A 60,948-nucleotide genomic window follows, 5' to 3' on the forward strand; every position below is an offset into this window, starting at 1 on the left:
CTCCAGATTCAAGCTTATTTAAATGTATTTAAAAGTAAAATATTGTGAAGTGAACCAAAAAAAGTAATTAACACATTGCAAACGGCACTTTTAATCCAAGTAAAGTACCAAAAAGAGGTCAAGATATACATAAATATCTTTTCCTGCGTTAGTAATGCAGTAGAATTATAGTGATTGATACTGCACAATCAGTCATTAATCACACATTAAATGTAAATAATTAAAAAAAGATTTTTTTTACTTTTCTTAAGATCTTGATACATTTTCTAAAGATTGAATTTCTTGAAATATTTTGACTTAAATATGTTAAATTATATTGGATTCCAAGTCATGTAGGAATACGAGGAAATGAAAAAGTAGATGCTTTAGCTAAACAATCATTAAATTTTCAAAAAACTGACTTATTGTTACCTGCTTGTGATTTTAGACCGGCTATAAGTAAACTCGTATCATCTGAATGGAAAGCAAATTGGGACAATGCCGTTTTTAATAAACTTCACGATATAAACCCATCTCTTGTTGTGTCACCATCTCTATCTTTGTCAAACCGCCGTGATCAAACAGTTCTTCTTCGATGCCGAATTGGACACACTAAAATTACCCATTCTTATCTCCTTACAAATGACAATGCCCCTTTCTGTGTAGGTTGTAATGAAAATTTTACTGTCAAGCATTTTCTTCTTGAATGTCATGATTTTTCACAGGCCCGTAATAGATTTTATTCTGTAAATTCACTCAAAGAACTTTTTAATACAATTCCATCAAAAAACATAATTGATTATTTGAAAGAGATAAACTTGTATTCTAGGATCTAATTGGTTTGTTTCTATTGTCATTTACAAAGTTTAACATAACATTTTAAGCCTATTATAGCATTCGGCACGATATGGCCAGTTATGTGTTGGCGTGCCGTAAAAATCCAAACAAACAAACAAATAATAGAATAGATAAATACAGAATCCCTAAAGAAAGCCCAACACGGCAAAATTGAAAATGTTGCAAACAAACAAAGACTCATTTGGAGACTGCAGCTTAAGTGCATTCATATTGAAATAACTTTTAACATAAACATTGCAATAACACAAATTTTATTTATTGTTTGCATGTAATGGCTAGGATAAAATGGAATAATTCAATGAAACTGTCAAATTATTTATACCAATAAACACGTAACATTGTTAACATAAATTGAGGGCAAATACACCTTGTGATTACAGATGCATTTATATATGCCACTTTTAAAGAACAGCCTGGTTGTTATAATATTGTGTGTGTCTACATATAATCAAGGGGGTTTAGGCTGAAAACTCACCAAATATATGTCAATTTTACCATTAGTTACAAAATCAGGTGTTGGGTAATATTTTTTTTTATCACTGAACAATTATGATATATCTAGTAAAAATTTTACGATTTTATTTCACGTTTTCATTTCATGTGATGACTATGTCTGTTAATTATCCAGTTTATTGTTATTTATTAAAATAAAAATACACATTTGATCAAGATTTTCGTTTAATTCACACTCGGGTAAAGGTCTAGGTAGGCAATTGAATGTTTTCTTCCATTATGTGCCCCCAATTTTCGGTGTGATGTCATTGCAGAACATGAAAAAGCTTGTCTATTTTTGGTGACGTAGGAAAAACCAGTAATTACCTGCAACATCTGCGAAACAATTTTTCACCAGGAGAGCAGCTGGACCAGTCGGGAACTTTATGAACCGATCTGCTAATGCACACAGAAGACGAGTAGTTTGTCTTTCTATGCGCCCGACAGTTGACATTGATAGTCCAACAGAATCACCAATTAGCAAGTGCATGCTCCAAGGTGCTAAATGGTGCTAAATAACGTAACGTTACCAGCAACTGGAGCATCGGTGCCACAGCAAAGTTAAGTTTGGTTCTGCTGCATTAATGATAAGATGTACACAATCGTATCAGGATGAAATCAATACCTACGGTACACCTCGTTTCCTAAGGATTTGACCGATCTTTGAATACCCTCGGAACACGATTTAAATGTGTGTTTAGCAAATGTTTATAACCTCGGGGCCAAAACATCAATATAACTCAGTTCATTATTCAATATTTGAGTCCGTCGAAATTCATGGCAAAAATTGCATAACGGAAAGAAGTACGAATTTGATCTGGTAATAAAATATAAAAAAGATCCAACAAGAAAGGGTGATGTTCAATGAACGCAACCCCAACACGACCCAGCATCACAGGACGTCCCACCGGCAAGGGGCACAGGACATCAAACAAATACAGGGGCATGGAGAAATATGAAGTAAACCTAGCTAATTGTAGATTCTATTAATTTATTTCTGGTTGTTGATCAACATGATCTCTGAAATCTTCTGTTTGCGTCTGTATATGGCTAATAAACTCTTGGTCCGTCATCTCCGTTTCCACTATTCTCATCACTTGTTTGCGCCTGTCTTTAACTTTTTCCTCAACCACAACGCGTTCCCATTGGGAAACTTTTACAGTGTCAACAATCTTCTCTAGAATTACATTTGTTTCAATGGTTTCTTTCCCAAACGTGTCGGGGTTGACTGAAACTGGTAACCCATGTTATTTTAAAACTCTAGCCCTAAGTGCCATGTTTTGATGGCGGGTACAAAGACAACTGCTCCTTGATATGAACGAACACAGTTGCAAATGTTTTGGTCGTACTCTACAAAATGTGGCAAACAAAACTAAACACTCCTGATTCTCGGACTGAAATTTTTGGAAAAGGTTGAACAAATAGTCAGTTAGCACCTTGGTTTGTATTACGTCACCATTGCTTGTTTTTGTACAATCCGCCATTCCCGTTTGCATCCGGCTGTTATCGTCTCTGTGTAAAAAGTTCTCTGTCTCCCGTCTCGGTGTATCTGGTGCAGTTTGTAATTGTTTAAGGACTCTTTGTTTCTTTCTTTGTTCTGTTTTGAGCTTTCTTGAAAGTTCTAGGTTTAACTTTCGCAACTCGGCAATTGTTTCTTTGGCTTTCTTAAGTTCTTTGGTTTGACGTTTCCTAGGTCTTGCTGCCCGATTTGGAAAATGCATTGCAACTACAAGATTTTCACGACGGCTTTTTGATCTTGTTTATCATATTTTCTGATGACCCGCCAATACTTTCGTACCCGCTTGTGTCCATACTTTCTTCTTGGTTTCTTACTTGGTTCTGCTGATTTCTTCTTCTCTGTCGGTACTTTCTCACAGCTTCGCGTACTTTCCTTCGTCTTTCAGATATTTCAGACGGGCTCAACATTCCTGATGGCACATAGTTTTTGCGTCTCCGCTCACGTTCTTTGCGTAAGTAAGTCTCATTATCGTTCTCTTTAAGACGTTTTCTATAATCTACAGATTTCAGCACGAGATTTCACCATAATTTCCCTACAATAATGTTCGATACTAAATGTTGTAATGTTCGAGACCAAAATTTTTACGTAAGGACATACTTTTTCAAAAAATGAAGTACATGTACCATGTTTAGTTAATACATATTTATCAAATATAATAACAAAAGTTTCGTTGCATTCTAACAGTACGTCGTAGATACGATTTTTTTTGTAACAAAAAGTGCCAGTTTGTTTTGTGATAATTACAACAACTAATTGTTTTGTATTTGACAAGCAGATACAAAATATACTCATATGTACTGAATGTTAGACAATTTAAACGTTTTGAAACAAAAATAATAGACTTTTATTCCGTTTTGAATTGAAAAAAATAGTTTAACCTTATGGATATTTTATGTAATGTTCGCTACCAAAACATCGCGGACATTACCAGTAGTTTATCAGTTAGGTGGATATCCCAAATTGGGAGACTTTCTCCGTAATGGGAGAATGTCTCCCGATCGAGAGACATTGTAAGATTACCAAAATTTGCAAATTGTCCCCCGATTGGGAGACATTCTCCTGATATAGAGACCGATTTTGTATGCATGCATTTTAGACCATATCTACGGCAAAATCGTCACATTCGCGCAATTTTTAACCGGTGTAAACGAAAAGTGCGGGAAAAAATACTTGGAAAACTCCACACACAAGTAGGTGTCCACCACATAATTCTCTTACTACAGTCATTCAAAGTCAAGTGTTTACAATTTTCCATGTGGTAAATAAAAACAACAAACCTATTCTCACAAGATAAGCCCAACTTAAATTGACAAAATGTTAAAAAATGAACTTGTTTTTTATCAAAGTTTTATTACATAGATGGTTAAAGAGATATGTGTCTGACAAATTGGGAAAGTTACAGCACTCAAACTCGATTATTATCTGTAAAACAGCCACTGAAACAAATTGAGTACTTTTGCAAAATGTAATTTACGTTACCTTAACTAAAAATAAACCAATGGTCATATTAAAGATATTTTGATATATTCTATAAATGCACTTGATACAGATAGTCACTTCGATAAATAATTTGCCAAAGTAACATTACATATTTTATCCACAGGATTTAATAAAACCGTACACCAAGCTTTAACTTTTTCATTTATGTTGGGTTGAATATTTCTGGAAGATATGATCATCAGTAATAATAGCTACATAAACAAACTCATTGTTGTACTTATTTAGTTGATTTTATTATGAAATATTTATCCGAATTTTCAAGGATACCGCCATTGTCATTTTGTTGTTGTTGATAACATTTTGGGTACAGGCTAATACTATGCTGTTCCGTTTAAAATCCGTACCATACCGTATAACACTTAATGAGCATTGAGTACCTGTTTTAGTAATATAAGTTAATCTACCTAACTGGTCAACAAGAGAAATATACAATAAAAGAATCAATCAGTACATCAAGGGTTATTCCCATTTTTGCCAAGATGGGTACAGTGATATCTGTGCTTGAATGAGTCAGATAAATTAAATAACTCACAGAAACTTATCAAACTAATTATATAAAAGACTTATGAAAATGCAGCAGCTTGGTTTGATTTAAAAACTTACTTAGTAAACAATACACAAAATTCTTCTCTTTTTCTAGGGAAATGTCTACAGAATGTGAGACATATGTGGCAAGTCCATTAAATGAAAGCACTGTCGACATGGTGAATAATTTTTAGCTCGACTTTTTTTTTTTTGAAAAAAAAAGTAGAGGTATTGTTATAGTCAGGTCGGGCGTTGCCGTTGCCGTTGCCGTTGCCGTTGCCGTTGCCGTTGCCGTCCGAAAACTTGTACCTGGATCATAACTTTTTTATTTCTTGGTGTATTGTCTTCATACTTGGCCACAACAACCCTTGGGACAAGACCTTTTCAGTAGACACACTAACCTTGACCTTCATCCATAAATGACCTTGACCTTCAAGGTTAAAAGTCCAATTTTTTGCTTGTCATGCTGTTATTGGCTGTAACTTTGTTATTTTTGAAATGAATTGTCTTCAAACTTGAATAATAATCTTCAAGGATATCCTTAAAATAAAACCAGTAAGACTTGACATTCACTCATCAAATGACCCCTTGACTTTGAAGGTCAAATTATTAAAATTTTCATTTTTTTTGGCTATTATTTGGCTGTAACTTTGTTATTTTTTGAATGGATTGTTCTTCAAACTTGAACTATAATAATCTTCAAAGATAACTGTTAAAAATATACCGAAAGACCTTGACCCTTCACTCATTAATGACATTGTCTTTGAAGGTCAAATTATATGAAATTTTCATTGTTTTCGTGCGGTAATGACTGTAACTTTGGCCTATTTTTTGAAGGGATAAATTCATATTATAACAGAACATTCTTTAAGGACCAGACCTTGTTGTTATAAACCCAAATTTGCTTTGGGCTCTTTAATGACCTTGACCTTGAAGGTTTATATTACTGAATTTTCTCAGATTGTGCATTTATTGGTGTGTGTGTATGTATAGTATATGTATTATATATATATATATAATGTGTGTGTATATATATAATATATATATATTATATATATATTATAATATATATTAATTATATATATATCAAATATATATATATATCAAAAGATAGATATATATACATACATTTATATATATATATATATATATATATATATATTATATATATGCATGTATTATATATATACACACATATCAATATTATATTAATATATATATATATATATATATACATAATATATATATATAAATTGCGTCATTTTTTTATTTTTAGAAATGCATCATTTTTCCTATTTTTAGAAATTGCGTCATTTTTTTTCTATTTTTAGAAATTGCGTCATGCTGCTATTTTTAGAAATAGCTTCATTTTTTTTTCTATTTTTAGAAATTGCGTCATTTTTTTCTATTTTTTAGAAATTGCGTCATTGTTGCTATTTTTAGAAATTGCGACATTTTTTCTATTTTTTAGAAATTGCGTCATTTTTTCTATTTTTAGAAATTGCGTCATTGTTGCTATTTTTAGAAATTGCGTCATGTTGCTATTTTTAGAAATTTGTTGCTATTTTTAGAAATTGCGTCATTTTTTCTATTTTTAGAAATTGTGTCAATTGTTTTTATTTTTAGAAATTGCGTCATTTTTTATATTTATAGAAATTGCGTCATTGTTGCTAATTATTTTAGAAATTGCGTCAATTTTTTTCTATTTTTAGAAAATTTGCGTCATTGTTGCTATTTTTAGAATTTGTTGCTATTTTTAGAAATTGCATCCATTGTTTTATTTTTAGAAATTGCGTCATTGTTGCTATTTATAGAAATTGCGTCATTTTTTCTATTTTTAGAAATTGCGTCATTGTTGCTATTTTAGAAAATTGACGTCCCCGACACACCCATTTTTTCTATTTTTAGAAATTGCGTCATTGTTTTGCTATTTTTAGAAATTGCGTCATTTTTTCTATTTTTAGAAATTGCGTCAAATTTTTCTTTTTTAGAAATTGCGTCATTGTTGCTATTTTTAGAATTTGTTGCTTTTTTAGAAATTGCGTCATGTTGTCTATTTTTAGAAATTGCGGCATTGTTGCTATTTTTAGAATTTGTTGCTATTTTTAGAAATTGCGTCATTGTTTCTATTTTTAGAAATTGCGTCATTGTTGCTATTTATAGAAATTGCGTCATTTTTTTATTTTTAGAAATTATGTCTTTTTTTGTATTTTTAGAAAAATTGCATCATTTTTTTTATTTTTAGAAATTGCGTCATGTTGCTATTTTAAGAAATTGCGTACTGTTGCTATTTTTTAGATATATGCTTAATGTTTCTATTAATGTTTCTAATATATAAAGAAAACTAATGTGACAAGACAGACCAACTAAATTTATAAAAAGGAAACATTAATATATGTTCAACCTTTCTATGTTTGCTTTAAGAAAAAGTAAAAAGTCGAGCGTTTGCCCCCGCCCGGCGGTGGCTCTTGTTATAGAAAATACAAGACATTTGAAACAGCAGCTTTTCAATTTATCAACTTTTATAAATATTTTATGAAGAATCATTGGTACCATATATTCATAACAATTTTTTCATACATAGAGGCATCCTATCTTAATTAGCAATCACTAAAAAAAAGTTTATTGTTAGGGTGCATGTCATAACAATGCCACATAACATGGCATAATGTTCATGGATAATGCCCACTACTATATCAAAAAGTGATCAGAAAATGAAATATTTATTACTTCAAATCTTATGATAAAAATTCTATCACAAAAATATTAATGGAAAAATAGATTGATGAGAATCACAGAAAAATAGATAAATTAAGAATCCCTAAAGAAAGCCCAAACGGCAAAATAAAAAGAACCAATATTTTTTCAGAGTTGAGAGATTGGAAGAGAGGAGACAGTTGGTGATGGTGTAGAGGAAGAGATGAATGTAATGACATTTTAATGGAGAAGAGGTATTAACATCAATACAAAACTTGCTGTTATATAGAATCTTCTTGAAAAATGAGAATAATTAAACTGTCAGCAGAATGTTTTCTTCTTACATCTTTATAGTGCAGTATGTGATATTTTGGCATGACCAGTCCACGAAAACGTATTACTGAATTTTGAAAAGTGGAAACAACTGATTAAGATTCAACTTTATGGTCTTTTATATTGAACTCAAACCAGCATTGTCTATGTGAATAGACACATGTAGATCAATATAAAGCAGTTGAAATCATAATGAAAAGCATGGGTTTCAAAAGAAAAACTTTATTTTTTTACTTCGATAAATATTTTGAATTTTAAAGAAGAACCACGACCGACACAGGACATATAGTCAGATGAATATATTATGATGATTAGAGGGGCCAGACCGAAGAGCCTATCAAAAAAAGGCTCAAGCTTTAAAAACAAGTAAATAATAAAAAGTCTATAGTAAATATGTAAAGATTAAATAAGAAGTAATTTATTGTTTAAAATCAGTTGGTACTGTAAGCATGTACATAAACATCCCATATAGTCTTTTCCTTTTTAGGCAACCCGAAACCCTTGGGGAAAAAAAACCCTTCTGAGCCTTTTTGTCCCGAAAGCATTTTTAAATTTTGTGATATCCATGTAAAAAATTCTTATTTTATTTATAGGGCGATTCATAACTTACAATCCCCTGAAAGTGAAAAAAAAAACAATGCATAACAATATATACAAACACTTATATGTATAACAGTATTATAAATATCTTCAAAAACAGAACACAAATATATATATATATAAATAACATAATAGCATACTTAACCTTCTATTATATTACAACAACTATAATTACTGTTTTGTCGTTGCAGCCAAGCTATGTACAAACCTGTGGAGCTGATGTGGACATTTAACGTGGTCCAAGGAAAATGGAAGTAGTTAAATTCATTTCCCACAAACCACAAACACAAGAAATGTTAAGGTAAGGAATATTCATGTATGTATGTAATTCAGTTGAAAGTCTCTTCAGCACATGTATGGGTCTTTGCAAAAAATCCTGTTGTCCAAATACATGGACTTACCATCTTTAGTATTGTACCTATAATTGGTGTTTATAACTATAATAAAGGCAGTGCTAAGTTTTTATAATATATCATTTTGCTATAAACAATGAATAGACATCTGATCAGTTTATGAAATCTTTTATACATGTAAATTATAACACAATAATTACAAATAACCCACATTTAAAGAATGCAATATTAATACATACTAATTTGACTTGTTTCCTCGCCCTCCCGCTTTGTATTCATTGCTATAATAATTTCTTCTCCTGTTAGGTGCAAGCACAAAATTAGCAGTACTATTGTTCCCCCAGTAGAAACACCTAGAAGGAGTAGTGGATCTCCAAAAAGAAAAAGACCTGTGCTTGCTGCCAAGGCAATAAATGTGCCTACCATCAATTCATTGCCAGGGAAAAAAGGCAGCAAAGCTCTTTTCAGCCTACTCTTTTGAGGGAGAGTAAACAAATGTTCTGTTTGTAATGTCATTTTTAGAAGCAAAGCAGATAAAGAACACATGAAAAATATGGAATTAAAGCCAGCTGGATGGGTTGCGATGAAGGACGAGTGCTCCTTTTGGGCACATGCTAACTGCGCCAACATAAAAATAGTTAGGCGAAAAGATATTGCGATTTCAAAAAGAACGCCACTTCACCTGCCCAGGCCACTAAATTAGTCCTTTAAGAAATATAATATATAACAGCTAAATTGTTCCCCATTGTTTCCATAATTATTTCAGCTTTTTCACATTTTTAATGAGTATGTGACATGCCTAAATATAGATTGCCTAAAATTTTTACACAACAGTCTTTATATAGAGGATATTAATAGAGGATATAACGTTAACAGGTTTAAATTCAAAACAGTGAAAAATACAAATTGTTAATTTCACTTTTCAAACAGTGAATTATCAGTTTTTTTATTATTTCACAGATATATTTCTGTAAACCACTGTAAACCATGTATAAATTAAGTGTGTTTCCAACATGTAAGCATGTCCCAAAAGAAGCATCTGTCCTCAAAGCTAAATGTCTTCACTGCATAATTATGAAAATTTTATTCCTTTGTAAATATTATTTATTTAACTTATTATTATTTATTTAACTTATTATCACTTTAAAATAAGTGATTCAATCAATTAATTAGTAAATAAATTATTTATATTTATACTTGTTATGTTATGCTCAATTGTTACTATTGGAATGTCCTTGAATGTAAATTTTATTTACCTGTTAATCTTATTTACTAAAATTATTCACAATTAAATTATTTAATTACTCATTGAATTATTTATTTTTATACTTGTTAGTATATTTAGTTATTATCAATTGTTAATATTTAAATAAATGTCTCATGTCCTTTATTTTGTTTTGAATGCAATTTTTATTTACGGGTTAATTTTGTTTATTTAATTTTTTCTTCCTTTTTAATAGGTCATTAAATTATTCATATGTGTACTTTTTTGGTAAATAGTATTATAATTAACAGTAACTATGCAAACATAATAAACAAAGTCTTATAATGAACATTTGCTTGTTGTGATTGCTAATATGTGTTTACTTATTTCATAGTAAGACATTAAGAATTACCAGTCTCAAATGAATTGTACAGTCCATTTAACACTCTTCTAACAGACTGTAGTAAAATTCTATGTGCTCATTTTTACCCTTTCCCCTTACAGTTTTATTAAACAGATCTTCCATCAGTTTTTGCACTATTGTCATTCAATTGCTCAAGAAGCATGAAATATCTCCCTCTGAATGTTAGGAATGGATTTGTTTTCAATTGCCACTTTTCTTTTCATTTGAACTTGAGTCACATATATTGTTGGCAGTCGTTGGTGTTCCTTGCTAAGAAAATTTGTATGGTATACTTCTCTAAGTGCTGTAGATTCTTCTGTAAAGTTGCAAAGAAGATCATTAAGAACAGTAACTTGATCCACACCTCTATGCTCCTTGTCTTCATTAGGGCTCATCAGAAATCCTGATTTACGGAATACCTCCCTTACTGCCATAACTTCAGCCTCACCTGTTAAATGTGGTACCGAGCTAGAATGAGGTTTTTCACACGAACCACTTGATGATATAAACTGCTTTCTGAGCTGTTGAAATTAATGAAGCATTAACAAAATTAAATACAAGAAGTTCAAAAAGTAAGACAATTACATTTTTTACCATGCTTTTGGAATTTTAGTAATATGTTGTGTTTTTAATTCAATTGTAAAAGTATAATTATATGATAAAGACAATGTAAGACACACAAAGACTTACTTATTAATAATATATTTATTTAAAACCATTGCAAAAGTGACATTAAATTTTTTGCCGTACGAAGTTATAAGATTATCATATAATCACCTGCGAAAGTTTGTCTAGGTTGCGAAATATCTTTAACCATTCTTTCTCAGATGGAACCCCTTTTGTTACCCAGGTTTTGGCCTCCTTATTTATTTCTTCCAGACAAGCATCTCCGCCTTGAAAGTGCCCCATATTTCCTGTACGACTGAGTGTCAAGGATGACTTTACAATTTCAGTTATGTTTTCTGGCATCATAGTTTCTATAAACCTATTTATTGTCATAATTATTTGATACTTTGGATGGTTGCGCCCAAAAAAGAGAAGAGATAATGTTTCTCTGCCTGAAATGATTGCCTTGTAATCCCCACGTCGCATTCCAGTTCTAAACAGCATTATACTATGAATGAATGTTAGGACCATCTGTTGAATGTATAAATAATTTGGATCTTCAACATTATCTGACCAAAACCAATATCCTGCAACAGTTGCCTCTATTCCAACAGAGTAACAATATCTCACATATGGTGTTAGTAATTCATCTGTTAAAGCAATGTAAAGCATCTCTATTATTTGAAATGTTTTATGGTTGTCATAACACCTTCTGATGCATTCCATGGCCTTTGGTGTTTTGCAACCAATGCTGCTACAAATATCTTTCAAGGACACTTCCCAATTTAAATCAAAAAAATGCTTTACAAGCATTCATTTCTATATGTAAAAGACCTGGTAGGGGGATCAACCATCCAAACTGATGTTCTGCTTGAGCTACATCTTCATGAAGAATTTTGCATCTATGTTTCCATCAATGATGTGGAGCCGTAAAATACTTGTTCACACATAAGGCATTTCATTGCATTAAAGATTAACTTTTCTACAATTGTATAAATACCACCATCACATTCTAAGAATAACCATTTTTTTATTTTTGGCATCTTCACCATCTTGTTAATACCTGCCCTATCAGCAATGTTGAATAGTATATGTGAAACATTCTCAAAACTAGCAGGATTGCACATGTCTGGCTCTTCTCCTGTCATTACTGTTATGTTACTGTCATTCACATTTATATGCTCAAAACATGCATAGGGAATGGTTGTTTTTTTACAAGATGAATAGTCAAATGTCTCAGATATTAATCCTCCCCACAATTTGTACATTTTCTACTTTGCTTTTCATTTTCTGCACCACATTTAATACAAGCCTTTTTCATTAATTATTTTTTTCTTCTCCAGCAAGATTTATCTACTGTGTGTCAATATTATTCTCATTGTCATTCATAACTTCAAGTATTCTCTGTGACAACCAGGCATTTCTTGTTAGTCCCCTACCGGTTTAACGGAGGGGACTTTAGGTTTACCCTCCGTCCGTCTGTCCGTCCGTCTGTCTGTCAGTCCGTCCACAAAACTGGATCCCGCGATAACGCAAAACTATTGAAAATATTTTTATGAAACTTAATATATGGATAGATGGCAGTATGGAAATTATGCACATCTTTTTCTTTTCTTCCTATGTTGAAAATTCTGGTTGCTATGGCAACAAATAGTCTGAAATATGGCAAATTTTAACACATAAACTGGATCCAGTGATAACTTCAAGAAAATACTGAAAATATTTTTATGAAACTTTTTAAATATGGGGTAGATGGCAGTCTGGAGATATGCACATCTTTTTCTTTTTCTTCCTATGTTGAAAATTCTGGTGGCTATGGCAACAAATAGCCTGAATTTCAAGATTTCTGATGTAAATTTTTCAACTTTTTCACTATAATGTTCTTTATTTCTTAAGTGTTTTTACTTCAAACTTTAATATAAGTTTCATGGTCATCAACGCACAGTCATGAGTGTGGAGACAAGGTTGTACACTCTAGCACACAAATTATTAGTTATTACCGTGTCCCTTGAACTTAGATTTTTTTATGAAAAAAGTGGTTGTCTTTTTTTAAATAACTTCTTTTTTTTCCTAAGTGTATCTACTTCAAACTTCATATATATTGTTTTCGTCTATGTATCACTCAAACATTTTGAGACAGGGTATGAATACTCTAGCAAGAATTATGTTCCGAGAATTTATGTCCGCCCTTGAACTTAGATTTTTTTTCGAGAAATTGTATTTTTCATTAACTTTTTCATTCCTTATAGGATTTACTTTAAAATCCCAGCATTCCTAATAATTATGAAAAGGTTGTATATGACATAATTTTCCTTACTAGGGCAGGGAAACTTAACACATTACTGTGATATAGACAAATTAGAAACTCCAAAGATTTAAGTTTTCATTCATGTCATTCATTCAGCTGGTAAAATTGAATGGTAAATGGGCCCCATCAGAATGTTGCAGGGGTTCTTACGCGGGTTAGGGGACTTATTGGATTTTGGCCCCCCCCTTTTGCAAACTATGATAATTGCTTGTTTCTTCTCTAAAAATTATTGAGCAGGTTCATCTTTAAACACACGCATTCTGGCTTGAAGAATTAAGTGGTGAAACACTGGTTCACATTGCTTTTCACTTGGTTGAGTTAAACAGCCAATTGTGTGGGAGCAAAGTCAAGGGTTTGCCTGAATATTATTTAGAAGCATCAATTTTTTATATACATATGACTTGTAATAACACTTGCTGGCATATTTGTGTTGCCCTTTTACCTTATATGATTTCCAACTAACTTGTTCCATTATTCAAACGCACATCTCACTAGCCTTCAGGGAATGTCACTGGATCCTTAGCTTATTTTCCCCTAACCAGTTATATATACGTATCAGATCCTCCCTGGGCTGTACTTTTGAAAAAGTAGGACATAAGTTGTTTTTTTCTAGATAAAAGAATACACTAAAAGGTTTTCCTGAACTGAGATTGGCAGTACCATGCTTTTTATTTCTACATTCGCATATATCAATTCAATTATTTTTGCCAACTTAAACTCGTTCTGTGCTTTTGTTAATTATTGTAATACCACACAACTGTCTTAGCAATCCTATCAAAATGGGAGGTCTTTCACTTAACCATTGCTCAGGATTATAGTGCAGAAGATTGGTCAATGTTACATTTATTGGAATCTTTATATAAGGCATTTTACATCATTTTGATTGACTCTTCTAACAAAGCCAAATCTTAATTTCAATGAATCTGAACTTTGAGTCTCACAGCAATCTGTATAAGTTTCATTAATTTGGTCTCGAGTCTTTTGATTCATGCTCTGTGCTTGTAACAGTATGTGGTTCATATTTACATTTCTGCTTTAATTTTTGAAGACAATCTGTACAAATATACCTACCGCGACACAATCCATTTGCTGTCATATAATCATACACTTTTCTTACTTACTTTTTGCCAATGAAATACATCAAACAAAAGATTTACAGTCTTAATTATGAATTTTACATGCACAAACTTGAGAAATATTTTGCCATCAGAGGACCTTAAACACTTCTTGTGCAGATGATCTGGTTTTAGAAGGCTTTAACAGGTGGCATTGCTGATCAATCTCTTAATAGAATTTGTTTCATAGATCAAATTTCAATTTCAAAATGGAAAAATTTTCACAAATAGAATACTTATAAAAAAGAACGTTAAATTTTTTCTCTGCCAAGGGGGCCAATGTTAATTTGTTTTAAAAAATTTTGTTTCTTAATTTTAATTAAATAAAATTTAAACCCTTGATATTCGGCCCCTGAGCCTGGGCCCCCTTCATTTTTTAAAAAAATTTGGGAGAAACAATTAAATTTTGGAAGGGGGGGGTCTAATAAAAGGGCCTACTTTTCCCATTCAGGGGGTTTAAAGCCCATCCAATTTTCAAAATGAACTTTTGTTTCCCAGGAACCAAAAAAAAGGGAAAACCCCTTTTTGGGACAGACATGGCAATAAAAAGTAAATGTTTTAAAGGAATTCTAAAAAGGGGAACTTTTTCCTCATCAATACCAAAATTTTCGGGAAAAACCGGGCAAGGGAAAAAAACTTTTTTGCAAGCAATTACGGGACCCCCAAAGGGTTTGGAAAAGGGTTTTGTTTTGGGCAAATCTTTTTTTAAAGGGGTTTGGGCGAGTTTTGCTTGAAAAAAGGCTTTTCAAAAATAAAAACAAGGAAAAATTCTTTAAAAATATATATCCCCCCCCATTTAACGGGGTTTATTTTTAAAACAAAAAAAACCTAAAGGGAAAAATAAGGCTTTATTTATAAAAAAAATTTTCCATGGCTTTTAAAAACAGTAATATTCTTTAAAAACTTGATGAATTTTTAAAGGGGCAAATAACAGGGGCCATTTTTTTTTGTTTTAAAAAATAAAAAATTTATCGGGAAAAGGGCCAATTTAAAAGGATGTATGCTTTTCCCACAAAAAACTAATAAAGGGCTAAAAAAATCGGGAATTATAAGAAAATTTTTGCCCGGGGAACAAGGGGGGACTATTTTCCCACATCCCCTTTTCCTTGTTTTTCCCAAAAAATTTTTAAATTAAATTTTCCAGCCGGGTATTACAGGAGGAGTAGAAACGGAAAGGGAACTTTTGGGCTCTGGTTGTATACTGGCCTAATTTTATAAAAGGGTCAAAAACTCTAATTTAAAAAAATGTCTGACCCGAACAAAGGCGACCCAAAAATGCTCAAAACTCCTCTTTTTGGGAAATTTAAGGTTCCAAAAAAAATTTTTATTGAATTTTCCCGCCAAAATAGTGCCCGGGGAAGAAGGAGGGAAACAAATATTTTTTTTTAATTTTTGGATACTGCATAAACTAATCAAAGGGGCATAAAAATTTTGGGGGTAATGTGTTTTTGGGCCGGGGAACCCCCGGGGGAAACGATATGCGCATTTTTTCCTCTTGGTAAAATTTAAGATTTCCCCTTTAAAATTTTTTGTTTTAATTCCAGGGCCCGTAGTTGCAGGGGAAAATAAACGGGGGGGAAAAAGATTTTTAAATCTATATTTCATTTTCTGCATTTTAAATTTAAACAAAAGGGGCCCTAACTCTGAGGGTTTAAAATGTTTTGGGCCGGAACAAAACCGAAAGAAAATTTCGCATTTTCCTCTTAGTAATTTTAAAAAAGGTTTCCCCTTTAAATTTCATTGGGCTTTTCCAAAACCCCGTTTGTTGCAGAGAAGGGAGGGGCGGGGGGCTTTTTTACTTTCCCAAAATTTCATTTCTGCATAACTAACAAAAAGGCCCTAACTCGAGTTTTTTTGTCTGGGCCGGAACAAGCCGGGCGGGTTAAAGCGCATTTCCTCTTTGGTTTTTGGGGAAAGGGTTTTTCCCTAAAATTTTTCGGTTTTAATTCTTTGGCGTAGTTGGAGAAGAGTTGGCGGAAACGATTTTTTAAAATCTATAATTGGGGGATACTGCATTTAAATAAAACATGGGCCATTAAAATTTTTGAGTTAAAGGGGTTTTTTGACCAGAACAAATGATGAAAATGCGCATCTCCTCCCTTTATATTTTATGATTCCCATAAAGGGTTTCCCTTTGGGAATTTTCCCCCAGGTTTGTTTTCAGAGAACTACTTTCCCGGGGAAAAAGAAAATTTTGGACGGGAAAGGGGCCCGGGCAAAAAGCCAAAAAATATAATCCCCCTCCCGATTCCCTCGGCGGGGGGGAAAAATTACCTGCAAATTACCGTGGAGGGCCCAATTTTAATTTTTTTCATTCAATGAACAGATACTTTTTGGTGGGGCCTTCCCCATGGCCGGCGACATTTAGGGTTGGTTGGGAAACCCGAATTACAAAGTCGATTATGAACTTTTCTGTTTAAACCAGGGAAAAAAATTTTGGAAAGGGGCTATTGGGATATTTTTTGAAAAGATACCTTTTTACCCTTTTAGAAAATGGAAAAAAATTTTTATACTTTTTTTTGAAAATACAAAAAAGTTTCCCAAAATGCAGTTTGGGTTTTCCTTTTAAAAAAGGGTTTTTTTGTTGAAACTTCATTGGGTTTTTAAAAGGGCATCACCAAAAATAAAAGAAAACGGGTTCTTTGGGGTTTTTAAAAAATTTTTTTCATTATTTTTTATTAAAAATAGATATTAGGGAAAACTATTAAAAAGAAAGTGAAACTAATTCAAAAAAGGGGGGGTAATTTGTTTTCCCCTTTCCAAAAAATTATATATATTTTTCCTGATCGGGGGGACATATTTAAATTTTTCCCCCAAATTTTGGGGGGACTTTTCGCAAGAAGTGAGAAATTTTTCCCCCGTTTTGGGGGGGAAAATGGGTAATTCTTTAATTAAAAAATTTTTTGGGGGAACAATAGGGCCCGTAAGTCTCGTTTACTTTCAAATTTACCATTTTCCGGGGTTAACTTTTCGGGCGGGGGATTTAAATAAAACCTTTTACGCATATAGGAAAAACCGAAAAAAATTTCGAAGATTTAAAAAGTTGAAATTTTTTTCGGTTTTTTCTTCAGTTTTTAAAAGGGAGGGGGGGAAACACGGGGTCAAAAATGCAGGTAGGTCAATTTTTTTCTGACAAAAAAAACGAGGGATTTTTTAGAGTTTAAAAAAAACTAGTTTTTTTTTTCGGATAGTGAAAAAGTGTTTTCGGGTTTTTTTGTAAAGGGTTATTTAAATTTTTCTAGTTTTTAGTTTTTAAATTTATTGTTTTTAAAGCTACTTGTTTGTAAAAGAAATTTTTTTCAAACCTTTTTAAAACTTTTTTAAAATAAAAAAATTTGGGAGAAACATTTTAAATTCCCTTAGGTGTAAAATTAAATTTTATAAAAAATTTTGGGACTTTGGGGCCACAGAAATTTTCGGCCATTTTTTTCCCCTTTCCCCATTTTTTTTAAAAGTTTTTCAATTACTTACATTAGTAAAATTTAAACCCACGGGTTTCCCAATTTAAGGGATTTTTTTAAATAATTAAAAAAATTAGATGGATAGTTTAAAATAGGTTTTTATCCCCGGGGGTTTTTAAATTAGTATTGTTTCCTTTTTTCAAAAACAAATAAAAAATAGTATAAAGGCATTTTAAACCCCCCTTATTTTTTTTTATTCTTTTCCCTTTTTTCAATTATTTTATACAATTTAAATTTTTGGTTTTCCCCAAAAGGGCAAATTAGGGTTTGAATTTAAAAAAATTAATTTTTTGGAAAAAACCCATTTCAGATGTGAGACGGGGTTTTATATGCCCAAGTTTTAAAATTTATCCCAGTTTTTTCCACTAGGGAAACCTTTAAATTTCAACTTTTTGCATTTTCCCTTATGTTTCCCAAAAAATATCTATACTTTAAAAGGAAAATAAAAATTTTTTAAAAAAAAATTGAATTTAAAATTTTTTATTTAAAGATGGGAAAAAAGATAAAAACAATTATTAAAATTTTTTAATTTAATTTTTTGGGGATTTCACGGCATGTTTAATTTGATAAGTAAATAAAAAAAAATTAAAAAAACATTTTCTTTGTTTCACATTCAAGAAGTTTCAATATTTAGGGACTTTTTATTTTAATTTTTGGTGTTTTGTTTTATTTTTTAATGTTTATTTATTTTAAAAAAAATTGAAATTTTTTTGTCAATCGGGGCCAAAGGTTTTTTTAAGGGACTAATGTAAATATCATTTCTAGTGTTTTTTTCAGTAAAAATATTTTTTCAGGTCTTACCCCTTTTTAAAAAAACATTTTTTCTTGATTTTTTTTTTCGGGCAGAAAAAAAAGGAAAAAAAAGGATGAAGGAAAAAATTTTGGTCCTTTAAAGGGGGACCTTTTTTTTTGGGCAATTTTAACCATTTTTCCGGGTTCCCTTTTAATTTTTGGAGAAGGGATATCAAAGAACACACATTTTAAAGTGAAAAATTAAGTTTAATAAAAAACCCATTTGAAATATTTAAAAAAATGAAATTTTTCCTTTTGAAGAAGAGAAGGGGAATCCAGCAAAAAAAATCTTAATGTAAAAGAGTTTTTTAAATTTTTAGGGTTTGTTTTGAAACTTGAAAACCCAAAAATTTCTTGTTAAAACTTTTTAAAATGTCACAATGTTTAGAAAAAAAAAGAAAAAATATCCAATTTAAATTTTGGCAGTTTTAAGTTTTTTAAAAACTAATACTCTAAAATTTTAACCTATATTTTACCAAATTTGGGAAAAACACCCCAAAGAAAAAGGATTTTTCTTTGGAAATTTCAAAAGTTTTATTTAAATTTTGGAAAATTATGGACTTTAAAATTTGATTTTGGAAGTAAAGTTTAAAAAAAGAAATAGCAAAAATTATTATTTCACCCTACAAACTAATATTTTTGGAGGAAATCTTTTGTTTAAGCTCAAAATTTTTTTTGGGGCATTTAAAACGGGGCCCCATTTTTCAATTAGAATTATGATTTTTTTAACTCTAGATAATTTTTTTTCATTTTTTAATTTTTTTAAAAGGGTTTTTAAACATTTGTAAAAGGGGGAAATATTCTTTTTCTTTTATCGGGTTAGAAAATTAAACAGTGTAAATTTTAATTGCCCCAAAAAAACAAATTTTAAAAATTTTAAAAGTGTTTTTCCGGGAATTTTTTTCTTTCTGCAAATTTTTATAGGGCAAACCCCCAGTCCCACTATAAATTGTTTTAAAAACAAAAATTTTCTTTTAAAAATTTTATGAACTGTTTTTTTTTTTTTCTACTTTTTTGGGGGCTTTATATTTTTTGGGGCAGTGCTTGATAAAAAGGGTTCATTTTGCAAAAATAAGTTTTCACGGGTGTATTTTAAATTTTCCCCAAAACGGGCAAGGGGCTAAAATTTGGTTAAATTTAGGGGAAAAGGGCTTTACTTTGGGAAAAAAACTGTGCATGTCTTTTTGAATTTTGTTGTCCTGAAATGGAAACGGGGACATTTACCCAAAATTAAAAAATTTGATAAAAAAGTTCTTGAAAAGCTCTTCTTTGACTACATTTACACATATGTACATTGAAAAGGAAATTTAAAAAAAGGCCATTTGTTTTTTTTTTTAAAAACATTGGAAAATTTTTTAAAAAAAAGGTTCCCAAGGGGGGTTTATTTTTTAAATGATCGTGATTTTAATTTTTTTGTTTTTTCCAAATTTGCAAAACCCTAATTTTTAAATAGATAATTAAACTTTTGGGCCCTAAAAATGTCAACGGGGTTCCCTTTACATTTTTAAACCCCCAGGTAATTTAAAAACCCAAAGAAGTTTTAGGGTTTATGAAATAACTCCCCCCTTCTGATACAAAAAATTTTTTTCAAGGAATTGCCAAAATTTGGGCAAGTCTTTTTCCAATTTTTTGTTTAAAAGAGACGACTTGGGTTTTCCCAAGGGGCCTAGCTGCTGGGTGTTTTACTACGGGAATATTTCCAAAAACAGATAAAATTGGGCTTTAAATTTTTGTTTACTCTGGTATTACTCCCTTTGGCCATGTAAAAAGGCCAAAATCATGGTTTTTTCAAAAGAGCAGGGGAAAAGGCTATTACGGGAAAGGGAAAAATTTTAAAACACATTTTTCCCTTTCAAAAAACCAAGTTTTTTTTTTTAGTTTGGATTTTTTTAATGATATTTAAATGAGGGTTTATAGATTATTTTTAAATTTTTTAAAAAGGGGCCAGTGTTTCTTTGGGGGTTTGGGTATGAAATGAAACAAAATTTCAAAGGAAAACTTTTTAAATGCAGTTTCTTTTTATCTTTTTTAACCTTTTCTTGTCACCTTCCCAAGTCTATTAAAACAATTTTTTTGAAATTTACATGATCCCCTTGGTTTAAAAACTTTTTTTTGGGACAGCCATTTGAAAGAAGAAAAAATTGGAATCTTTGAAAAATTTTTAAGTTAATAAAAAAGTTACAAATGACAGGTTTTTTTATTTTTTAAAAAAAAGGACAGGTTATTTTATTTTCAAAACCAAAAGACGGGATTTTTTTTTTTTAACCCATTTTTACACTTAAAAATTTAAAATTTTTTTTTAAAATTTGGGGTTTTTTAAAAAACCTTAGTTTTTTTTTTAAGGAATACAAACATTCATTTAAAACGGGTTTAAAAACAAGACATTGGGGGTTTTTAAAGGAAGCTTTAATTCAGTAAAAATTTTCTGTTAATTTGGATTTGCCATGTCTCTCCCAAACTATTTTTATTTTAAAGGGACTGTGTATGGACTTTTTCCTTTAAAACAAAGGGTTTCTTGGGGGTATCACTTTTTTGGTTTCTAATTTTTGAGGGGTGAACATTTCCAAAAAAATAAGTAAAGAGCCATGAAAAAGTACTAAAAGATCCAACCGGGGGGGAAAACACATCCCCTTGCATTAAAAAAAAATTTTTAATTTCCTTTGGAGTTAAAAGGGCAAAAATTTTAAATTGGTCAGCTGTAAATTTAAATTTCATTTTTTTTTAATTGTTTTAAAAAAAGGAAAATAATTTTAAAAAAAAAATAAAAAACATTTTTTGGTGCCCTTTGGGTTTTTTGAAAAGATTAAATTTTTGGGAAAACCAAAATTTGATTTTAAAAAAAAAAATTGGGGTTTATTTGCCCTAAGTTCTAAAAAACCATTTATTTTAAAACATGATTTAATTTAAAAAAAAAATTAAAAACCCATTTAAATTTTTGGGAAAAAAAAATATTTTTAAAAAAACGGGTTTTTTTAAACTTTGAATTAAAACAATTATGCCTTTATTTGTTTTTTTATTTAGCTACACTGTAATTTTTTTAACCAAAAAAACGAGAAAAATTTATGTTATAAAAGGGAATATTTTTTTTTTCATTAATGTAGTTTAGAAGTAGCTTTAAGTATATATTTCTTTTTCCAAAAAAGATTTTTACAGCAGAGCATCATGTGATTTACATTAAAAGGGTACTGGGCGTCTTTTTAAATTTTCCCCCCATGTCCATAGCAGTTTTAAATATTTTTAACGGAAGGGCCCAAAAATTTTATTTTAAATTTTTTTTGACCCCAAATTTTAAAAATTTTGGGAATATAAAAGGGTTTTACTTTTTTTTGTGCCTTTTTTAAAGTAATAATTAATTTTTTAAAAAAATATTTTCCCGTTAAAAAGAAAATATATTTTAAAAAAAAAACACACTGATAAATTTTATATTGGAAAAAAGTTTTATTTTCCCAAAAAATGGCCCCTTTTCCCCAAAAAAATTTTAAACCCTTTTTAGCCGGGGGCTTTGACGAAGCTGGCCCGAAAGGGGGCCCCCGCCCCGGGAAAAAACGAAACTTTTCCGGGTAAAAGCGGGTTTCCTGCTAAGTTTTATTTGGGTTTTTTAAAAAAAATTTCCCCTTTCCAAAAATGAGGGAAAATTTTGACGGGAAAAAAGGATGTGTAGCTGGTCACCTGCGCACGGGCTATTTGGAAACCCCTAAAATTTGGGCAGGGGGAAACCCGAATAACGGGGAAACTTGGTATTTAAAAAAATTTAAAAAACGGGAAAGGGGCCATTTTTGTTTTTTAAAAAAAATTTATAAATAAAAAAAAAATTTTTTTTTCAAATTTTGTTGTTTTTAAAAAACTATCTTAAAAAAAGAAAAAAAATGGTTTTTAACTAAGAAAATAAAAAACCCAAACACCAATATTTTTTTAAATTTAGTCCCTTTTAAAGCTTTTACAGGGCGTTTTTTTTAAAATATTGTTTTTTCCCTGACCCCTCACAACGTAGGGGCCCCCAAACAAAAACACGTTTTCAAAAACAAAAAAAAATTTAAGTACACTATTTTAATTTTTCGGGAAAAAGGTTTTTAAGTTTTACCCTTTATTTTTACTTTTAAAATTTAAATTTTTTTTTCCCCTTTGGAAAAAATTTTTAGAAATTTAAATAAAAATTTAAAAAAAGGGGTTTTTTCCCCCCGTTTTTTTAAAACTTTGTTAAATTTATTTCCGACAGGGGGGGGAGGGGGCCCTATTTAACACCCGTACCCCTGTGACCTCACCAAAGGGACTTTGTCACTTCATTTGAAATTAAAAAAAGAGCTTTTTTATACAAAATACCCTCGAGCTCGCTTTTAGGCTTTGCCTTTTTCATTTTTATTTAAATTTTTGAGAGATTTAAAAACCCGGTAAAACGCTGTTTTTGGGAAAATTTTATTTAAAATCAAATTTTACCAAATTTGAAGTCCCGATGGAAGGGTTTTTTCGAAACAAATAAACAAATTTTTTTAGATTTACATTTGGGCATTGGGAAAAATTTACAAAAAATTTTAAAATTTCGAAAAAAACTTTAATTTTGGAAATGACAAAACCCACCTGAAGAATTTTTACGAATTGTTTTTTTCATTTATAAATTGTTCACAAAATGAAACTATTTTCATTTTGTTAAAAAAAACAAAAAAAAAATCTGCCAATTTTCCCCAAAATCCCCTTTGGGTTTTCCGTTGGGAAGTTTTTTCTTTCCCCCCCGGCATACAAGTATTACCCCCAAAATAGACAAAGGGAATGTTGTTGATATTTGTTTGTACCCGGGGAAATTTCCCAAAAAAATTTCGTGAAAAACTTTGCAAGGGTTTACGTGACGAAAACTTACATTTCCCTTAACAACAAAAGTCTTTTTCAATCGAGGGACAATCTTTTCCCCATATGGGAGGAAAAAATCTCCCCATTGGGGATTTCCACCTTTAAATGTTTTTTTTAAAAAAGTGAACCCGCTTACAATTAAAGGGGGCATTTTTTCGGTAGGAAAATTTTAAACCAAAAAAAATCTTTCTGGCTTTTTTGACAAAAACAAAATTTTTTTTGGGCGTTAGAAATTTATAAAAATTTAAAATAAAACCAAACCAAAAACCCAAAAAAAAAAAAAAAAAACTTTATTTTTTTTTTTTTTCTTTTTTTCCAGCTAAAATGGCGTCATCTTTAAAAAAAAAACTCCCCTTTTGCTTTGGTAAAAATTTTTTTTTTCAAAAACATTAAAATTTACGGGCACACATGAATTTTGACATTTATTTAAAAACCCAAATAGGCCCACTTTCCCTTTTTAAAAATTTTGGGGGGATTGAACATTATAGTTTTTGAAAAATTTTCAATTCCGGGGTACATTACAAAAACCCCCATTCCCAAAGGGACCATTTTTTCGGTAAGGGCTTGTGGGAAAGGGAAATATGGCATTAAAAAAAGTATTTTTCCATTTTTTTTTATTTTCAAAAAATTTCCAAAATTTAAAAATTACAATTCAAAATTTAAATTTTTTTTAAACCCGTTAAATTTGATTTTTTTCTGTTTGCGAAATTTTTTAAAAATTTAAATCTCTAGGGGGGATGACCCCTATTTTATTTTCCCAAAAATATTTTTTAAAAAAATTATAAGTTTTATACCCCAAAGAGTGGGGGGCTGTCTATTTTTTGCCCAATTTTAAAAGACCTTTCCTCAAATAAATTTGGTTTTTTTAAACCCGTTTTTAGCTTTCACTTTTAAATTACCCAAAAGGGGCCCGGAAAGTTACGTAAAAAAAAGAAAAAAAAACGGCGACATTTGGGAAAATTTAATCTATAATTAAATTTAAAAAAAAAGGGGTTTTTAAATTTTTCACTACACTTTTTTTAAAATCATAAAATTTTGGGGTTTGAAATTTTTTTAAAAATTAAAAGAGGTTTTAAAGTGGGAAAAAAAAAATCAAACCCTTTTTTGGTTTGCAAAAGTTTTGGGTTTAAATTTTCGGGCCCCAAGGTTTTTCGAAAAAATTAAATTTTCAAATTTTTTATTGAATTTAAAAGTTTTTTTTTTTGATTTCATTAGTTTCAAAAAATTTTTTAGAAAAAAAAAAAAAAAATTGGGGGGAAATTTTCTTTTTTTGTATTTCCCAAAAAACCAAAAAAGGAAAGGCTATTTTTTTGATTATTAATAAAATTTTGGGGGGTTTTAAACGACCATTAAAATTTTCACGATTCTTTTGATAATTTCGTGTTGTGTGTGGGGTGTGGGCGTGCCCCCTGTTTTTGGGTTTTTTATTTCTGGAAAAATTTTCATGTTTTGTTAAAAAACAGATAAAAACAAAAAAAACTTTGGGTTTATTTAGATAATTTATTTAAATTTGGTTTTTTTTTTTATACCCCAACATTTTTAATGTGTGGTAATTTTTTTACGGGGTTTTTTCAAAATCTGCCCCGTTCTCCAAATTTGGCCCCCCTTTTTCTTAATTTAATTTCCATCAATACCAAACCCAAAAAAACATTTGGGGAAAAAACCCGGGAAAATTTTAGATTGTTTTATTAAAACTTTAAATTTTCTTTATTTCATTAAAGGGAGGGGATGCCTTCCCCGATTCAAGCTTTTTTTTTTCAGGGAAAAAAATTTTAAAAAAAGTTTTTTTTAAAAGTAAAAAAAAAATTTTTTTGAAATGAAACCAAAAAAAAATAATTAACACAAAGGGAAAAAAAGGGAAATTTTTAATTTCCAAAAATAAAGTACCCAAAAAAAAGGGCAAAAATAATAAAAAAAATTTGGTTTCCCGCGTTAGTTTTTTAAAAGCAAATTTGAATTTTATTGGGTTTTTATACTTTTCACAATCATTTTAATTTAAACCCCCCACATGAAATTTTAAATATTTAATTAAAAAAATTTATTTTTTTTTTAAATTTTTTTTAAAAATCTTGAATTTCAAATTTTTTAAAGATTTTAATTTCTTTGGGAAATATTTTGACTCATTTTTGGGGACTGCAGGTTAAAAATGGGATTCATTTTTAAAATAGCTTTTTAAAAAAAAAATTGCCAAAAAAACACAAATTTTATTTTAAAATTTTTTGGGATTTTTAATTTTTCTAGGGGGTAAAAAAGGAAAAAAAATTAAATTTAAAAAATGGGGTTAAAAATTTTTTATAAACCCAAAAAACAAAATAAAAAATTTGTTAACATTTTAAAAATTTAAAGGGGGGGCCCCAAATTAGACCTTTTTTGATTACAAAATGCAAATTTTTAATTTTTGCCACTTTTTTAAAAAACAGCCCCGGTTTTTATAATATTGTTGGGGGTTTTCTACATATAATTTAAGGGGGGTTTTGGGCTGGAAAAAATCACCCAAAAAATATTCAAAAAATTTAAAAACCCTTTGTTAAAAAAATCCCGGTTTTGAGTAATATTTTTTTTTTTATTTCCCCTTTAACAATTTATTTTAATTTTATCTAGTTTTTAAAAATTTTTCGATTTTTTTTTTCACGTTTTTAAATTTTATTTGTTGGGCTTTGTCTGTTTTTAAATTTTCCAGTTTTTTGTTATTTATTAAAATTTAAAAAAAAAAACATTTGATTTTAAAAATTTTCGTTTTAATTTTAAAAATCGGGTTAAAGGGGTTTGGTAGGCAATTGAATTTTTTTTCTTTCCAAAAATGTTTCCCCCAATTTTTTTTTGTTTTTTGTCATTTTCCCGAAAATGAAAAAAGGGGTTGGGCTGGTTTTTTTGGGGACGTTTGGAAAAAACCCGTAATTACCTTTCCAAAAACCCGCCCAAAAAAAATTTTTTACCAGGAGAGCAAACTGAAACCCGTCCCGGGAAAATTTATAACCGATCTGCTAAAAGCACAAGGGGAAGGGGGCGAGATATTTAAAAAAAAAAGTATTTCAAACAAAATTTTTAAAAAAAAAAAAAAAATAAAATAAAAAAAATTTTTTTAACTTTTTAGATTTAATTTCTAAAAAAAAAAAAAAAAAAAAAAAAAAAAAAAAAAAAAAAAAAAAAAAAAAAAAAAAAAAAAAAAAAAAAAAAAAAAAAAAAAAAAAAAAAAAAAAAAAAAAAAAAAAAAAAAAAAAAAAAAAAAAAAAAAAAAGGGGGGGGGGGGGGGGGGGGGGGGGGGGGGGGGGGGGGGGGGGGGGGGGGGGGGGGGGGGGGGGGGGGGGTTGAATAAGTTATACTGCAAATCATCTTTCACCATGGGTAATAGTTCATTAAAGATTTATTAATCTAGCGAAATTTTCTAAAAGAATTTGAATTTTTCAGGGGGGATTTCTAAAATTTTAAAAAATTCTACAAAATTTATTTTTTCTTTGTAATGGCTAGGATAAAATGAATTAATTCAATAAACGTTAAATATACCAATAAACACATAAAATTGTTAACATTTAAATATACCCAGTAGACCTTGATTACAGATGCATTTAATATATGCCTGAAACTCAGTCGGGAACGTTTATGTATACCGATCTGCTAATGCACAGAAGACGAGTAGTCACATTGAATTTGTCTTGCAGAACATTACTATGCATTTATCCCCTGACTGTTGACCTATGCCCGACTGACCTATTAGCCAATAGAATCACCAGTTAGCAAGTGCATGCTCCGTGCTAAATAACGTAACGTTGCCAGCAACTGGAGCATCGGTGCCACAGCAAAGTTAAGTTTGGTTCTGCTGCATCAAGTCGCCAATAATGATAAGATGTACACAATCGTATCAGGATGAAATCGATACCTACGGTACACCTCGTCTTCCTAAGGATTTGACCGATCTTTGAATACCCTCGGAACACGATTAAAATGTGTGTTTAGCATGTTAAATCTACGAACGCGGAGATGGTCCGCCATATTTCTTTTGATCTAAATCTGAGGAGGGATTTTATTAATCTCAGACTCTGAGCCCAACTTGAGACTGAACTCAAACTCGTTTCTGAGCTGGAAGACCGAGCTCAAATGTTTATAACCTCGGGGCCAAAACATCAATATAACTCAGTTCATTATTCAAGATTTGAGTCCGTCGAAATTCATGGCAAAAATTGCATAACGGAAAGAAGTACGAATTTGATCTGGTAATAAAATATAAAAAAGATCAACAAGAAAGGGTGATGTTCAATGAACGCAACCCCAACACGACCCAGCAACACAGGACGTCCCACCGGCAAGGGGCACAGGACATCAAACAAAAACAGGACAGGGCATGGAGAAATATGAAGTAAACCTATTGCTAATTGTAGATTCTATTAATTTATTTTTCGTTGTTGATCTAAATGGCACCAAGATCGATGTAGATAATCATTAAACAATATAAGAGTGACCATTTTACTTAATGTTATCATGATTCCTTAGATTATATTGAGTTTTTATACAGAAAGAAAATAGAATGAAAAAATAGAATAACCCAAAGAGGTCGCTGATTACGCTCTTTGTCGCTTCGCACAAGTAGGCCCTTACTGCGTCACAAGTACAGATCTATTTAATCAACTAAGAAGTGTCCGTTTTTTTCCTTTCTATCAGTATTTGTTGAATTTACCCTGAATTACATAATCTAATAAATGAAATATTAATTAAAACCTCAAGAGTGGGGTGGTGAAACTCATAATTTTTAGTTTCTTGTATTTGGCCTTCTTCAACTAGAGTGGTTTCCAGTATTCCTACTTGAATGCTGTATAATCATCCTTGGGATATGTTGCCTGCTTTTTAAATTTGTCTTTTGACGTCTTGTCTGTGATATGCAGGTTTCATAACCTCATATCCCCTTTCAAAATTCCATTTTATTTAGTTCCGCCCATTGTTTTCTCGTTTAGGGCACACGCATTCTTTTACTTGGAGACCACATGCCGCTTTTTATGGAATAACACTACTGTGTCACATTGAAGGTTCCATGATAACCGAAGTATGAACACATATGCGGATGTTTCAAAATTTCACCATTTCTGTGTTTAAATGTTGAATTCTGCTGAAGCCGGTGAAAGGGGGCGTTGACGGTAACTTGCACTTTCCAGTACCGTCCATGAACAGGCTCAATTAAACCGAGCCTGCAACATTCTACAATTTTGCCGTGTTGGGCTTTCTTTAGGGATTCTGTTTTTCTCTATGTCATAGAAATTTCTGGTGTAAAAAGTGGCAGATTTTTAAATAAATTTCTCATTTAGACAAATAAATCAAAGAGTGAACGGATATAGTCCCCATTCTTTGAACCTTGTTATATACAACTATATATAAGTATGTGGATCATTCCAGAATTTTTAGACAAAACGATGTTTTTCAATGGTATTATTAAGCAAAGACTTCTATCAATTCTTATAAAATTTCACTCGATTTCTTATCAAATATTCTGTTAATAATTGACATGGTGTGATTTATAAAAGCTCATTTCCGTAATAAATGGAAAAAGTTTGTTTACGAAATTGTTCATATTTTTTTATGTTTTTCCTCAAAAAGCGTTTTATATTGTATTTCATCCCTCTAATAATGTATAACTTGTTTGTAATTTTGGTAATAAATACATATAATTTCGAAAGATTTACGCTGGTCAGTTTAAAATTTAGTTCTATATGGCGATGTATGCAATAAATTTACATGTATGAGCGTTAAAAATATCTGAGCTATTTTCGAAGGTGAGCGCGGGTTTGGGTATTATTGAACACTGTAGGTAAAATAAATAGAATTAGGTAATACATGCAGAACTCACGATTTTCAATAATCATATGACGAATACCAGTTTTCTTCTATATGTACATGCAAGAAACACCTATCTACGTACATTTATAAAGAGATATGACGTTTTATATAAAAGATTGACTGCTTCTATTACCGACCAGATGCGTGTAATACCGAACACACGTGCATCTTTTACCGAGCACAGCCAACTTTTTAAAAAAATGTTTATATTCGCCTGAAAAATAGATAAGATTTATTGTTATATAATTTCATTGATACAAGCAATACATATTTCACAATGATTCGCTATTGAACAATATATAACAGTTTACTGTGTAATCTTAACAATATTTGCACTCAAAGGAATTCCATCTATATTCATGTACTTGTCCGTCCGATTCGCAGGTAATGTGAAATCGTCTGAAGCAGTTGCTGCAGTCGATAAAATCAGTTGAGTAAGGACACTCGCAAGCATAACACCTAGCTGCGTCGCCTTTTATGCCTTCATCTGAATCAGAGCCGGATTCTTCTAGTGATTGTAAAAGCTTCTCACGTAGTTCCCACTTCCTACGCTTTTGCTCTTCAAAATTCTTTCGTTTTGCATCTTTTTCTAATTTCTTTTTCATCTTTTCCTCTCTTTTAAGCCTCCGTTTCTTTCTCTGCTCCCTCTTGTTTGCGAACCTCCTTTGCTCTCTCTTCCTCTTGCATGTGCATGCTTTTTTTCTCCATTAACTTTCGTCGGTATGCATTTCCGGTAATGGCTTTTGGTATAGCAATGCGCGTTGCGTGAGCCTGCAACATTTTCAATTTTGTCTTGTTGGGTTTCCTTTCTTTGGGGATTCTTTATTTTTCTCTATTTTACAGTCTTTCTTATAAATTCTGGTTAAAAAACAGAAAAAATGTTTGTTCCTAAACTATGTTGTCGGCCCATCTGGCAGACGGTGAACTGTTTGCAGTTGAATTCTGCCGAATGAATCCAAACACAGGTTCCAAATGTCCCCATATTCCAGATGGACTGTGCTTTGAGCAATCTGAAACTGTTACAAATGGAAAGTACTTGCCTTGCCCTTTGTATAAAGTATACTAGTATGAACTCTTACCTGCCTTTGTGAAGCGCCAAAATGGACTGACTGAATTTCCGTCTTGTATTAACAGTTATAATTTTCTCTAAAATCAATATGCAAAAGAACATCATTGTTATATTAGTTTATTTTTCATATCTGTATTGGCTGAATACTGATGGTGTATGTTGTTCAGATAGTGACATAGTCGTGGCGTACCAGTACTGCCTTATTCATGCAAAACACCGATTGAACCCTTGCTTCTTATGGAGTGTCTTTAGATCATCAATTGATAAACGTACATGCTTTTTTACACCTTTTCTGTTGACTGCTTTATTTCTACTGTTATCATCCCTCTCTATAAATAGCGTCACTGTCTGTTTAAATCGCGACAGTCTCTATTCTTGCTACAGGACAATGAATATCTCAATATGTTGCATGTGTCTTCTTCATCTTCTTTGTCAATCTCTGAACAATCTTTTTTATTTTTCCTTTGCCCTACTCTCCTTGTGTAAAGAAATTCTTAATTCAGAGTTAGTTCTGTAAGCTTTTGTCCTGTCGTTCAATTTTTCTTACTCATTATCTTTCGCCTCTGTTTTCTTAGTTCCCTTTCTGTCATTTCAGCAAAAGACCTTACAACACTCCTTTCATTTTTCTTAAGATAACAATTTTAATTTTCAATATTTTATTGAGTATATAAACATATTCAAATGTTCTTTACCCACAAATATAACATGCAAGGCGGTGACATTTATTACAATGAGAAGAGCATGATTATGTTATTACAATGAACTATATAAATAACTAGAGAACAATATTCACATGTATATATATATAACCAGTGACAGCATTAATATTGAAATAGAAAGTATAGAATAAAATCAATCATATCAAAACAAATGATTTATACAAAATTCATGCTTCTTTCGTCTATAATTGTCATATTTTTCAAGGTCTTCTTTTTGTCTTTGGCGCCACCTAGCTACTCTTTCTTTACTGGATTTTGATTTGCCCATTCTTTTAGTTGCCACTAAACAGTTTTTTTTATAATAAAGCGTTTGCACTTTTTCCCAATGTTTTGTCGAGATAATCAAGTTACCTTCTGAATCCTACAATGTATATACATGTAAAAAATGTATAAAGAGAATTTTGTTGTTTCAGTACTTGATCGAGTGGTAGTTTAAGAAAAAAAGGCTAGGCTTTTATAAACTGAATGCTCTTTATTCCACCAATTCAATCTATTATAAAAGATTTACGAATATAGAAACAATTACAAAAATGCTTTCAAAAAAAGTTATTGCCGCACTCATTGGCAAATATTAAGTAAAAGCAGTAGTTCTAAGTGATTTGAATTTAAACGATTTTGCATAATTTTCGAAATATTATGTTATACAGTTTGATTCATTGCCTGCTGTAAATGTTCCAAGATAATTTTGTGTTATATTACGGAAATTATAACTATTTAATTAACCGGCTTTATGTTTAATTCCTCGCACTGGTTACTGATTATCATAAGTATTTAGAATACTTATCCTCTCGTCCAGTGTCTTGGAAAATCGGTATTCCGCACAATCAAGGGAAACGTATTTCTGACGACGATACTTTCAATGATTTTTAACAGAATTTACGTACATACATTAAAGAAAGATACTATCTTATCAATGTTATTGATAATGCACTAAGTAAGGTTTCATGTCTAATACAAGATGTGTCCTGTAACAAGTGAGGACAGAGTTATTCTCTTTGTTGCTGAACATAACCTGTCTTTACCTAATATTGGCAATATCATTAAGAAGTATCTAATGTCTCTTATACTATTTGCACATTACCAAGCCCAAAGTGAGTAAGTACAGGTTTATAAAATGACGGTATTGGAAATTGCAAGCTTACGTCCTTGTCCCCTAGCACCGGTTTTTATCAGAATTCAACATCTAATATGAAATGGTTAAAGTTTGATAGTGATCTATATTCTTATTTTATGGAACACAAAATGACGTCAATAAAATTTGGTTTTAATCGTTTTCTTATTGAAACACACATTCTTGCCAAGATACATTAAAATCTATTACATCAGTATTGATATAGGCTTACATTTTCCTTAGAAATGCCTATTTTAAATTTACAAAGGGCCATTACTCAAAAATACATTTTCAAGTTTTGATTTTTTATCAATAACATTGCCTTTCCTGTCACCGTAAAATCATCATCGTACCATCAAGTTTTCAATAGCATGCCCTCATGAATTCATCATCGTGCCATTGCACTATCAACATCATATCATTGCATTTTCACTGTCGTGCCATCATGAATTCATCATCGTGTCATCGCGCATTCATCATACCATTGCGTTTTCACTGTCGTGCCTCATGAATTCATCATCGTACCATCGTGAATTTATCATTGTGCCATCGAGAGTCATTATGGTACCGTCGAGATTTTATAATCGTATTATCACGTATATTATCGTGCCATCATGAACTCTCTTTTGTATCATAGTTTGGGGACCTTTCTGGTGAAAATATGTCAGAGTTAAGTTCACTGATTGACATTTATTTCACAGATTTGAACTTTCTTATACTATATTAAATAAAGCAGAGGGAAAGAAAATATACAACATGTCCTAGATACATTTGTTTTGCTTATCATGAGCTATAAAAAAACATTTGAAAACTATGACAACTTTTGACATTGAGTACAATATATGGCTCATCATGCAGTCACCGTCATTCATAATTCAATATTAATATTCTGAGTAATGAACTAAATAAAAAAACTTATCATGGTGATAGTTTGTAACCTGAATCCAAATAAATAAATAAACTGGACTACAAGTTGTCTGTGTTGCCAGTGTTATCATTTCTGCGTTGACATCAGTTGAAGATGTACGTGTTATAAAATAACGAATAATTCACATGTGACTTGCTAATTATTGCATATATAACGATCCATGCCCTCATCTAGATATATCCATTCGTGTCAGCTTTCATTAAAGTCTTATATCTTTATTAGTTTTAAGATACGTCTCTTAACAAAAGTTTGTTGTTGTTGTTTTTGGGCTCATTATGCCCTAAAAATGATTCCATTTTCATTTTTTATTATTTTTTAAAAATATTTTGGTGTCCTTTGATAGTTTCTAGGACAATTATTTTAACTATCTTTTGCTTCTCTTACTTTCTTAGAATAAGTAGTTATAATGATTTAGTATTTTGTATAGAATAGTAATGGTATTTAACGGAACGGAACATGATAAATTCATATTTTAATAACTGTTCAAATAATTAAATTAAGTGAATTATAATATTATGGAACTACGTTTTTACAGTTTTTATTCATATAGCTGGTGGTTTCATAATTTTTAACCCAAATTTTGTACAATTGCAGCTATACATGCACCATAGGTGATTTGTAGTACGAATATTCATGTATTCAGGGGAAAAACTTTGTCAAGAGTGTTGGGAATTACAGGGGGTCATATTAAACTGAGGTTGCAGATGAATGTGATATCTTTTTGTTCGTTCCGTTCCGCAAAGTACCAATACCCGTATAGGTAATGGTATTTAACGGAACGGAACGGAACAGGATAAATTTATATTTTAATAAGACTATTTAAATAGCTTAATTAAGTGAATTTATAATATTATGGAACTAAGCATAATAGTTTTATTCATATGTGGTGGTTTCATAATTTTTAAGTAAACCCAAATTTTTTACAATTGCAGATATACATGCACCATAGGTGATTTGAAGTACGAATATTCATGTATCTATAGGGCGTTTTCATGGGGCAAAACTTTGTCGATAGTGTTGGAAATTACAGGGGGTCATATTAATAAACTGAGGTTGCAGATGAATGTGATATCTTTTTGTTCGTTCCGTTCCGTTCCGCAAAGTACCAATACCAATATAGGTTATGGTATTTAACGGAACGGAACGGAACAGGATAACTTTATATTTTAATAAGACTATTTAAATAGCTTAATTAAGTGAATTTATAGTATTATGGAACTAAGCATAATAGTTTTATTCATAGGTGCTGGTTTCCCAAATTTTGTACAATTGCAGCTATACATGCACCTTAGGTGATTTGTAGTACGAATATTCATGTTTGTATAAGGTGTTTTCAGGGACAAATCTTTGTCGATAGTGTTGGAAATTACAGGGGTTCATATATTAAACTGAGGTAACACATTAATGTGATATAGCTTTACTTGGTTCCGTTCCGTTCAGCAAAGTACCAATTCCCATATAGGTAATGGTATTTAACGGAACGGAACGGAACATGGTAAATTTATTTTTTAAATAAAACTAATGTTATTTATTAAGTGAATTTATGCTATTATGTTATGCAACTCAGCTTAATAGTGTTTTTTTTTATTCATTACTGAAGATTTAATAATTTTCAGACCATATTTTGTAGCATTGCAGTTATATCCCATAGGGTGCCTCAAACCTTGTTCCGTTCCGTTCCGCAAAATACCAATAGCCGCGAAAAAGTAAATATCAACATAAATTTTTATGCAATGATAGGAAAGACAACAATTTGAAATCTTAAATAATTCACCCCATTAACATAGACAGTATGGGTGTTCACGGACAATCGATAAAGGTCGTTGACTTCAAACCACTGGCCCATCACCGCTGCAGTTTCGAATCCTGCAAATAACTTTGGATTCCTTCATGTCAAGAAGCTATCCAGCAAGCCTACTGTACGACGGTGGGTCTATTTAGGTGCCAGCTCCTGCTTGAAATAATACACAGGGGTGGTCTTCTTTCACCAGTAAAGCTTGTAAGTTGCCATATAACCTTTACAGTTTTGGTGCAACGAAAAACCAAACAAAAAAGCAAAGATGGTATGAGTGACATTTTAAAACTACAATTTCGCAATTCAAAGAGAATATGTCTCTTGACAAAAGCTAGAGTTATGCAGTGATGACAAGATATAAATACATTTGTACATGTATCAGAAGTCTAAAGCGCAGATACCATTTAAAGAAAAGTTAATCATCAAAATAAGTTTCAAATACTGGTAAATTTTATTTCAAACAGCGATAGTTTTGGAAATATGGCCACTAAACTTATTAACTTATCACATAGGTAGGTAAGGTAAGGTAAATTGTTTATTAAAGTGACATGTGTTATTTACAATATAATCATATACAAATATTTTAATAAAGGTATTTAAAACACCCGGCCTCATGGGCCTATTAGTCACTGTTGACATTTAATACAGTATCTATGTATAGTTCTCAAATATTAAACATAATAGTACAAGTTCAATTTCAAATATATGGACGATGTACATAAAATAGTATATTTTCACTTTCATAATTATCAAGTAAATTGATCAATTAGATATATGAGTAATTGATGGAATTAAATATAAGTGATACACATATATATGTTCTGTGCAAATCGCTAGGAGTATATAAGGCTTCGTCTAAACATAAAAGCTTTCACAATATATTTTGCTGTTTTTCTAGCATTTTCATTTACTAAAAAGTTCAGTCTATCTTCTTTATTTTTATTAATATAGGACGGATCTGACAATAAATCTTCGAACACTTGCTGTCTTATATTATCATATTTTGTGCATTCTACGAGAAAATGAGTTTCATTTTCTATTTGTTCTTGGTCACAGAATGTACATATTCTCTGGTTTACATTTTCACCAATAAAACGTCCTGTTTCTACTCTTAAGGGTAAAATCCCACACCGAAACTGTGCTAACATCGAGCGTTCATTCTTTTCTAAATTTAATACTATGTATTGTTCGGCTTTAAAATTTGTTTTAAATAGTTTATATGTTCGTAGTTTTGGGCTATTTTGTACCGAGGTAACCATTGTTCGTTAAACAGACTTAATATTTTTTCATTTGCTAGTTTTTAAATCAACTGGTCTCTTTTCTGTAAAATAGGTACTGAGACCCAACGATATCATTATTTGTTTAATATCGTTAGACCAATTACTTTGGCATATATTATAGTCTGCAGTGAAAACTTTTTTAGGTAGTCTTTGGTCGTCCATGTTCATTAATTTATTCCAATAGCGTAGCATATTTATCCACCTTCTGAATTTGCTTGGTAACCACCCGATATCCCCTGTAATGGCCGCTACGGGTGCGAATCTGTGTAATCCTAAAAAGTATCTTACAGCTCTATTTTGCACACTGTCTAATGTTTGATATTCTTTGTATCCCCATACACTTGAACAATAATCTAGCACTGGCACCACACAATTGTAGAACAATTTTTCGAATGACTTAAAACCAATACCTTTCGAATGTATTTTGTTAATAACTCCCCCTAAAGCCCTGCCTGCCGCCTTACTCAGTGTTTGACTGTGTGCGATATAGTCTGTATTTTCGCTAAAGATTACACCTAGGTATTTATATTCACTAACAGTTTCCAAGGTGTTATTGCCTATATGGAAACTAAAATCTGACCTTGTACGTCTACCTTTACGAAAATGAATACATTTAGATTTCGATGAGTTGATAAGTACCCTCCACTTTTTACACCAAGTGTGTAAAGTATTTAACATAGTTTGCAAGTCGTCACTATTTTGTGCCGTAAAGACAATATCATCAGCGTAAAGAAGAAGTGAGATTTTTGTTCCTCCTATTGAAACACCAAGATCAAGGGAATTTATTTCTGCTACTAAATCGTTTATGAAAACGGCAAAAAGTGTTGGCGACAGCGAATTTCCCTGAACCACGCCTTTTTTACAGTCGAACCACTGAGTCATTATATTGTTGATACGTACACATGAAACTGTTTGTTCGTACATTGATTTTATTGCAGTGTAAATTTTTCCGTCTAAGCCCGACCGCAGGAGTTTATACAGAAGCATGTCTCTATCTACAAAGTCAAAGGCCTTTTTTAGGTCAATGAATGCGGCATAAGTGTTTTCATTATTTTTAATAATAGTGTTAAGTGTATACACATGATCTTCGCACGATCTGTTTTTACGAAATCCGTTCTGTTCCTCTGCAAGGCAGTCATTTTCTTCTAGATAAGAAGACGCCCGTCGATTTATAAAAGAGCTGTACAGTTTACTTATGCATGTTTGAAGACTAACGCCACGGTAGTTTAAGGGAACGCTGCTATCAGAATTTGCGTCTTTAAGTATCGGGCAAATAACGGCCTTTCTCCATTCACAAGGTATCAGACCACTATCGAATATTAGCTGAAACAGTTGGTGTAACACATTTATGACTTGTGGAAATTTCAGTACAGCGTACGGTATATTGTCTATGCCTGCGGCTGATTTAGATTTTGTAGCCATAACTACGGAAGAAATTTCTTCAATTGAGATATTGTGGTTTAACTGGGAGTTGGATGTGTAGAGAGGATCGGCTATGTCAAGTTCAATTAAATGTTTATGCATTTTAGTGCGATCATAATGACCTTGTTCAAATTCATCGCTATTACATCCATTATATAAGTTTGAGAAGTCCATTTTCCATCTTTCCAAAACACTTTTCTCATCACATATGATATTTCCATCCTGATCCCGTACTTGCATGGGTATCGTATTATTTTTTCTAGGACCAAAACTGTTTATTTTGTTCCAAAATTCGTTGGGATTAGACGTTGACATGTTTTCAATATCAGCAGCGAACGATTGTCTGTGTGCGCGTTCACACTGTCGTAGTAATTTATCAAACTGATTTCTAGCTGCGATATAATCTGCCCTTTTAGCTGTCTTTACTGACCTAGGTTCGTGGCATTTTAAGAACGCTCTCTCTTTATCACACATATTTTTCCATGATATACTCAAGTCCTCATTCCAATATGGTTTACAGTGTTTGTGGCGTCTTTTCGATCTATTTGTAGCTGTAACAGTAGGTATCATATTTTGCATTTCAGATATAATAGTGGTACATAGTTTTGAATTAATATCATCGATTTCTGATTGCGATTTTCTGGATGACTGAATTGCAGTAATAATTTCATTTATCGCAATTCGAGATATTTCACTTTGCATAAAGTTATGGGGTATTTTGTCTAGCTTGTATTTAGGTTTCGATTGTCTTTCACGTTCACCTCCGTGTAAATCGTTAGAATTTAACCACTTTGACTCACTTGTATAAAACGTGCTCAGTAGGACAGAGTGATCTGGACGTCGCGCTCTTTGACCCAGATATCCGTGAAGGTTATTTTCATCTATTATTGTTTGCATGGGGATTTCTTCGAATGAGTTACAATATTGTATTGTATCTTGTGGTACACAAATATAGTCAACCACGGCCTTTCCCCTACCGGAAATACTAGTGAAATTATCTTCTTTATCAAATCTTCCATTTAATACACAAAATCGCGAGTCGTTTAAGAAGTCAATGAAATCTCGGCCATGTTGATTTATGCATTTATCAATCGAACTTCTCATTGGTACTGAGTCTGTTTCGGCAAGAATATCAGATAGATTTCCTATTCGTGCGTTGAAATCTGCTGCAATTAATATTTGATCACATTCACAATGTATATATATTTGCGACAGAATATGTGCAAAGAAAATGCTGTGCATTTCTTCCCCAAACAGAATTTTCCGGTGGTAGATAACAGGATAGTATGAGCATTTCAGTGTGAGTTATACAATGTATGAATTTGACCGCTATTACACCTTCAAAAGATACATCCACTACAGTTATATCATATTCCGAATATATCCAATCTTTGATAAGTAGTCCAACACCCCCTGAACCTCGTTGTGCATTTACATGTAACTCTTTTCTGTTATTTCCTAGCCATTTATATCCTGGTATTTTAATTTCATTATTATGTGTTAGGTGGGATTCACAAATAGAGAGTATATCTGGGTCTATTGCATACACAATAGCGCATCGTAAGTCATGATTTGCAGCATTCCATCCACATACATTCAGATGAGCAAAGGAAAATGTTTCATGGGCAGGGTGTTTGTCCTAGTTATTGGCATTTGGTGTTTGGCTATCATTACCGGAAGTACGTTGTATGATTTTACCGTTTGCATTAATCCGGAGATTTCGACCATGTGGTAACTCTCGAATTATAGCCCTGGTATTTCTTTCGATTAATTGCTCGGCATATGATTTACTGCTTTGCTTACATTACTGTACATTTCATGGTTCCTTAGACGCAATTTATTTCTTAAAACCAGTATCTTTTCATCTAGTGAACGGAAACTAATTTTCACAATCCCCGGGCGATTAGGATTTCTCGTTGATAATCTTTGAACATCCGTTATATATGTTGCGTTATACACTTCTCCGCCAAGCGCCTCGATTAACATTTGAGCTTTCTGCAAAAGATTTTCGTCTTGATTATAAGCTAGCCCGCTGGCAATTACTGTTACCTCTGGATCATTGCAGTTTGACGTGTGCCGTGTAGTTGGTTGATCATTCGTTTCATGGGATTGTTCTATGTTCAACATTCTTGCCTGAAGCGCATGAACAGTTGTCAAGAGATTATCAATACGAACGGTCTCTTTATTGATGTCAAGGGTTAATTCATCACGCAAGGATTTCACTTTTTTGTCTATGTTCTCTATTAAATCAATCCTTAATTTATCAATTTTACCTTCCAAAGTCCTTTTCAGACTTTCCTGATTTTTCTTTATTTCACATATGTTACGGGTGTTCATAAGATTAAGAACATGTATTTGAAGTTTAATGTTTATTAGAAGTCAACGGTAAATAATTAGGAAATTCAATGTTTAAGGGAAGGATAAATCTTAAAATATTGATGCTAGATGAACCTTCTAACATATGATGTGCCTGATGAAAAGAAACTTATATACAAGGTTTAGGGTTGTAAATACCTCAAGAAAAACAACAAGAGGGCAATGATGACCCTGAAATCACCTGGATGTAAAAACTCTCCATGACAAGGAACAAGTAATATTGTAAACTATAAACAAGAGGGACATGATGGCCCTGAGTCGCTCACCAGAAACAACTGCTTTTCAGTGTTGGAATGTCAATATTTTCTAATATTAAATTTGAGCATAGAATATGTTTAAACAACAATTTGAAGAAATGCCATGACCTGGGGCATTTAAGCTTTAGCTTAAACGGGGCAAATCAAATTAATATGAGCAAACTTGATAAAAGACTATACCTAAGAATGCTACAAAGTTTGGTTATCATCTATCAATTCAGTAGGAAATGATGTTTGAAGGTTTTTTCTATTTTTAGCTTTCGTGCCCCCTAAATAGGCTAATCACATTAATATAATCAAACTTGATAAAAGAGTACCCAAGAATGCTACAGACAAAGTTTGGTGATCATCCATCAATTGGTTCTGAAGTAGAAGATGTTAAAAGGTTTTTCTATTATTAGCTTAAGCGGCCCCGGCCCCTAAAAGGGGCCAATCAAATTAATGTGAGCAAACTTGACAAAAGATTACCCAAAAATGCTAGATACAAAGTTTGGTGATCATCCATCAATTAGTTCTGTAGGAGAAGATGTTTAAACGTATTTCTATTTTTAATTTTAGCGGCCCCTAAAAGGGGCTAATCAAATTAATATGAGCAAACTTAATAAAAAAACTACCCAATAATGCTACAGACAAAGTTTGGTGATCATCCATCAATTAGTTCTGTAGTAGAATATTTTTTAAGGGTTTTCTATTTTTAGCTTAAGCGGCCCCTAAAATGGGTCAATCAAATTAATATGAGCAAACAAGAATGCTACAGACAAAGTTTGAATTAGTTCTGTAGCAATAGACGTTAAAACGCATTTCTATTTTTAATTTTAGCGGCCCTAAAAGGGGCCAATCAAAATAATATGATCAAACTTGATAAAAGACTACCCAATAATGCTACAGACAAAGTTTGGTGATCATCCATCAATTAGTTCTGTAGTAGAATATTTTTAAAGGTTTTTCTATTTTTAGCTTAAGCGGCCCCTAAAATGGGTCAATCAAATTAATATGAGCAAACAAGAATGCTACAGACAAAGTTTGAATTAGTTCTGTAGCAATAGACGTTAAAACGCATTTCTAGTTTTAATTTTAGCGGCCCTAAAAGGGGCCAATCAAAATAATATAATCAAACTTGATAAAAGACTACCCAAGAATGCTACAAAGTTTGGTGATCATCCATCAATAAGTTCTGTAGAAATAGACATTTAAAGGTATTTCTATTTTAAGCTTTTAGCAAACTTGATAAATGACTACCCAAGAATGCTACAGACAAAGTTTGGTGATCATCCATCCATTAGTTCTCTAGAAATAGAAATTTAACGGTATTTCTATTTTTTACCTTTAGTTGCCCCTAAAAGGGGCCAATCAAATTAATGTGAGCAAACTTGATAAAAGATTACCCAAAAATGCTAGAGACAAAGTTTGGTGATCATCCATCCATAAGTTCTGTAGGAGAAGATGTTTAAGGGTTTTGTTTCTATTTTAGCCCTAGAGACCCCTTAAAAGGACCAATCAAAATAATATAAGCAAACTTGATAAAAGACTACCCAAGAATGCAACAGACAAAGTTTGTTGATCATTCATCAATTAGTTCTCTAGAAATAGACATTTAACGGTATTTCTATTTCAAGCTTTAGCGGCCCCTAAAAGGGGCCAATCAAATTCATATGAGCAAACTTGATAAAAGACTACCCGCGAATGCTACAGACAAAGTTTGGTGATCATCCATCCATTAGTTCTGTAGAAGAAGATGTTGTAAGGTTTTTCTATCTTTAGCCCTAGAGACCCCTAAAAGGGGCCAATCAAATAAATATGAGCAAACTTGATAAAAGACTACCAAAGAATGCTACAGACAAAGTTTGGTGATCATCCATCCATTAGTTCTGTAGAAGAAGTTGTTTAAAGGTTTTAAATTTCTATTTTTAGCTCTGCTGACACCTTAAAAGGGGCCAATTGGAATGACACGAGCAAATTCAAGTGTGACTGTCTCAAGGATGCTACAGACCAAATTTGAAGTAAATCTGCTTAGTTGTTTCAGAGAAGAATACGATTGTTGATGCTTGACGATGGACGACGGACGCCGGAGCATCCCCCTTTGATACTAATAGCTCACCCTGAGCCTTCGGCTCTGGTGAGCTAACAAAAGCAGATCTTAAACTGATATCACAAAGTTTAAATAGTGTATGAGTAAAAACATTACTGGTTGCTATTGCTAAAGGAAAACAACAGTTCCAAAAGATGTGTAAATATAAGGAAAATCAATGACCAGTGGCGGGCCAATTTTAACCCCAGTGCTGCTATTTGAACAAACTTGGTAGACAGTCACTAAAAGATGTTTCTTGCTTAATATCTAAGCTCTAGCTATTTGGGTTTTTTTTTTAAAAGAAGAGCTTTTAAGTTATTACTATATACAAATATGGAAAACCAATGACATTCACCCCCACCCCCTTGGTGTAGGACACATTTTAACCCCAGAGATTTTATTTAAACAAACTTGGTAGACACCTTTTAGAAGATGTTTCCTGCTTAATATCTAAGCTATTACTCTTTTAGTTTTTTTTAAAAAATTAAGTTTTTACTAAATACATATCTGGAAGATCAATGACCCCTCGGCAGGCCAATTTTGATCCAATGGATTTTATTTGAACAAACTTTGTAGACACTCACTAGAATGTTTCATGCTTAATATCTAAGCTCTAGCTCTTTGGTTTTTTTTTAAATGAAGATTTTTAAGTTTTTTTCTTTTGGTTGCCATGGCAACCAGAGTTCTTCACAGAATTGAATTCTTTGAGGTGCCAACCAAAGGAATATTGCAGTAAAGTTTGGATGAAAGTGGTTTATGAGAAGATGTTGTTTAAAGTAAAAGTTTACTAGCGGACAGATGCAGGACGAATTGTGATCACAAAAGCTCTCCTTGTAACTTTGTGATGAGAGGTGAGCTAAAAAGTTATAATAAACTAGAAATGTGTCCATAGGACACGGATGCCCCCACACGCCACTGTTCTGTCAATCTTATGACTCTAGATCAAATATTTTTTGGACTACATGTGCCACAAGTTGAAAACTAAAAATCAACAAAGGGCCATAATTCTGTTAAATTTGGTCGCAGAAAAAAATCCTTCCCTTACTACCATCTACACATTAAGGTTGTTCATCCCTGGAAGTTTAAGCAAAATCTGCCATCCGGTTTAAGAGGAGTTGCGTTCACAAAATTTCTACATAGTATATAATGAAAAAATCAACAAAGGGCCATAATTCTGTTAAATTTGGTTGCAGCAAAAATTCCTTCCTTTACTGCCATCTACACATTAAGGTTGTTCATCCCTGTAAGTTTAAGCAAAATCTGCCATCCGGTTTAAGAGGAGTTGCATTCACAAAATTTCTACATAGTATATAGTGAAAAAATCAACAAAGGGCCATAATTCTGTAAAATTTGGTCGCAGCGAAAAATTCCTTCCTTTACCACCATCTACACCTTAAGGTTGTTCATCCCTGTAAGTTTAAGCAAAATCTGCCATCCGGTTTAAGAGGAGTTGCATTCACAAAATTTCTACATAGTATATAGTGAAAAAATCAAAAAAGGGCCATAATTCTGTAAAATTTGGTTGCAGCAAAAATTCCTTCCTTTACTACAATCTACACCTTAAGGTTGTTCATCCCTGTAAGTTTAAGCAAAATCTGCCATCCGGTTTAAGAGGAGTTGTGTTCACAAAATTTCTACATAGTATCTAGTGAAAAAATCAACAAAGGGCCATAATTCTGTTAAATTTGGTCGCAGCGAAAATTCTTCCTTTACTACCATCTACACATTAAGTTTGTTCATCCCTATAAGTTTAAGCAAAATTTGCCATCAGGTTTAAGAGGAGTTGCGTTCACAAGATTTCGGGACGGACGGACGGACAAGTGCAACGCTATATGCTCCCACATTGTGGGGGCATAAAAATAACAAATTATGTCAAGTTCTAAATTCAAGGGGGGGGGGGAATAATTTTGGAAATAGCTATTCTATAGTTTTGAACCTTTTTTTCAAATAATTGGGTGATGATAGGGAACATACGTGTGAAGTAATTCCACAAGAAATAAAGAAGTCACTGCTAAAGTAAAATAAAGTACTGCACAAAAAACTTCAACCAGTAATCTGGAAGTGGGCATAGTTGCTGAAGCCGGGATGGGCAGGATAGCTCTCCATATATGTTGATCATACAAGATTATTTTTTTTAAGGTTTAAAGTAATCAAAACATTTTTCCAATAGACATGTGATGTATGTGGAAGTTTGTGAATAAAAACAAATGTAGATGAGATGTTATAATAATAACAGAACAAAAACATATTTTTTCAATTTTTAAGATCAAATAAGGTCGACACAAGCACAATTTTGGCAAAATTAAATTTCAGTACAGATGTTTATTTCTTAATCTGCCGTGATTCAATATCCTGTATCATTTCTTCTATTTTTAGTTTTTGATGGTCAGGTATATATCTCATCTCTACATCTTCGTCTGTGTTCTGAAGTAAACAATAAAATCATGTTAAAATATTACACTCTATGATGGTAGCAAACAATAGAATATTTCAGAGATACCCAAGCTGTAATAAAGTGTGTAAAGCAAAAAAAATATTTGAATTTGAAAAAAATAATACTTCAAAAATGCTTTTATGAAATGAATATGATAGTAATTTGCCTTTAAGGCTAATGGAATTACACAGAATCATAACCAAATGGATAAAACGCTACTTATGTTAGCAGTAAGAATATTTTTCCAGAACATTTCATTCTGTTTATGTATGATATTTATGTGTGCTAATCAACAGAGTCATTGTATTTTACAATTGTTTCGAGAATCAACCATAAGATTAGGGAATCAAAATAACTTTAACGATGATGAAGTTTATAAAAATGTTTCATAGGAAAGAGCTTTAAAAGTCTTATAAATGTCATAACAAGTTAAAGAATTTTGTTTAGTTCACAAAAGAAACATGTAATTTTTCAGTATTTACCTCTTTGAGTCACATAGTCACCCTGAAGCCATATTTCATGGCTTTAGGGTGACAACTTCATAACAATCTTTTATAGAAAAAAATCCTTTTTTTTTAAAAATATGCAGTCAATTATAAAATCCTGAATCCTGAACTTCATATGCATGTACATGTATTGTAGCTCTATTGTTGAGTTAACTCGGTAAAATAGATTATTAAAAGAAAGAAATAAATTTAGTAATTCATATCATATCTTTCCGTCCGTCCGTCCGTCCCCTTTTCTTGTCCGGGACATAACTTTGAAACAACAAGAGGTATCAACATGAAACTTTGTAGGTAGATAGATCTCATTGAGTAGGTGTGCAGTGCACAAGAACCGTAACTCTGCCTTGCCTAACTTTTGAATTATTCCCCTTTGTTTATTTTTACACTTTGAACTTTGTCAGAGACATAACTCTAAAAGTATATGAGGTATCAACATGAAACTTTGTAGGTAGATAGATCTCATTGAGTAGGTGTGCAGTGCACAAGAACCGTAACTCTGCCTTGCCTAATTTTTGAATTATCCCCCTTTGTTTATTTTACACTTTGAACTTTGTCCGGGACATAACTCTAAAAGTATAAGAGGTATCAACATGAAACTTTGTAGGTAGATAGATCTCATTGAGTAGGTGTGCAGTGCACAAGAACCGTAACTCTGCCTTGCCTAATTTTTGAATTATCCCCCTTTGTTTATTTTACACTTTGAACTTTGTCCGGGACATTACTCTAAAAGTATAAGAGGTATCAACATGAAACTTTGTAGGTAGATAGATCTCATTGAGAAGGTGTGCAGTGCACAAGAACCGTAACTCTGCCTTGCATAACTTTTGAATTATCCCCCTTTGTTTATTTTACACTTTGAACTTTGTCCGGGACATAACTCTAAAAGTATAAGAGGTATCAACATGAAACTTTGTAGGTAGAAAGATCTCATTGAGTAGTTGTGCAGTGCACAAGAACCGTAACTCTGCCTTGTCTTATTTTTGAATTATCCCCCTTTGTTTATTTTACACTTTGAACTTTGTCCGGGACATAACTCTAAAAGTATAAGAGGTATCAACATGAAACTTTGTAGGTAGATAGATCTCATTGAGTTAGTAGGTGTGCAGTGAACAAGAACCTTAACTCTGCCTTGCCTAATTTTTGAATTATCCCCCTTTGTTTATTTTTACACTTTGAACTTTCCGGGACATAACTCTTAATGTATAAGAGATATCAACATGAAACTTTGTAGGTAGATACATCTCATTGAGTAAGTTTGCAGTGCACAAGAACTGTAACACTGTCTTGCCTACTTTTGGAGTTATTGCCCTTTCTTCATTTTGACACTTTGAACTTTGTCTGGGACATTACTCTAAAATTATAAGAGATATCAACATGAATCTTTGTAGATAGATAGGTCTCATTGGGTGGAAGTGCAGTGCTTAAGAATCATTACTCTGCCTTGCCTTATTTTGAAGTAATTGCCCTTTGTTTATTTTTACTTTTTGACTTTTGTCCTGGACATTACTTTAAAACTATTAGAGATATCAACATGAAACTTTGTAGGTAGCTAGATATAATTGGATAGAACTGCAATGCTTAAAGAACCTAAACAAAGCCTGGTCTAATTTTGGAGTTATTGCCCTTTGTTCATTTTTACACTTTGACTTTTACCCGGGACATAACTCTGATATCATCAGGAAACTTTATAGATAGATAGATCTCATTGAATAGAAGTGCAGTGCAAAAAAACATAACTCCGCTTTGCCTAATTTTGGAGTTTTTGCCCTTTGTTCATTTTTTTTATACTTTCTTGTGTCCAGAACCTTCTCGAGGAGCATCACCCGGTTCAACCGGTTCTTGTTTAAGTTTTTAATACTTTATATTTTACACGGCTGATATCTTTAACATATTTTTTTTTGTAGTTCATTTGCCATGCATATGTGTTGTTTTTTTATCTATATGTAAGGCCCCCACAATTACACGTTTAAACGTATTCGTTTCGATTTTCATTCATAAACGTTTACGATATTGTTTACCGTTTAATCAAAATGACTGTATTGTCTTAAAAAATTTCTTAATCATTGCCTGTAATCATGGATTCTAGTGGTTTTTTCCAAAGTAAACAAACGGAAAATGGGTGTTTACAACCCTCCACACAGCATTATGGGGTTACAATGCAAAAAATGTGTGCTGACTCAATTGTGATGAGCCATGCACATTCTTTATTTGTACATGTATTAAAAATAGAAAGAAAGACATCATTTGGCGACTCAAATACATGGTGTGTATAGTACAAAGAGGTACCACCGTTTAAACGATATCGTTTCGGTTCTTAGCAATCGTGTAAACGTTTACAAAAAATTGTAAACGTGGGAGCCTTATCTATATGTACATACTTTTATTATCCTTTTGTACAACGCCATTGAATATGTATATAGAAATAGGCGTTTAATTAAATAGAACAGTTTCAGTTTCAGTTTCTATTATCTGTAAATGTCTGAATTTTGACAGAATGTTGGAATATATTTCATTTTCTGGTTATGTGTAATCAATATTTGTACACGGTATGACCCGTGAAAATTGGTTGGAAAATCTAGCTTTGCATAAAGAGACCTTTTTATTAAGAGACCACTTTTGACCCATCCTCGGTAACCCAGGCTTTTTACCATATATATTACCGTGGGTTCTGACGATGCTTTTGACCTTGAGTGATCTTTTAATTCAAGATTGACTGTATATTCAAAGTTTAAAAAAAACCTGTTCTTGGTTCAGACATTGAAGTAAATGAAAAAGTTAAAAGAATAAAAGTACTACAAGACTATTAATTCAAAAGAGGAAGTGTGCAATTTAGAATTTACAGAATGGGTCAAGCCTCTCAGTAAAGATGTTTAAAGGGAAAGACAAGGTTAGAATAAAAACTTGATTTCAGAAAAGGAATACTATAAATAATAAATCTGCAAATTTTCTGCCTCCAAATAATAATATTAAACGAATGATAACAAAATTTAAATCGCTAAATCACCGATTTCTACAAATCAGTAAGCGCGGCCATGTTTGTGTATTGGCCGTATAAAAACAGGTGCGCGTGATGTCATTTCCCCACATCTTTAGATTTATGATAAATCTAGTTGAATCGTAGCGAAATATTAATATAATTAAGTATTGACCAATTTAATTTTCACAGGAGGTGTAGAGGAGATATTTTTAGACTAGACTGAACAGTTAGAGGAAGGCTATTCCAAAGACGTATGCTCCTAGGAAAGAAAGAATTTTGATGATATTATTTGCCATATAGGCATTCTTGTGACCCAATATATTTCAATTTTCAATGTCATATCTGTACTGATTTTAAAGATAGTGAGAAAAATTGGACTGGTCTGGATGGATTGGACAATGTGATTCCTAAAAAGCTCTCTCCATAATTTGTTGGATATAAACAAAGTCTAAGACAAAAACAGGTAAATGTTAAGTATGTATACCAAACATACCTCTTTTAGGGTGATATTAACTCCTTCAGGAACACAACTCCAAACCATTTCCATCAGAACCTGAAGCTTTGTTGATGGAAGACTGTATAACTGAAAATATCAAAATATTATAATTATAACAAGAAAACCAAGATGGCCATCCTTTTATCACCCACTTAACTGGAAACAAAGTGATCCCTCTGAAGCATTAATCAAAATAAAATTACATGAAAATTGCAGACTCGGTTTGATCGAGTCTGTACATGAAGGACAATGAATAAGTGCAACATCCCTCATGCCCCCTAGCACCGGCTTCAATGGTACTCAATTCACAATACTTAATAGTGCTGGCATCAATGATCCCGAAAGACCAGAAAAATATAACAACACTGAAGTGAAGTACGGGGCAACTTTTAACAGCTGCCACACAGCACTTGACACCTGCTGTTGTGAAGTATAAAAATCTGGAAACAAAGTGATTCCTCGGAAGCATTAATCACAACCAAATTACATGAAAATTCCTTAAGACTTCAAACTACCTTTCATCTCATGCTCAAAATTTATGATGAAAATAAGATCAAGGTTTTTCTACAATCTATGTCACTGGCCAGTTTGTTTTTATCCCAAAGCAAACCATATTTTAACTTAAGTTAGAATGTTAACAAGTTTATACACTGATCTGACCTGGTTTCTTAGTTCTTTCTTAACCCTTCCCATCTTCAAAGTTGTTCAAGGTATAAATGAAACAAGAGTGATCAGTGATCACATGTGTCACCTCATGATGGCCAATTTCATGTTGGGATAGGTTTTGTGACAGACGGACACACAGATGGACAGTGCACAACTAGACTTGGTACTGATCATTCCTGTAAAGTTTGGATAAAATTGCACCAGTAGGAGTAGTCCGGACAAGCTTTTGTGTATCTGGCAACACACAGAAAAAAACACCTTTTTATCAAAGGGCCATAACTCGGCCAAAAATCATTCAACCGGAAAGCCCGTGCAATATGCGCAAGGACTTGAGCTACAGATCAATCCTGTAAAGTTTCATTGAAATTGCATTAGTGGTATAAGAGACGTAGTCCTGACAAACTTTAAAAATAAAAATTATTAAAGGGCCATAACTCTGACAAAAATCATTGAACAGGAAAATGCTGACAATATGCACAACTAGACTTGGTACTGATCATTCCTGTAAAGTTTGGATGAAATTGCACCAGTAGTTTATGAGGAGTAGTCCGGACAAGTTTTGTGACGGACGGACAGACGGACGTTCCAACATTTTGGGTTTAGGGGCTATTTTCTTTGTTATTTTCTTTGTTTTCTTAAGGGCTACTAGCCCATAAACCCTTTGATCACGGAATGAACCTATTGTTCTCTTTTGTTCTCTTTACTGTTACATAGCCCCTAAACCCAAAATGTTTGCTCGGACAGACAGACGGACAGACAGACGACGGAGAAGTGATCCCTATATGTCGCCACTACTCCGTAGAGGCGACACAAAAAAGCATTCTGACATACATGCTATGAAGATCCAATCAAAATTTTTTAAGTTAAAATGGGCCATTATTCTGTCAAAATTTTCAAAGTCACTTTGTACAATAAATTTTAATCACTTTGAGATTAAAGAATGACTAAAAGGAGAACAGTAATTTCAAAATAAATATAATCATTATGTGACATTGGAAACAGGCGATAGTAATGTGTTGTGAAAATACTTGTATGTTTTAATGTTTATTCCTGTTTTTTGTATTATCAAAGATTGATGTAATCACCACTTTGGAATAGTACGTAATGATGAGACATTTTTTTCTTTTTGTTATTGTTTTGGTTACACTTGACAAAAAAAATAAAGGAAGTTATTTACCTGTATCACTCTTTCATAATGATTCAAGTTACATGTGTCTAATATTACATTAGATTTAAACTGTAATGAATTGATCTCTAACTTCTTGGCTGGAACACTATACCTGAAAAGTAAAGGTAACTTGACACTCCTGACAAAACAATATTCAAACAAAAGGGTCATTATGGCCCAGAATGCATTTAAGTAAAACAAAAATTCACATCATGCATTTATTCAAAATTTGGGTTTCTTTGTTTGATTTTAGTTTCTGTTGTCCTTTAGATTATTTTTGAGTAAATTAACTTAATTGGACAATTAATGTAAAATACTTCTTCAAAAAAAAAAAATGTATACTTGAATTATTTTTTTTAAAAATCAATAAAAGTTAAGTGAAAATATACTGATACATGCATTTTAAAATGTCTCACCTATTACAATCAATGTCCATCTGTTTTGCTATGACATAAACATATTTAGAAAAGAAATCCAGACATGGGTAGTCATATCCTTGTATCCGGATATTCAATGTATTGTATTCAGGAATTTCCGGATCCAAATTCTACATAAAGAAAAGAAAAGTAAATATTGTATTATAAAAATATGTACATGTATAAATTTACAAATATCTTATAAAAATACACTATTTCCTGTATTATACAAAACTATGTGTGCAGTATTCTATAAATCTGATGTCAGCAGATAACTTCACCTAGAAACTGTTCAATAAGTTATCAGAGTAGTCTCCCTTCCTCCCTCAACTGCACATTCATAGCTTGATTTTTACATAAAGATGAACAAGATCTATGACAGAAGTAATAGAAAAATAGCGTTCTAAACAAGAACAAAAGTGCCATGATGGCCCTGAAATTGCTCACCTGTACATAGGCTCCCAGGGCGGGGCCAATTTTGACCCAGGGGCTTTTATTTGAACAACCTTGGTAGACACTAAGGCTCCCACGTTTACAATTTTCTGTAAACGTTTACACGATTGCTAAGAACCGAAACGATACCGTTTAAACGGTGGTACTTCTATGTACTATACTTCACCATGTATTCGAGTCGGCAAATGATGACATACTTTCTATTTTTAATACATATACAAATAAATAATGTCCAGGGCTCTTCACATTTGTGTCGGCACACATTTTCTGCATTGTGTCCCAATTTCGCTCTTTTGAAAGATCAAAGGAAAATCAACTTTACCAAAAATGTATTATGCCACAAGCGATTATTGCACGGTGATGCTGTTCGGAGGGTTGTAAACACTATTTTTTTCATTTTTACTTTGAGATAAACCAATTGGAATTGATAAAAGCCGTGATTACAGGCAATGATTAAAATATTCCGTAAGACAATATGGTCATTTCGATTAAACGGTAAAAGATATCGTAAACGTTTAGGAATGAAAATCGAAACGAATCCGTTTAAACGTTTAACCGTGGGAGCCTTAGTAGACACCCATTTGAAGATGTTTTATGATAAATATCTAAGCTCTAGCTCTAAGAAGATTTTTTAAGTTTTTACTATATACACATAAAGGGAAAACAATGACCCCCCCCCCCCTCTGGGCCAATTTGTCCCCAGGGCTTTTATTTTAACAAACTTGGTAGAAACTCACTAGAAGATAGTTCATGATTAATATCTAAACTCTAGCAATTTGGGTTTTTTTTAAAGAAGATTTTTTAAGTTTTTACAATATACAAATAAGGAAAATCAATGACCCCCCGGGACGGGACCAATTCTGACCCCCAGGGCATTTATTTGAACAAACTTGGTAGACACTAACTAGATGATGTTTCATGCCAAATATTTCAGCTCTAGCTCTTACGGTTTTCTAAAAGTAAATATTTTAAGTTTTTTCTTTCAGTTGCCATGGCAACCAGAGTTTTAATTGAAACTAAACTCTTTGAACAATTTTTAAAGTTGACTACCAAAGGAACATTTCTGTGAAGTTTGGATGAAATTGGTTTTAGCAGTTTATGTCTATGAGGAGATGTTTTTTAAAGTAAAAGTTACGGACGGACGCCGGACAGACACCGGATGAAAAGCGATCACAAAAGCTCACCATGTCACTTTGTGACAGGTGAGCTAAAAACTGAACAATGTGAAACAACTATTAGTCTATTTTCTTTTTGCAATAAAAAAAAGTAGATTGTAATATTTCAACAAAACTTAATATAAGACCTCATCTTATAACAATTCTATGAAAATAAACAGTATCAAATTATACATGTACATGTTTAATTATAAATGATATAGCATTCATGATGATGTCAGTGGTTCGAAAAGAGTGTTTAGCAACCATCTGAGAGGAACTACCATGTATTATCTCTTTATCAAACAGCTATATAAAAATTTAATTATGTAAAGGTATGTGTGAAACATCTTATAAAATGCTCATTGCCCAAAATTTTCAGTGTCAGTCTGTTGAATTTTTGCAGACTGACTGACCACTAAAATGCTCCAATGCCCTCAATGTCCTGTACCAATTTTTTATTAGTAAAGTATTTTAAAGAGTTGAAAATCCCAACTAGAAAAGTGTCCTTCACATGCTGAGCAACATTCCTATAAAGTTTCATGACTAGGTCAAATACTTTTTGAGATATGTGTGACACAAGATGAAAATTGCAAATTTGTACTAAGTCAAGGGCAATAACTCTACATATACTGAATAAATTCACACGCAAATACTCAGGTGCATAAGTACACAAGCTGACTAACATTTCTGTAAAGTTTCATGACTCTAGGTCAAATACTTTTTGGCTATGTGCAACACAACATAAGAAGGATGGATGGACGGACAGATGGACGGACAGATAAGGGTAAATCTTAATGACCCCTATAGTGATGGCACAATTAAAACCTACTGTTACTCTGACTGAGACAAAACTTTACTAATCAACACATTTCCTTTTAACCAATGATGTAATTATCGTGATACTTACAGCTGACTTACTTATAACATATTTCATTAAATATTTTATGAAACAACAGTTTTCTGATGAAAAAATAATGTAATTTTCATGAAAAACATACAGCTATATTGAGTTTTCTGTATTCCACAAGTTTTAATGTTTGAGATGTGACATGGTATATGAGTAGTGACTAAATTCATAATTCAAAATAATACTGTAATTTTATTTTTCAGTTTTCCTTTATGCATTTCAAAGAAGGTATAATTAAAGGATATTATATGGATGTGCCATTCTGGTGGATTTATCCCTCTTGTTGACTGTGGGAACTTGTATTCCCACTAGTCCTGTTGGCTCATAAGATTACAACTTAATCAAATTGCTCTACAAAATCCATCAGAATAGGGGGAATAGCACTCAGAATAGAGGGAATAGCACTCAAGTAAGATGTTTGGATATGATGTGATCATCAATTTAACAAGCAGCAGACTAACACAACACAATAAAATTAATATAAATTTAAAATACATTTTTGGTGTTTCAAAACAGGGAAAAGCACTATATTATCATGTATTGTTTGATAAAATGTATATACAAAATAGTATATGATGCTTGAGTGAAAGGAAATCTTATAATGTTAATATTTCAATTAAATTTGATTATATCTTAATTATAAACATTACTTACTATATCAGGCTCCCATTTATGTTGTAGCTTTTGACTTGTTGAAAGGCATCTAAAATGGTAAAATGATGAACAAGAAAGAAAAATAAAATAATTGTAAAAAGAATGTGTGTGTAAGGATATATGACAAAATATATATTAGAAAACTTATAGAAATGTGGCCAATACAACCAGTTATGACTAAACTGTTTGGGTTTATAAAGTCATACATATACTTTAGAATCACAACATCAAAACCATTTTAGCCTCTTTTAATTTTATTTTTATAAAATTTATTTAACCAAATAAAGTTAGTGAATAGTGATTACCCTATTAAGGTGGACAGTAATATTCAATGTATCAATTCTAATTATCTAATCACTTAAGACCTCCCTTATACCAGCTGCATTGTAATTTATTTTTTCTGTCCTCATATTCCCATACATGTGAACTCTCCCTACTTTTAGCGGGAGACTATCACTTTCTGCAGCCATATTTGCAAAGATTTTTCTTAAAATAAGGAGTATTTTCACAAATTAAAGAAATCTCCCTATTTTTGATGTCAGAACTTCGTTCTTTGTTTATTGCAATTTTCTTAAATCTCCCTCTTTTTGAAGAAAAATCTCCCACTTGATTATGAATAAAAGTTCACATGTATGTATTCACTAACTAAATACCTTTTTTGAATGGTCTTTAAACTTCTAAATCTGGAATACGATACTGCTAGCTTCAGCACAGAGGTAAACTTTTCCATCTTTATAGCAAGCTGAAAGACAAAAAAAAATGAAAAATGATCTTTACTGTAAAATAAAAATATTGCTCAGCTGTAAATCAATAAGTACTTAACAAGGCAGTGTGCTTGATTATTCTCATTGCTTGGCAGAAAAAGGCATAACCCTGCAAAAGAGTTACTCAGAATTATGGGACCTGTGCCAATCATGTAAGATAATCACAGAGAAGTGTGTGGATTTCGGTAATGTAACGATTCGCCACATTAACAATTCGTCACATAACGATTCACAAAGAGTAATAACGATACGCCACAGTTAAATAACGATTCGCCACATGTTGAAAATACAAACTTTTTCACACATATATTATTAAAACTGTCTATGAAACCTTCCTTCCATTTTATACATGTATTTCATTCGTAAATTACATAAATTAATGCTGCAAATCATACTGAAAACAGCTTTTATTGAATAAAAACACATTAAAACAAACATATTTTATTACCAAAAATACATAACACAGTGATTTGTTAGTGATAAAACCTGGATTTATTTTATTGAATAAAACATATAAAAACAAACATACTTAATTTCTCAAATTACAAAACACATTGCAAATTAGTTAACATTTGTTTATAATATACAACTTGGAAAATTATACTAAATACAGCTTTTATTGAACAAGAGGGCCATGATGGCCCTGAGGTCGCTCACCTGTATATAGGCCACACCCAACCCCCCCATGTTGCAGGGCCAATTTAACCCAAGGGCTTTTATTTGCACAAACTTGGTAGACACCCATAAGAAGATGTTTCATGCTAAACATCTAAGCTCTAGCTCATTGGGCTTTTTAAAAGAAGATTTTTTTTAAGTTTTTACTATACACATATAGTTAAAAACAATGACACCCCTGGGGCTGGGCCAGTTTTGACCCCAGGGCTTTTATTTGAACAAACTTTGTAGACACTTACTAGAACATGTTTCATGCTTAATATCTAAACTCTAGCTATTTGGGTTTTTTCAAAGAAGATTTTTTAAGTTTTTGCTATACACATATAAGGAAAATCAATGACCCCCGGGGCGGTGCCAATTTTGACCCCATGGCTTTTATTTGAACAAACTTGGTAGACACCTATTAGAACATGTTTGATGCTAAATATCTTAGCCATAGCTCTTCGAGTTCTTTAAAAGAAGATTTTTTAAGTTTTTACTATATCCATATAGGGAAATCAATGACCCCCCAGGGCGGAGCCAATTTTGATCCCAGGGCTTTTATTTGAACAAACTTGGTAGACACTTATTAGAACATGTTTCATGCTAAATATCTTAGCTCTAACTCTTTTGGTTCTTTAAAAGAAGATTTTTAAGTTTTTACTATATACATATAAGGAAAATCAATGACCCCTTGGGGCGGGGCCAATTTTGACCCCAGGGCTTTTATTTGAACAAACTTGGTAGACACCTATTAGAACATGTTTGATGCTCAATATCTTAGCCATAGCTCTTTGAGTTCTTTAAAAGAAGATTTTTTAAGTTTTTACTATATGCATATAGGGAAAATCAATGACCCCCTGGGGCGGGGCCAATTTTGACCCCAGGGCTTTTATTTGAACAAACTTGGTAGACACCCATTAGAACATGTTTCATGCTAAATATCTTAGCTCTAGCTCTTTGGGTTCTTTAAAAGAAACTTTTTTAAGTTTTTACTATATGCATATAGGGAAAATCAATGACCCCCCGGGGCGGGGCCAAATTTTATTTGAACAAACTTGGTAGACACTCACTAGAAGATGTTTCATGCCAAATATCTAAGCTCTAGCTCTTATGGTTTTTTAAAAGAAGATATTTAAAGTTTTTTCTTTCGGTTGCCATGGCAACCAGAGTTCTGCATGGAATTAAATTCTTTGAACAATTTTTAAAGGTGACCACCAAAGGAACATTCCTGTGAAGTTTGGATGAAATTGGCTTAGTGGTTTATGAGGAGATGTCATTTAAAGTAAAAGTTTACGGACGGACGGACGGCCGGACGCCGGACGAAAAGCGATCGCAAAAGCTCACCCTGTCACTTTGTGACAGGTGAGCTAATAAAAACACATGAAAACGAGCATATTTATTACCAAATTACAAAACACATTGTATATTAGTTAACATTTGTTAATAATATAACCTGGAAAATTATACTAAATGCAGCTTTTATTGAATAAAACACATGAAAACAAACATAGTTTATTACCAAATAAAAACATTTAAAACATTATGTTCTCATATTCTGTATACAGGTCTAAGACATTTGTTACACAACAAGTGTCGTAACAATGGAAGGAAGCTGGTAAAATAGAATTTAGCTACTTTTAACGAGATAACCGCGGCCGTTGATTCAGTGCTTCATTCACGAATTCGGCGTTACCTCGTAAAATGGCATCAATTACGTCTTATCTGCTAAATTAAGTGTAATATGCCAGGAATAGATTGGAAAATGTCTCAGGTACACCGAATATAAAAAACATAATTAAGAGCACAGGAACCCGAAATTCTATCCAAAACAAAAAAAATAACGATTAAAAAAAATTTATATGGGATTTTTTTTAATCATTATTTGTTGTGTTTTTTTTTGGATAGAATTTCGGGTTCCTGTGATTAAAAGATTGTACGTATTGTTAAAAAAATGCTTCAAAATGAAAATCTGCGCTGGGGTCCATATCTTCACATTACTTATATTAAGTAAATTTATTATTGTCCTTGTCGAATTATTTAAAAAAATGTTGATATAATTGAACTAGGACTAGTCAAACTAAGAAAATTATCGTTTTTTATAATACTGTGGCGAATCGTTATTTGACTGTGGCGAATCGTTATTTAATTGTGGCGAATCGTTATTGTGGCGAATCGTTATTGTGGCGAATCGTTACTTATACACCCATAAACACTTTTCATATGAACTACGTAAATAACCGAGGTATATCGAGTGAAAAAATACGAGTTGTTTCCCTTATCTTCGAGTAAAATCGATATCTCTTATGCTAAAACAATACAAATTAAGCCATTTTTAAACCGCTAGTTTGTTGTGATTAAATGTCCGATTTTAAAAAATATTACATCAATGGAAAGCTTGGGATCTTAGCTTTGCCACAGTATATAATTTTACATATTTTTTGTCACCAAAGTATTTAAATTAACTGTTAAACCTACCATATGTCAGACCATTTTACATACGACTTATACAGTGAGATACGCATCTTTGACTCAAAAACATACTGATAAGAATAGCCTGTCGTCTGCTAGTTGGGGAAAGTGTTTATTGGTGTATTCTGGATTTCAACCCAATTCCTTCAGTAGTTTTGGCGATATCAACTTTCATGCAAAAGCTTAACCAAAGAGTGAAGGTGACGCCAACACCAGGGTGAGTACAATAGCTCTCTCTATTCTTTCAATAGTCGATCCGAAAAACAAGTTATGAACAAAAACTTTTTACATATACCTGACATATAAAAAAATTATCTCCTCACAAAAATTCGGATACTTAATATCCGAAAGCTATCTTACTTTGAAATAATTATTGTCTCAAATTAAAGACAGTTTTGTCTGCTGCAACAGAAATGTACATGTGTTTAATAGTTTTTTTAAATATCTGTATTAAGCATAAGGAGTATAAGAAAACCTAATGAAAGAAAGACAAAAAGTCATACAGTCAAGATCAGCGGAAGCTTGATTTTACTTGGTTAATTTGCGGATTTTGATAACGGTTGCGGTACCAAATTATGCGGTACAAACCGTTTAAATGTTAAATAGTTGATAAAAATTGAGATGCGTGTATATATTATTATAATATTTAATATTTAATACAAAGATGTCCAATGGTCTACATAAAAAGACTGTTTAACTTTAAACATTAAAATAACATATAATGTCTGTTTTCTTGTAATATGTCTATTAAAAATAAGATTTGCCTTTGATGCTTTGGTGTATACAGTACAGCCTTAATAAGCTACCTTCGTTAAATAAAGAGTTTATTTTTATTAATATGAAATTAGGCAAAGCCTATAAACGGGGAAGTCGTTAAAAAAAGTCCTTTCATTTTTTCCGTTTTAAAGGTGTCATTCGGTATTACATGCACCGCTTCCGTTTTCACTCGGAACACTCGACGATTTGAAGTATTTTTTGTAAAACATAAAATCTTTTAATTATCGATATTGACAGGGGCTTTTTATTATTACGTCTGTTACCTGGCTTATTGTCTCCCTTTTAAAATCAGTGACTTGTTTTGATTTACTTGACTGATTTTTTGTATTCATCCGCGGTTATTATAAATAAGCCGCTCAACTAGTTTTTGGTACAGTTTGTATGACACGTTTTTCATGGAATGTTAAATTTTGGCGGTCTTTACTGTGGCCATTTTGAAAAGAATATAATATTTTTGTGGTTACTTTGCTTCTCTAGGATACAGTTTTATATGGACTAATTTACGTTCTTCAGAGGAGTTTCACAGTGGGGAAAAACTTTTATTTTGAATTTGTTTTTCTTTTGACGTTGAATACAGAGCTTTCTGTAACATAATTTTCTGTTTTGAATGAGGAGTTCTAGGGCTAGAAAAGCTATAGACTATAGAAAAATGGCTTCGGGTTTTAGTCCCGTCAGTGTTCCTACAACTAGTCACAGTTCGACAAGTTTGACGGAAGATTCGAGTTCTAAGGTGTCTACGAAAATTTCGGGCACTAAAGGTCCGGTCGTTACAGTTCCGGATAAGATTAGTACGTCAAATGCTATCAAGTCATTTGAATTTCTTTTAAATATACACGTGTAATCTATAGCCGGGCAAGCCAAAGCCCGGACCCGCTTCGCGGGCCCGGTCTTTGACTTCCCCGTATTAATATGAAATTAGGCAAAGCCTATGAACGGGGAAGTCGTTAAAAAATCCTTTCATTCTTTCCGTTTTAAAGGTGTCATTCGGTATTACATACACCGCTTCCGTTTTCACTCGGAACACTCGACGATTATTACTAATCCGAAAAGTTGAGATTTGTTCCGTTATCGGAATACCCCGCCTATTATCATTGAGTTACATTGTAAATGGCGGCGCCCGACTTGAACTGACACTGAAAATTTAATTGATAGGTATAGAATTCTATATATTTCTATATATTTTTTAATTGTTTTTTTATTTGATTTTCTTTTAAATATATACACGTGTAGTCTATAGCCGGGCAAGCCAAAGCCCGGACCCGCTTCGCGGGCCCGGTCTTTGACTTCCCCGTATTATTAATATGAAATTAGGCAAAGCCTATGAACGGGGAAGTCGTTAAAAAATCCTTTCATTCTTTCCGTTTTAAAGGTGTCATTCGGTAGTACATACAGTTCCTTTATCAAAACATCGACGTTTTTAAAACCCAAAAAGTTGGATTTTTTCCCGTTATCGGAATCCCACCCTTTTTCTTTGAAATTAATTGTAAATGGCGGCGCCCGATTGAACTGATTTTATACTTATGTAAGGCCCCCAGTAAGAATACTGTTAGCGAAAATATTATCTGATTTAAAAATTTTAGAACAATTAAAAAGGGTCAAATACGTATATAATGTTAAATTCACCAAACTGTATCTAAAATTTTTTTTTTAAAGGGATCTAATTGGAAATCTAGAGCAAAAAGCGCAACAACTCTGTTCCCTTAAAAAAATGTTCAACTCTTAAAAATTTTGGTCGTCAGAATATCTATTCTTCATTTTTGCATGATAAGGACTCATCATAGAAGATAAATCCTTTATCTCCGTGGCAATTTTTCATATTATGCTGCTAGTGAAGGAGGGCCTATAAACATCTAGATACTTTAAGACACCATTATACCTACGATTTAACGTGCCGTTTTGAATATTACACTGTTTGATGGTGAAACTTATAATATCGGCGTTCGCGGTGCAGATGGCCTTACACCACTTATCACTGCAACTTTATTGTGTGGCATCAAAAGTATTAATAGATT

The 60,948-nt window shown here is 32.1% G+C and overlaps 1 protein-coding gene across 3 annotated transcripts; it reads right to left on the reverse strand.

The window, feature by feature from the left end:
* Positions 1–44,681: 44,681 nt before the first annotated feature.
* LOC132714301 (large ribosomal subunit protein mL48-like) lies at positions 44,682–58,751 on the reverse strand. 3 transcript variants are annotated; one of them, XM_060697137.1, is made up of 7 exons: positions 58,663–58,751; positions 54,923–55,011; positions 54,270–54,318; positions 51,099–51,229; positions 50,692–50,794; positions 48,846–48,935; positions 44,682–44,859 (listed from the first exon to the last, which is right to left on the reverse strand). In XM_060697137.1, the coding sequence occupies exons 2-7, from the start codon at positions 54,997–54,999 to the stop codon at positions 44,758–44,760; spliced, it is 552 nt and encodes a 183-aa protein (XP_060553120.1). In that variant the 5' UTR covers positions 55,000–55,011; positions 58,663–58,751; the 3' UTR covers positions 44,682–44,757. The 3 variants fall into 3 exon arrangements, with proteins under 3 accessions (XP_060553120.1, XP_060553121.1, XP_060553123.1); XM_060697138.1 differs by lacking the exon at positions 58,663–58,751 and adding an exon at positions 58,520–58,557; XM_060697140.1 differs by lacking the exon at positions 58,663–58,751 and adding an exon at positions 58,232–58,428.
* Positions 58,752–60,948: the final 2,197 nt, after the last annotated feature.

Source organism: Ruditapes philippinarum, unplaced genomic scaffold (assembly GCF_026571515.1).
Source record: "Ruditapes philippinarum isolate M1 unplaced genomic scaffold, ASM2657151v2 ctg525_1_1_1_1, whole genome shotgun sequence".
NCBI lineage: Eukaryota > Metazoa > Mollusca > Bivalvia > Venerida > Veneridae > Ruditapes > Ruditapes philippinarum.

What these genes read in the sequence shown, in the direction of transcription:
- LOC132714301 (XM_060697137.1), bottom strand. Translation starts at nt 54,999, where the DNA reads ATGGAAAAGTTTACCTCTGTGCTGAAGCTAGCAGTATCGTATTCCAGA. An exon ending in TTAAAGACCATTCAAAAAAG is followed by an intron (nt 54,319 to 54,922) that starts GTATTTAGTTAG and finishes TTACCATTTTAG; the next exon opens with ATGCCTTTCAACAAGTCAAA. An exon ending in TTAATATCACCCTAAAAGAG is followed by an intron (nt 44,860 to 48,845) that starts GTATGTTTGGTA and finishes TGTTTACTTCAG; the next exon opens with AACACAGACGAAGATGTAGA.